At 29.8% G+C, this 67,291-nt stretch overlaps 4 protein-coding genes, 2 long non-coding RNA genes and 2 pseudogenes across 6 annotated transcripts; 3 read left to right on the top strand and 5 right to left on the bottom strand.

Annotated features, from left to right (window-relative positions):
• The first annotated feature begins 21,148 nt into the window (after window positions 1-21,148).
• On the top strand, window positions 21,149-25,725 carry LOC149059318 (uncharacterized; annotated as a pseudogene).
• Window positions 25,726-27,667: 1,942 nt separating this feature from the next.
• On the top strand, window positions 27,668-34,246 carry LOC149059317 (uncharacterized; annotated as a pseudogene).
• Window positions 34,247-36,337: 2,091 nt separating this feature from the next.
• LOC149059316 (uncharacterized) lies at window positions 36,338-37,873 on the bottom strand. Its single transcript, XM_089223506.1, has 5 exons — window positions 37,669-37,873; window positions 37,357-37,566; window positions 37,141-37,278; window positions 36,683-36,748; window positions 36,338-36,594 (listed from the first exon to the last, which is right to left on the bottom strand). Exons 1-5 carry the CDS (start codon window positions 37,871-37,873, stop codon window positions 36,338-36,340), a joined length of 876 nt encoding a protein of 291 aa, XP_089079632.1.
• Window positions 37,874-38,095: 222 nt separating this feature from the next.
• On the bottom strand, window positions 38,096-39,784 carry LOC149059315 (uncharacterized). Its single transcript, XM_089223499.1, has 3 exons — window positions 39,472-39,784; window positions 38,996-39,354; window positions 38,096-38,218 (listed from the first exon to the last, which is right to left on the bottom strand). Exons 1-3 carry the CDS (start codon window positions 39,782-39,784, stop codon window positions 38,096-38,098), a joined length of 795 nt encoding a protein of 264 aa, XP_089079625.1.
• A 763-nt stretch (window positions 39,785-40,547) lies between these two features.
• LOC149059314 (uncharacterized) lies at window positions 40,548-40,906 on the bottom strand. The gene is made up of 3 exons (XR_016190278.1): window positions 40,829-40,906; window positions 40,723-40,768; window positions 40,548-40,632 (listed from the first exon to the last, which is right to left on the bottom strand). It is a non-coding gene; the product is annotated as an uncharacterized LOC149059314 (long non-coding RNA).
• A 755-nt stretch (window positions 40,907-41,661) lies between these two features.
• Window positions 41,662-46,547, top strand: LOC149059313 (uncharacterized). Its single transcript, XM_089223493.1, has 8 exons — window positions 41,662-41,791; window positions 42,203-42,326; window positions 42,381-42,627; window positions 43,245-43,629; window positions 43,822-44,397; window positions 44,717-45,529; window positions 45,641-45,802; window positions 46,408-46,547. The coding sequence occupies exons 1-8, from the start codon at window positions 41,662-41,664 to the stop codon at window positions 46,545-46,547; spliced, it is 2,577 nt and encodes an 858-aa protein (XP_089079619.1).
• Window positions 46,548-48,094: 1,547 nt separating this feature from the next.
• Window positions 48,095-48,716, bottom strand: LOC149059312 (uncharacterized). The gene is made up of 4 exons (XR_016190917.1): window positions 48,709-48,716; window positions 48,459-48,598; window positions 48,284-48,380; window positions 48,095-48,217 (listed from the first exon to the last, which is right to left on the bottom strand). It is a non-coding gene; the product is annotated as an uncharacterized LOC149059312 (long non-coding RNA).
• Window positions 48,717-48,843: 127 nt separating this feature from the next.
• Window positions 48,844-50,538, bottom strand: LOC149059311 (uncharacterized). Its single transcript, XM_089223483.1, has 6 exons — window positions 50,313-50,538; window positions 49,969-50,232; window positions 49,692-49,853; window positions 49,370-49,582; window positions 48,903-49,120; window positions 48,844-48,852 (listed from the first exon to the last, which is right to left on the bottom strand). The coding sequence occupies exons 1-6, from the start codon at window positions 50,536-50,538 to the stop codon at window positions 48,844-48,846; spliced, it is 1,092 nt and encodes a 363-aa protein (XP_089079609.1).
• Between the last annotated feature and the right edge of the window lie 16,753 nt (window positions 50,539-67,291).

The following is a 67,291-nucleotide window of genomic DNA, read 5'->3' as shown; positions in this document are numbered from 1 at the left end:
TTATTACTGTTATTAGCGAAGAAAAAATACCCTTATTTCCATACCTAATAGTTTTGTTGAGTATTATTATATTTAACTAAATAATTATTAAATCATTTGTTATTTTTATTAGAAGAAATCAATCCTATTGAATGGTCTCCTGGCATTTTAAAACCTGCTAAAAAGTACGACTCCTTTGTTAAAACCATGGAGCCTGAAGAAGCTGCACTTAACATGTTTGATAGTCCAACTTTATCAATATCCCCGTTCACGAGATCATACATTTCAAATTTAAATTCTCTGCCTACGCCAGAAAAAGTCCAGAGAAGAAAAAAAGCGATTCTTTCTCCAACAAAACAATACATAAGACTTCAAAAAAGATGCAAGCGACTGGAAAAATTATTAAGAATTAAAAGATCAACCATCAATTTGTTACAAAAGAAAAATTTATTAAATAAAAATAAGCATCCAACACTTTTTACAAGAAATTAAATTTTCTTCAATAAGTTCCAAATCGTTAGTTTCAATGCAAATCAACCATAAGAAGCGTAAACCATGGACTATAAACGAAAAAAAATTAGCTTTGTCTATTTATTACAAGTCTCCAACTACTTATGAATACATGCGCAAGAATAAAATTATATTACCTGGTGCGAGTACTGTACGTCGTTGGCTAAACTCAATACATTTTACCACCGGTTTTTCATCAAAATATATGGAGCAAATTCAACTTAAAGTTTCTTTTATGTCTTATCAAGAAAAACAATGTGTTGTTTTACTCGACGAAATATCAATAATGAAATCTATTGAGTATAATAAATCAAAAGATGAAATTGAAGGCTATGAAGATCTTGGTACATTAGGTAGAACAGATAAAATTGGATCGCACGCTTTAGTTATAATGGTACGAGGGTTATATGACAACTGGAAATTTCCACTTAGTTATTATTTAACTGGTAGTGGAATAAAAGGAGATAACTTGGCCATAATTGTTAAAGAATCAGTTCAAAAACTGTTTGATCTCGGTTTAACACCAGTAGCAATAGTGTGTGACCAAGGAACACAAAATAGGCGCATGTTTTCACTTCTAGGAGGAACAATAAAAAAACCATTTACTGAAATTTGTGACCAAAAATTGTTTCTGGTATATGACATGCCACATTTAATTAAAAGTCTAAGGAACAATTTGTTAAATGGGGATATACAAATTGGAAATAAAATTATATCATTTGATGATGTAAAAAAAACATATGAAATAGATAGCAACAGTTCCACTGCTCGAGCAATGTGCAAAATGACAGCAGCTCATTTAGCTCCTAATGCATTCCAAAAAATGAGTTGTAAATTAGCAGTTCAGGTACTCATTAGATCTGTCGCCGCTGCAATCAAAACATGTGTAGGTACAAAAGAATTAAACTCAAGTACAGCACTTAATACAGCTAGTTTTATTGAAGATGTAAATGACATGTTCGATTCTGCGAACAGTAAGAATTTATATGATCCTAACCCAAATAGGCGACCTTTAAATGATAACAACCCTCAAGTTTTTGAAAATTTAAAAAAAATTCGTACAACTTTTCAAAGTGCTGTAAAAATTAATAAAAAAAATAAAAAAAATAGTATTCCCCCTTGTTTTGAAGGGTTTGTGTGGACTATTACTGCACTGTTAGAAATTTATGAATCTGAAAAACCAAAAATGTTTCTAAATACTGGAAAAAAAAATTTTTTTATTATGACAAACCGATTGACACAAGATCCACTAGAAAATTTTTTCTCTATAATGCGCCAGAAAAATGGTTATAATAAAAATCCAACTGCTCGAACATTTCGATGTTGTTTTGGGACCATTTGTACGTAAAGTTTAATGAAATGTTCGGAAAAATGCAATTGTGAAGACGACGATGACGAATTTTTGAATGTTAATGTTTTGAAAGATATTCAAATAGAAACAAATGAAAATGAAAATGATACAACCAAAATAAATGACGAAATTATTAATATTAATACAGAAATTGAATTAAGTTGTACTACATCAAAAACAAGTCCTATTCTGAATTTAAACCAATCACTAGAAAATTGTTCAATTTTGTATTTTGCTGGTTATATTGCTAAGCGATGTATGGAAATGTTCAAGTGTGTCAAATGTGAAGAATCATTAACTATAACATCACAATACCTTCAAGATAAAAATCATTTACTTATATTACATAAAACATACGGTGATAGTAAAAGTATTGAAGGGCTTAAAAAGCCATCAAAACTAATGATATGTATCACAAAAACCTGTTTGGATATTTTTAACAAACATTTTAATGAAATTAAACATGAAAAAAAAATTGTATCTCAATTAATGGACAAAACTAAAACTCATTTTAAAAACGACATATTTACTACAGCTCAATCATGCTATGAACACTACATTTATATGATGGAATTACTGTACACAGTTAAGATATTTAAAGAATGCAAATGGACAAATTCTGATTTACACAACAAAGCAGTTCAACATGTGGCAAAATTGCGGATTTTACAACATAACTAAATTCTTATAAACCATAATTTATAACTAATGTAATTTAAAGTATGTACTAAGTTTACATTGTAATTCATTATAATTTGTATATACCTAGAACTAGAGTGATAATAAATGCATCGATAGGATACATTAAAATATACAATTTCGATTTGGCAAGTACCTATCAAGTACCAACTTCCTATTATTTCAAATTTTAAAAGTTAAATTACACGTATTTAAAATATGTATATACATTCCAATATTCCCTACATTTTCGTGTTTTAACTGTGAGAAAATATTGTTTAATTGCTTTTAATAAAAAAAATATACAATAAAATATGAATTGGTCAAAATCATATTATAATATGATTAATTAGCCCATAATCCGTATCGACTAACCTATCGTGTCCGTTTTTCCCAGTGCCACACTCAACCAAATCATTCTAAATAAAAGTAGTAATTAATATAAAATAGGTACGTCGGACGTTATGACGGGCGACGATAAAAACCAGTTATACCCGCACCGCGCTCCACCATAGTTGCGGCGGCTGTTATAAAATACAAATTTATTAGTATTATTGGTTCTTATCGCCATCTACCGAGGATTTTATTGTACGCCACCGAAAAACCGGCCAGTGAGCAATCTATAGTATTTATAATCAATGGTTATATATATAAATAACAATAGTATTGTCGCAAAGGTCATCAATCCTATTATTATATATATCAAGTAATTATTATTTTCATTATCGGTCACATGTCCCGATTGCCGAAATATTTCGTCATCGATCATACTTTGTACGTCGTCTAAAGAATGTGTTAAATCGTTTACGTTATCTAATTTATGTGAATCATGCCTGGTCTTTATATTAGGTAGATTCAAGTTTTTAATTTGCCTAGGAAGCGTTGCTACCAATTTTCCTTCCCCTACTCGTGGTATAAAGTTAACGTAGTATTTAGATTTAATGTCTCTCGTTGGATTCAATATGATATCTTCGGCATATGCCCTACAGTCTTGATTTAGTTTGATTAACCCCTGATGTTTCAGCTTTACTATATATGGTTCTCTATTTCCTTGGCATGTTATTGTTAAGGTTTCCCCACTAGTTGTAAAGATTCATGCATTTGCATATTTTAATTTATGAAATATATTTTTAGATAATATGATAATACCTGCTTCGCATGAGCTTGGTAGAGTGTCCGGATTTTTAAATAACGTTATTTCACATGGTTGGTTTTCCGACTCATGTTGGATAGGTTGAAATTCTGGACAAATTGTAAAAACTTCGGTTTCCTTACATTGAAGTAATTGCGTTTCCGTAAACGTGGTGTATTGCCTACGATTTCTAGTAATACCGATGTATTGGAATTCTGGTTTTAGAATGATACTGTGCTTATAATCTATATTTCCGTTTAATTGTGTTTCTATCGGGTGTGGTATAGGTAAAATCCTGTATAATGTTAATTCTATTTCCGTGATCAAAGGTATTTTAATTAGAAAAACTATTTGATTACCGCTATAAAAAACTGCCATTTTAGTAATTTTGCTTAGTTCATATATCTCGCTCGGTTTTGTACCCATTGGTAAATTAAAATTGAGTGGTAAAACTAAATTAATTTCAGTTAGATGTTTTGCAAGTTCCCGTGGCGTTATAAGCGACGGATGAAGTACCCCCGTTCTAGCTGCGTTTATAATCGCACTGATCGTGGTGGTTTCGTATGCGTATTGTGTTAGTAATGCCGTGAAAATACTATGTATTCTATTCGTGAGAATCAGAGTTTCTAGCGTGTGTGTATTGTTTGCTAATTCGCTAATCTTTTTATATAACATACGTTGTTTTTACCCCGTACTTACACCTATTATGGCTGATTTTACTACTGTCGTTTGATTTTTAAGTATATGGATCATATTCTCATTACTATGTTCTATCTGACCTATGTGTTCGGTTGTTTCCTTCGTACTGTCGTCATCGCATACTCCGAATAACGTTTTCATAGCCGATCCTATAAAGTTTACTAAACCTCGCTTAGTCCTATGACCTTTCGTAGTCGACTCCCCCTTGCTATCGGACACATATCTGCCTATAGATTCATACATTTGCTCTCGTTGTATAGAGATTTCTTGGAACATCGTTTTCAATATATTATCAAACCGTGAACAGATTTCATATTCCATCAGCTTATCCTTGCAATGGCTGGTCATTGACATAATTTCATTGTATAGTTTATCATGCCTAGCATCGTAATTTTCTAATGGTACATATGTTACGAACTCCCACATAGCCCCTTCAATTCTAACTACCCCTCGATTTTCGCAAAACATTGTTGTTTGATTTTTAAATTCTTCGATGGTATACGGAAGTTGTCCTTGACTCATTGTCACTAGTGTTAACCTACGTAATAATATACTTATTAGTACATGTTAGTATACATATACCTTATATTTATTAACTTAATTAATTCCTACATTCCCGCCATTATTATTTATTTATTCATTTACTTTATTACCTTTTTTCCTACTTAATCAATTACTTTCTACAGCGTACCTATTGTACATCTCTATCAATATTTACTAATTCTACTTCCTTTATTAATTTATTTATCTACGTGATTAATTTATAGTTTATTTCTTATATTATACTATCTTTCGTGTTACTTTCATATTTTATTCAGCATTCTGTTTGTCTCATTTCCTGACCTTCACTTAGCGTTTGTACCATATATCTGTACCTACTTTTATGTAGGGGAGACCGGGGCAAGTTGGCCTCAGGGGTAAATTGACACATAACAAATATAAGTTATACAATTTATGTTGGACAAACTGTAGCACCATCGATGAATCAATCATATGATTACCCCCTATCATGCGTGATAACAAAACTTAACGATTTAATCTATTTCAGTTATTATCAATTTTGTATATTTATCTGTTAAAAGTAATTTTTATGATGCTTAAAAAAAATATATTTTTTTAGAATAAACAACGTATTAATTTAATTTCAACACATCAAAATAAAGATAACAGTACGTACTTATTAATATCATAATTGTTGTGTTAATTAAACATCCCACTTTTTTCCAAAATGCCAAATATTAGAAAAAACCGTTTGGGGTTAATTGACACAAGTAGACACGTGTCAATTTGCCCCATTGTAGAAATTTTCATTTTATAATGATATGTTTCCTTATATGTAGGTATTTAACAATGGTTAGAAATTATAAAAGGACATCAAGTAGAGCAAAAGTACCTATCGACGTAATAAAAATTGCCGTAAAAAAAGTTTTAGTTGACAATATGTCACGCAGAAGTGTAGCACAAGATTACAATATACCGTTTAAAACATTATCACGCTATTGTAAAAAACGTGAACTCTTAGATAACGAAGAAGATCATATTAACCAGGTTAGTGGTGTAGGGTACAGTAAACATAAACAAGTATTTTCAATATGTGAAGAGGAACAGCTTGCTGCTTATATAAAAAAAACTTCAGATATTTATTATGGCTTATCACCAAACGAAGTTCGTAAGCTAGCATATCAGTATGCATATGAATTGAAAATAAAAAACATTCCTGAAATTTGGTTGAAAAATAAAATTGCTGGGCCAGATTGGTTTAAGTTTTAAAAAACGTAGGACTGATTTATCTATACGAATTCCAGAAGCGACAAGTCTTGCTAGAGCATCCAGTTTTAATAGAATAAATGTTCAAAGATTTTTTGATAATTTAAAAATCGTTTTAAGTCGTCATTCATTTGGTCCGGGGGATATATATAACATGGACGAAACGGGTATAACCACAGTACAGAAACCCAATAAAGTTGTAGCTCGTAAAGGTTTTAAGCAAATCGGTCGAATAACATCAGCTGAAAGAGGCACATTAGTTACTTTGGCGTATTCTGTTTCAGCAGCAGGTAACAGTGTTCCACCATATTTTGTTTTTCCCAGAGTTAATTTTCGAGATTATTTTTTATCCAATGGTCCTTCTGGCTGTGCTGGCGGTGCAAACGTGTCAGGGTGGATGAATGAAACCCATTTTGTTGAATATTTAAAACATTTTGTTAGATTTGTGAAATGTTCAAAAGAGAAACCAATATTATTGTTACTCGACAATCATGAATCGCATTTATCAATAGAAGGTCTAAACTATTGTAAAGAAAATGGTATCATTATGCTATCATTCCCACCCCACTGCTCGCATAAGTTACAGCCATTAGACAGGAGTGTTTTCGGACCACTTAAAAAATACGTAAATACCACGTGTGATTCGTGGATAGTTAATAATCCTGGAAGAACGATGTCTATATACGATATACCTGGTATTATTAAGCAAGCATTACCACTCGCTGCTACTCCAACTAATATTTCATCCGGTTTTTCTGTCAGTGGAATTTATCCATTTAATCCGGATATTTTCACTGAAGTTGATTTTATGCCAGGTTATGCTACAGATAGACCTGAAGTATTAATTGAAGAACCAAATCAACAAGATTGCATTGATTTACCGCCTGATATTTCAAATAATTTTACTAACAATCAACTATTAATAGAAGAACCAGTTGCGTCCAGTTCAAATAATTCTACTAACAATCTACCAGAAACAGAAGAGCCAGTTGCGTCAACTTCAAATAATTTTACAAGTAGCCCTTTACCTGCCAATCTAAACACATTATCACCTATTATAACACCAGAAGATATTAGACCATTACCAAAAGCACCACAAAGAAAAGCAGGTAGAACAAATCCTAGGAAACGTCACACAGCTATACTAACTGATACACCCGAGAAAGAAAAATTAGAAAAACAAAAACAGGAAATACAGGCGAAAAAATCAAGTGGAAGTAAAAAGCGACAGTCAAAAACAATAAAGTTGGCGAAAAAAAAGTTAATTTTAAATGACGACGAAGAAGACGATACAATGTGTTTGGTTTGTTGTGAGTTATTTTCGTCCAGTCGCCCCAAAGAAAAATGGGTTCAATGCGTTAAATGCAAAAATTGGTCTCACGAAGCATGCACCAGTCAAGAAGATCGATATATTTGTCAACACTGTGACTCAGATGACGACATAGATTAGTTTTCTAGAGAATTTAAAATTTTTAATTTTATAATTTTAATACAGTTCAATATTTTTCTTAAGTCAAAAAAGTTTCAAGTTATTTTTAAAAATGTATTATTCTTATAATCTATTATGTATTATTATTATTTTGTTTTTACAAAAAATGTTATTAGTTTTTTTTATATAATTTCTTAAAATGAGTTTATGAAAATATTAATTTTAAGGTTAATACCTGTTTTTAATTATTATCAATCAAAAATATTTAATATTTGTTATAATACAGTAATTTGTTATACAAAATTAGTTTGTTTAATTTTGTGTCAATATGCCCCAATGCCTGTGTCAACTAACCCCGATTCCGGGGTTAGTTGACACAAAAATTTTATTTTACATTTTAAATTTTGTACAAAAAAGGGTTAAATATTTAGACTATATAATGATACGATTTCATAGCTTACATGTTAATGAAAGGATACATACAAATTTGAGTATTTAAAATGGAAATTCTGATCGTGGAAAGAAAAATTGTATAAAGTGTGTCAACTAGCCCCGGTCTCCCCTACACATCTATAATTACATTTAATAAAAAGGGCTAATAATATAGTCGTCATTAACAATGATCCTGTTAAAAATAGACCATGTAGTTTAAAAGATTTATATTCCCATTAGTTTTTGCCTTTTTATCGCTCTTTTCTTTCTCTGTATACACAGTTTCGAATATACTATTCGTGTTATTGATACCGTTGTCGTCTGTATTCAATTTATTAATTATTTCATCATCAGATGCGTCGTAAAATTTAGTATGTTTGTGACTGTTCTGTCCAGCGTCCGTGGTTCTTTGTGGTACCTTGATCATAAAACTTGGCGTATATTGCGTGGTCCCCCTCTTTACTCTAGTTGTGGGTGGATTATCGGTCGTAAGTTTAGTGGCATTATCCGTTCGTGTCGTCATAGTAGTGGTCGTCGCGTTGTCTTGCTTAACCAAACTCGTTCCATTAACTGATTTCGTTGCCTCAGCTATTGATAATGTCGAATTGATGATTGATTCTGTCCTGGCTGTTTCATTCATATTATTCGTAACGGTGGTAGAGTTCAAACTATCAGGTAGGGATCTCTTCTTCACTTCAGTTCCCCCTTGTGCCACTTCTGTTGCTTCTGTAGTCTGTATTTCCATTACCGGTTCCAAATCCAATAGGTGGTGCATTAAGTAAAGGTTATTAGCAATAACGGTCGTATCCTCTTTACCATCTAAACTCATTATAACCAATACACACTTCCTTTCTAGCGCCATCATTCTTGGGTGATCTCTTACTCCTACTTCCATGTCATCGCCACTTGACGTAGTACACTTAATTCGCAACTTGTTTAAGTTACACCTCCGTCCATACATATAAGGTATTAATATATCATTATGTTGAGTTTCCGTCACATTTTTGATAATTACGTTACCCGCCGTGTATTTATAATATATTTTAGTTCGCACACTTGACTCGTCCAGAATGTCTGAGTCCCCGTGGGCTGCCATTACGATCATTAATCTATAATAGTACATTTTCTTATTACTATTGTGGGTTTATACCTATTTATTTATGCAAATATCTTCTTTTTACTATTATTTCATTTCTTCACTTATTTACTACTTATATCTATATCTAATTTCACTAATTGCGTACTACTCTATTATTACTTATGTCTACCATTTTTTCTATATACAATATTTAACTATCTATTTTTTTTTCCATATTTACTTTATACCATGGTCTCATAGTATTTCTTTACATCGTTCTTATGCACGGTGACCTGCTGTCTACCTCGCGCTATTACCACGTTTTCAGTGTTTTCACTATCTAGTACTTCTAGAATTTCATATGGTCCTTTCCATAACGAGCTTAATTTATTCTTTTGGGTTTTATCTTTAAGTAATATTAGATCTTTTATCCTTAAGTCTTCACTGTGAACCTTTTTATCATAATGACTTTTAGATTTCATTTTCTTTTGTATTAATCTTTCTCTCGCGATTTTATGTGACTCTTGCATTTTCTGTTTTAGATCGAATACATAATCGTCATAATTATATCTAGGTTCTGGATTACATTTTAATTTTACTGGTATATCTAAATCTCTTCCATATAACAACGCATATGGTTGGTAATTAGTTGCGGTGTGTTCTGTCGAGTTATATACGAATAGTGCGTAAGGCAGTAATTGATCCCAATTATTTAAATCTTTATCTACGTAATGTCTTAGATATTCGGCTAAAGTTCTATGTGATCTTTCTAAACTACCGTTGGTTTGTGGATGATAAGGACTTGTATTTATTTTGTTAATTTTTAGTAATTTACATACTTTTGAAAAGATTTTGCTAAGAAAATCAGTGCCCTGATCTGTTAAAATCGTTTGAGGTATTCCATGCACGCATACGAACTTAGTAACAAATTCGTTCGCTACCGTATTCGCCGTGTGGTCATGTAACGGGACTCCCAACGAATATTTTGTCAAATCGTCTTGAAAAGTAAGTATGTACTTGAAACCTGATTCAGTTTCTATTAATGGTCCTACAATGTCCATTAATAATTTTTCGAATGGTTTAAAACTTGTCGTAGTGATTACCATGGGACTTCTATGATGTTTGTTAGTAGTTTTATTCGCCTGACATGAAGCACAACCTTTTATGTAATCTTTTACTTCCTGCTTTAAATTTGGCCAGTTAAATTGCCGTTTAATTTTTTTATATGTTCTATGTATTCCTGCGTGACATCCTAGTAAAGAATCATGAAATTGTTTAAAAATAACTAATTTTTCCTCCTTACTGTATTCTAATTTAGTACAGATTATTATCTCGATGTTTGTGTTACGAAATACATATCGTATCATAGATCGAACTTTTGCCCAATCTAAACCGTCTTTCCGCCCTAACTGGTTCATAGCTAACTTAGTTAATGAATGTTTTTCGCAGAAATATTTTAAATTCAATAATGCGAGATGCATATTATCATACGTCGCTAACTGCTTTTGTTTACTTTTTGTTATCAAAAATATTATATATCTATCGTCCGTTTTAAATTTTACAACGCCCCCGATATCCTTATTCGATTTTAGCGTTTTATCCTTTCCAAATCTTTGTTTTAGTTCGTAATTTATTCCTGACCTAAAATTATAATACTTTTCTATTTCTGACACTATATTGTATTCATTTGGTGACTATTAGTTCACCGTGTACCTCTTTCACGTTTCTATTGGTTATTATCATAGTTTCCGATTTTTCAAGAAAGTTTGCGTAACTTTCATCTTTTATTTCTTTAATATTATACATCCGACTTAACGCGTCTACATTCGCGTTTTGTACACCTGGTTTATACCTAATTTCATATGTATATTGTTCCAATTCGATTCTCCACCTTGCTAATTTAGATAAAGGATCTTTTAAGTTAAACAACCAAGATAATGGTCGATGATCTGTAAGAATCGTAAACTTTCTACCGTAGAGATATGGTCTGAAATGTTTAACCCCAAATATAATTGCCAAACATTCTAATTCCGTTGTTGAATAATTCGCTTCCGACTGACTCAACGTCCTAGACGCGTATGATGTAGGTAGATCGCTCCCTATCTTTCCCTGTGATAATATTGCTCCTAGCGCTTTCCCACTCGCGTCGGTCGCAAGTATAAATTCTTTCGTAAAATCTGGGTATTGCAAAATTGGTTCTGAACAAAGTAATGTTTTTAATTTATCAAACGCTTGTTGACAATCATCGTCCCAATCGAACTTTACATCTTTCTTTAACAACCTAGTCATCGGTCTAGCTATCGAACTATAATTTTCTATAAACTTCCGGGTAATATCCACTAAGTCCTAGAAAACTTTTTATTTGTTTTACATTCTTTGGTATTGGAAAATCTAGAACTGCAGTAACTTTCTTTGGGTCTGGTTTAATTCCATGTTCCGAAATTATATGTCCCAGGAACAGGCATTCTCGTTTTAGAAACTCACATTTATCTGGTTCTATTTTTAGATTATGTATGCGTAATCTTTCGAACACGCTAATTAATTTATTGTTATGGTCACTTAAGTTTTTCGCGTATATTATTATGTCATCTAAATAAACTAAACACTTTACTCCAATTAGTCCCGATAAAACGTTTGCCATCATACGTGCGAACGTACTGGGTGCTGACGCCAATCCCATTACTAATCGCTTAAAATGGTAATGACCTTGACCTATTGAAAAGGCCGTAAGCTCTCTAGAATCTTTTGCTAAAGGTACCTGATGGTATCCCGCTTGAAGGTCGAGTAGAGTGAAAAGCTGACATTGACCTAGTTGGTCTAGAATCTCTGTGATATTCGGTAAAGGGTGGAATTCGTTTAAGGTAATATTATTTAATGCCCTGAAATCTATAACTACTCGAAACTTTTCCTTCCCTGACGCGTCTGCCTTCTTTTTCACTAATAAGAGTGGTGCGTTAAACGGACTCATACTCCGTTCTATGATATCGTTTTCTTCCATTTTCGCAAGTTCTGCCTCAATTATAGGTAACTGCGCATGCGGTAGCCTATATGGTTTTCGATGAACTGGGGCTTGGTCAACAGGTAATTTGATTACGTGTTCTGCCGCTGTTGTCATAGTTAAATAATCGTTCTCTAAATAAAATATGTCGGCATATTGCTCACAAATTTTTATTATCGTTTCACGTTCTTCTGTATTTAAATGGTCACTCCTAATAAGACTTTTTATTTTATCTACGCGTGCATTATCATGAACTATATTTTTTATTTCGTGATTATCTGTATCCACGTCATATTCATATGATATTTTATTAATCTGCGCTACTTTTACTTCCTGTGCTATTTCTGATATGTTTAATACACTAACTGTAATCTCGCCATTTTTAACCGTATTATATATATTTGCGCAATACACATCCTCTGATAATTGTTGTTTATTTATTAAAATATTTTTATTTTCCATATCGGGATCTGCAATCGGTATGCAAACCACCGTTTCCGTTCGCGGTTTTAATGTGAAACATATTTTATTTTCGTTAAAGTCATTTTTGTCTTTTATTGTTAATGTACTATTTGCGATATCGATTATAGCTTTATTTTCTATCAGAAATTTCTGTCCTAGTATTCCGTCCTTATCGACCGGAAACTGTTTATCTACTACAAAAAAGTCAGTTTTAAATTCGTTTTTATCTATTATTAATGTAATTATTGTACGTCCAATTGTAGGAACTATTTTTTCGTTTATGCCTTTTAGATAAATTTTCTCATTTTCATTTATTATCGTGTTATTAGCTAATTTATTTATTTTTATTAAATTTAAATCACTACCCGTGTCTAATAGTAATTGAACGTTTTCTGTATTAAAACTAGGTGATTGTAACATTATATGATTTTGAATTATAGCTGTTGAAATGCGTAAGCATCGCTCTGTGAGGGTTCTGAATCGATTATTTGATGTACCAATCTCACCCCACTCGAGGTTGGCATCTAAGCGTTTCCCGACGAATTTGCGTTATTCCTATCGTTTCGCTGTTTTGTGTAACAACTCGAAATTTCGTGTCCTCTTTTATTGCAATATGTGCAACTCAGTGGTTCCACGTTATTATTACTATTGTTGTTTCTACGCGGATTGAAATTTGGAATTTGTTGTCTATTCATATTAATGTTTTGTCTCAGATTTTGACCTGCCTGCCTACAATCTCGTGCGAAATGATTTGTGCCGCCACAGATATAACATCCTGCGTTATTTGGTGATATCCTGTTTTGATTATTATTACGCTGATTAAAATTGCTCTGGTTTTGTCTTCCGTTATTATATCCGTTCCGATTAAAATTTTTATCGAATGCATTATTATATACGTTATTATTAGTTCGCCTATTAGAATCGTTAAACCCGTTGTTATAATTATTGTATCTATTATTTCCGCGATTAAAATTTTGTTTGTTACTATTATTATCATTTCCTTGTTTCCTAAACTTATTTTCAAGTACATTTCCCCCGTTTAAATCTTGTCTTTCCAAGTTTTTCCATAATTTTTCTACATCTAAATTAGCGTTATATTCGGTTTCTTCGTCTTTCGCTACCTGCATAGCATCCTCTAAAGTTTTTGGATCCCTAGCTTTTAGTGCAAGATTTAAATGTTTTGGTAACTCGTTAACATAAATTATTAATGCCTGATTTTTAAGTTGACTTTTATAGATTTTGGCTTCGGCTTCATTTAATTTCTCTGTTGCAATTGTACATAATTTATAATAGATTTCTTCAATTCGACTCGCGTACTCCGCGACGCATTCGTTTTCTTTCATACGCGCAAAGTGTAACCCTAAAGTCAGCGTCCTCTCAGATGACTTATGTTCAAAAGCTCCCTTTAAAATTGACTTTATACTATTCCATGTACTAGTCTCGCGGTATTTACATGCTTCTAAAGCATTTCCGGCTAACTTCGAATTTATTACTTTAACTAACAAGTCTAATTTATCCTTATCTACTGCTTTTACAACAATATCACACGTATTAATAAATTCCGCGACATTATTCGCGCCCGTACATATCGGTATAAGGGACGTAGCTTTATCGAATTCCATTTCTAGTGTAGCGTTACTAACTTTTCTGGTTCGTTTTTCTGCGACTAATTCCGTGTGTACTACCCCCGGATCAGATCGAGTTCCTCCTCTTCTAGGTAAACTACTCGGTGTCTCAATTAAATCTACCCAAGCTATTCCCTTAGCTGTTCTTAAATACCTATCTTGGTCAGAATATTGTGGACTCGGGTATTCAATTGTTTTATTCAAATCGATTAACTCTTCGATTTTTACTATATTTGTTTCGGCAGCTACTACGCTAGCACCGCTTGCCTCTCCTACCTGTACGCCTATGTCCGCAGTACTATCGTTAATTATTTCCGTTAAATTCCCTGTCGGATTCTCTGACGTATCTCCCAAATTTTTATTCATCAATGTATATTTTATTCATTTAGTACAATTATTTAAATAAAATTATTTATTTATTTTATGTGCCTAAAATTTAAATACCTAAATTGTATTCTAATTTCGCTAACTATTCTATCACTATTTATTTAATAACCACTATTTATTATTAATTCTATAACTGTTCAAAATATTTATTTTGAAATTCTTAATTTAATTACCTACTAATAGTAACTATAATATTTATTACCCAATACTCCAATATTCACTACGATTTATTTCTCACTAATTTATTTAATATAATGCTTATTCTAGGGCCCCTAAGCTACTCTATTATATATCTTTTCTCAATTACACTTTATTCAATTTTACTCTTTGGTATTTCTCTTTTAATTCAACTTATATATGTATGTGCGCACATTTATTTCAAATATTTATTCACTTATTTATTTCTTCTTTTTAAAACTCAATTATCCATTTATATCAATATTTCTCAAAATCACAAAAATTATGGTTTAACTACCATTTAATAAACTCTCAATTATTTTTTTAACTCAATATCTCTTTATTTCAATTCAATCTATTATATGACATTACGCGCGTAATTCCAATTATATATATACTCTTTATTATTTTCTCAATTATATTATATTCACTTTTATATCTCCAAATTATTCTCATTTATTTTCACTTATATTCATTTCATATTAATGTATACCACAAAATTATCCTCATATAACATTTATTTAAATTCACTTTATACTCATTTATTCTCTTTATAACACTTTTATCGGTACATATACCCTTTATATACTCAAAATTATCCTACACTTTTATACATTACCCACCATATTATTTCTTTAAGTAGATAACATATATATATTTCTCAAAATTTTCCTACACTTTTATACATTACCTACCATATTATTTCTTTAAGTAGATAATATATATATATATATACACCTTCACAATAAATTTTATACGATGGTCCTAACAGATCCAAAGGAGACGTGACAGAGCCTTATAATTAAAATTCCTACATAAATAAGTACCCCAAAACTTAAACTACAACTCACAATACTGTCACTGCTTGAGTTGCTTCCATTGTTGCTCTTGTTGTTGTCCTGACTGCTCTAGCTGCTTGCTACGTAGATTCTCTTTTTCCCGGAGTTGCTGGAAGGTGATCAGTCCTCCAAACGTGACTCTTGGGTGAGTTGCCTCCGTGAAGTTGAAAACAAAAAATTTTCAGCTTCCCGTTGATGGAAAATCCTACCGACTGCGCCAAATTTGTAGCGTCCCAGCATACAGGAGGACAAACGACTGGTGTTGAGGTAGATGGATTGGGTGTAATAAGTATAACCACTTAATTTGTGATTAATTTATTAGATATTTATTTGATTACTATGTAAATAAAACACTTTTACTGCACAACTGATTTAATTGTAAAATATTCTAAGTCCGAATAATTAAATTGGACTGGTGTCTGGCGTGAAGGTGCTTGTTCTGACTCTGGTGGCTCACGTCTGAATTGGGTCTAATCGGGGCTCTCCTATATAGTCCAGATAGTCCTACTCTCTGCGTTTCCTCTCCTATCGATAAGATACGTATGTGTCCATGGCCGAGTCGTGCAAAAGCGTACGCGTGTATTATTTTAATATCGCAGCTTCCCACGCCCATGCGACCGGTCGGTCCACATCCTGGTTATTCGCGATACGTAATCTCAATAACCCGACGACATTCATCATATCTCTAGTTACGCCTGTCAATACTACGATTTCATATTTAATATTTCGTATATCTAATTACTATAGTAATATTTTGGAAAGGCTAGAAGTTTGGCCTTCGATATAACTATTGATGTCCTACACAATAGAATTGGTTGGCGAAATCATACGCCCCAGGGTCACTTATACATATCTACGTGTATATGCGTGTTTAGATGTCTCAGCGGGACGTCAGTACATAGCATATATAATAGTCAGTCTCGACAGTAAAAATTTGTAAGAAAATTAACAAAACAAGTGTACGTGACATTTCTGTAAGCTATATTAGCAAAATACTCAAATAAATGAAAATGAATTCATAAGAAAAACATAGTAAAATAATATAAGCTATTTATAAATACAGGGTGATTCTCTTATCATAAACCACTCATTATTTCAAAAAGTATCAATGTTTTTGAAAATTTTTTTTACAAAGTTTCATGTTGTTAAAAAACAACGTTTTTATTAAAAAATTATGTTTTTTAATATTTTTTATCCTTATAATTTTTTAAGTTTTTTACTTTTTTGAATGACAACCTAGAGTTTTAATTTCATATCCCAAAGCAGAATATTTTTCTAAGTATTTTGATACGTAAAAATTGAATTTTGGACGAGTAGTTTATGGGTTATAAGTATTTAAAGTTTAGAGAAGTGGAGTAGTGGAAAAACATTTTGCGGGGTAACCCCGTACCACTCCACTCTACCAATCTAAACTTTAAATACTTATAACTCATAAATTACTCGTCCAAAATTCGATTTTTACGTATCAAAATACTTAGAAAAATATTCTGCTTTGGGATATGAAATTAAAACTCTAGGTTGTCATTCAAAAAAGTAAAAAACTTAAAAAATTATAATGATAAAAAATATTTAAAAACATAATTTTTTAATAAAAACGTTGTTTTTTTAACAACATGAAACTTTGTAAAATAATATTTTCAAAAACATTGATACTTTTTGAAATATTGAGTGGTTCATGATAAAAAAATCACCCTGTATAATGTTACTTCAGACCCCATACAGACATTTTTTTTTATGTAGATTAAAAAAGTATTAAACATACCTGATTCAACATTTGTGATAGTTGCAAAAGAAAAAGGACAACTTTTGGCAGATGTAAATGTTTTAAGTGTTCTTCTAGTGTTAAAATTGAATTTTTTTTTTTAAAAACTGTTAACAATTTTTTTATCACTTTTGTTTGGCGATATCAGTTTTTGTTCTTTTTGTGATAAGAAAAATGTGACTACGACAAAAAAAATATGTGCAAATATGCGCCGTATAATGGTGCAAATAATACACTACATACTGGTTTTAAATAATTATCATGGAATAAGAAATTGAGTATGTTACTTTCGCCCCGTGTTACTTTTGTCCAGAAAACGATGAAGTATGGAATTTTTTTACTTAACCCTAATTAAGATAATTGATATACTTCTTTCATATAATTTTAGTGGTAGCAAAATTAAGTATCTTGCACAATTAATTAGTCAGCACAATTCAATGTATATCAGACTCTTTAATGATACATTAAAACCTAAGCACCATTTTTTAATTCATTATCCTACAATTATACTAAATTCAGGTCCGCCAAGGCATTACTGGTGCTTTAGGTATGAAGGAAAACATAAAGAAATAAAAATGTATGCTCGTGCAACATAATCGCGAAAAAATATCACACTTACCTTAGCAAGAAAATATCAATATAAATTTGCTCACAGTCTGTTACAACCTAACACTCAAGAAGTAATATTCAAACCAAAACATAGAATAAGAAGCTTAAATGTAGATAAAATATGTAGCACTCTTGCTGTTACATCTTTAAATTTTGTTTGTTATAGTCAAATAGAATTTTTGGGTACTGTTTACAAAAAAGGATACTACTTGACAAAATGTATAGATGAAATGTGCTTATTTGAAATTTTAGAAATAATAATTTTTAATGACCCCAATGCTAACATTTATATATTAGTTAAACAATTTAAAATAGTTAACTTTCATTCACATTTTGAAGCGTTCGAGGTTGATTTTGATAGAACTACTATTAATGATTTTTTAATTTTTGCAATTCATGAATTTAGTGGACCTCCCATTTATATTACACCATCTTCATCAGGGAAATTAATGATTCGATTAAAAGAATTCTTTTAATATTTGTATAAATTATTCATTGTAGAAGAGACTTCGGAAAAAAGTAAAAAGTCTCCTCTATTATATATATATATATATATTGTAAATAATATTCTTTTTATCTATTAGATTAACAGTAAATTTTTCATTTAAGAATGGATAGTTAAGACAATATTGAAACATTGATACAAGAAGTAGGTTTTTATGACATTGCAAATAATTATGCTTCAAGCTTATTAGTTAAGTAGTACCATTTATTTGGAAAAAATACCTACTGTTAATACATCTTGCATGCGCATTGCTAATTATATTTTTAGTAATATCAATTAATACATTTTAACTATAGATATCAAATACATACATAATTTATAAGTTATAGTAACACTTAAAATAATTAATAAGATTTAAATCAATAGGATTTAGATAAAAATCCTTCTCATCTTACAATTCCATTATTGGAAGGATACGAGTATCCAATGGATGACCTTCAGCCATTATCTGAATTGTTAGAGGAATGGGGCCTGAGCTGTCTTTATCGAACATTACTTGGTTAGTTTATTTGGCTGCATCCGAATTGCGTGCCAAAAAAAAAAACGATGTTGGTTGACAACCGAATTGCGTGCGCGTATTTTTCGGAACAGGTTCGAATTGCGTGCGCGTATTTTTCGTGACAGATTCGAATTGCACGCGTAAAAGTTTGAATATATAGACGACCGGTTTTTGCCGATCATTTGAGTTTGTACTGTAGTAAATATAATAAAATTCGATAGTTATATGGGTTTTCTCCGAGGAATGAGATTAGATTAGTGAATAGCGATTAGAAATGATCATAAGTTGATAAGTATGTAACAATATATATACAATTTATAATTTTCGACAATCAGTTAATAGTTAGCGATCTGACGATCAAAACGTCAAAACGTCAAAATGGAAATTAGTGTTATGTTTAGCGAGAAAAATAAAAAATTATACTTAATTGATGGCTATAAATTTCATTTTAACAAATATTTAAATAATAATATTCAAAGATGGGCATGCACAAAACGTATGTGTAAATCATTTTTTAAATTAAATGAAAATAGTGAAATTATTTTTAGTGTTTTAAATCACGACCACGAAAAAGACGATGTCAATATTTTAACTCGGCAAAAAGTAAGTAATAAATTGAAACGTAAAGCTTTGGAGGATCCGTTTGAAAAGCCATGTAAGATTTTACACCGAGAATTACGTGAAGGAGATATAAGTAGTCTAACTACTACAGACACGATGCGTATTAGAAAAAATATTCACTATACACGTTCAAGTATGATTCCAAAGTTGCCTACAAATTTAGATGAACTACATTTGGCTCTAACAAATTTAGGCGAAATCAAAACAAATCGAGATGAATTATTTTTGTTAATTAATAATTCAGAAAAAAATATAATAGCATTTTCAACACAAACTAATTTGAAATATTTAACTGAATGTGCCGTTTTATATATTGATGGTACGTTTAAAAGTTGTCCGAAACCATTTTATCAATTATTTATTATTCATGGAGCTAAAAATTCAAATTATACCCCGCTAGTATTTTTTTTATTAACGGGTAAAACTACAAAAATATATCAAGATGCATTTTCTGATTTGTTAGATAAAATTGGTGAATTAAATTTGACTTTTACACCACGTATAATTTACGCTGATTTTGAACAAGCTATTCACTTGGCAATTTCAAAGATTTTTCCCGAAGTAGTTCGTAAAGGCTGTCGCTTTCACTTGGGCCAGACTATGTGGAGAAAAATCCAATCACTTGGCCTAAGTAAGAACTTTAAAAAGAAATCAGAAATTGGCCATTTTTTAAAAGTATGCTTTGGATTATCCTTTTTAGAACCTGAGGAAGTTCAAAAATGTTTTTCTGAAGATCTTATGACTATAAAACCAAATAATCAGCAATTAAATGCTTTTTGTGACTTTTTTGAAAAAAATTACATTTTACAAAGCAGTAAATTTCCACCATCAATATGGGCGGAGTTTTCTAACAGTTTAATGCGTACTACTAATGCTTGTGAAGCGTTTCATTCGAAACTCAATAGTATGTTCTACTCTTCGTATCCAAATATTTTTCAATTTTTAGAAGTTTTAAAAAATGTACAAGCTGACATTTACATCAAAATGCGTAGCTCAAATCAAACACATAAACGACGGATGACTGTGGAAAAGGAAAATTATATTCATGAAATTATGCGTCAGTATAAAGATCAAGTTATAACCCGTTTGGAGTTTGTAGAAATTTTGGCATACAAAAATTTGCCAGTTTAATTTTTAATTTTTATATTATTTTTATACTTATATTTTTAAATCATTTGTATATGTATTTGTTTGCTAATATTTTTTGACGTTGTTTAACAATTTTTTATATTATTTTAATGTATAAACACAAAATGTATTATTGATTATAATTTTTTAAATTCGTAAAAATATAAACTTATAAAAAAATATGCACTAAAAATTGGTAAATTTAAAAAAATCTACGGCACGCAATTCGGTTGTGTCGCGAGAAAACCGCGCACGCAACTCGGTCTTGTCACGAGAAAATCGCGCACGCAATTCATCCTAAATAATGATATTCGCACGCAATTCGGAAACACCGGTTTATTTTCATAGATTAAATATTTTAATATACCATATAATTATTGTAAATATAATATGTACTTAACTTAAACTTACCTAGTAATTTTAAATTACAATTAATTTTTTCTTATTAGAATAGTTAGTAGATATAAAGGTACTGAAAATAATGAAGTCTGAACATGTTGATCGACTTTTGAATAAATATCCAATTGGAATTCAAATATTATTTAGTAATCATTTAGAAAATTGGCAAAAGTCTCTGTCAAATAATACTGTAACAAGCATAACAATGTCAAGGACCACTTCAACTTTTCCTCTACAAAAATCTGATAATGTTATTAACATCAAACTCAATGATATATTAAACTCATCTAATACTGGAACAATGATAATTGATTATTATAAAGCAAATAACAAATTAAATGATAACATAAGATCATTACTAGTGGATACTGTCAATAATTAGGTATATAATAACAAATAAATTATCGATGTCAGTTAGTTTAGCTGATTGTATTGGAAATCAAATTGTTGCTATGTTCCCTTCAGAAGTAAAAGTAAGTGTTAGGTGTACCATTTAAAATTAAATTATAAATTATAATGTTTACCACCAATTTAAAACTTTAATTTTAGGACACATACTTTATGAAATACGAATCTAATAAAAACCCAAAATGAAAGCTTTACGCAAAGTTTTACAGCTCAATGAGAACTTTAAAATCAAGTGGTCTAATATCTTCTAGTTCACGCATCGAAATTCCTGAGAGATTACATAATCGAAAACATAATGCACATTTTGGTAGGAATTTGCTTATGCTCTAACGTTATTTATGTTGTATTTCTAATTTTGTTTTTAATGTACCTAAATGGCTTATAATATATCACAGATCCAGAAAAAGATATAAATTACATCCTTGATCAAATTAGGCATGATACCAACTGTCCATTTCCCGAGCTGGAAAGAAACTGGAAAGCAACCACAAAGTTTAGACTAAATGAAATCCAAAAAGCTTTGAATACTAGTGACATACTCGATAAATGGAACGGCTATACAAAACCTCTTGGTTACAGACTGGTACAATTTATTTAGCAGAACTGCATTATTGTTGTATTTTAATTTTCCAGTTACTTGGTATAAAACCAGAATGCATTTTTTAGGTTGACATTGATTTCAATACATTATATCCAAATAGCCCAAATTTAATGAATGTATTTGAAGAAAAATCATCAAACATCTTAAAAATGCTGGATGAAAAAATCAAAGACACAACAAGCCGTAAATTACTCGAAACCATAAAAAATGATGATTCAAACATAAGTGTGTATTTTTTCTAGGTTTATTAAATACATTTTTAATTTACTACCTATTCATATCTATTTATATTTTGTTTTTATAGATGGAATGCATACGGTTTTATTTTATTTGTTACATGTTATACGAGTATTTGCACTTACATCCAAAAAATTTTCGAAAAATCATGCTGGAAAAAAATGTTTAGTTAGATACACTATAAGAGATTCTCAGAATAGTTTTATAATTTTTAAAATTCTGTGTGTGAATTATAAGAATATATAACTGTACGGAAACATGAGAAAAATCCAATTCAACCATTTATATTAATTGTTGGTACACCAGTGAATCCTAAGGAAATAGTAGTTTTTTTTGATTCTATTAAATATAAAGTGTTTACTATTTTAAATGCAATTGATGTTTGTTTCAAATTATTCCACTTATTTAATTTGGAGTATCCAACAGAATCATGTTATGTGTGGCTATTCATACAAAAATTTTTTTATAATATAAACTCAAAATTTGATACACCTTCTCATACTTTAGGACAAATATTATCAGATTTAAGTAAGCCATGCATATTTTTCAATTTCTTAATTTATACTAATAAGTATAATTTAAAATTTTTCTTTATAATAAATATTTTGGAATAATAATTTTTTTCCTTTTGATTCTATGGTTTTAATTGTATTTTATTAAACTATCTATTACCTTATAAAAAAAAAAAAATCATACTATATAATATATTCTTGTACTTACTTCAGCCAAATATTTAGAATATTTTTAAAATATATTAGATATATATTCTAACTGTATGCAATTATATATTAGCTATATTATTTAAAATGTGATATACCTGTCATAATTTAGGAAAAAATCATCTTTAAGTAAGCCATGCATATATTTCAATTTCTTAATTTATATTAATTTGTAAACTTTTAAAATGTATGTTTTTGATAAATGTTTTGGAATAATAATAATTTTTTTTATTTGTATTTATGGTTTTAATTGTATTTTATAAAACTACCTATTATTACCTACCTTATTCTATAAAAATTCTTAGTGTAGTATATGTACTCTAGCCATATGTATTTATGTATATAGATTACTTTTAAAATATATTATATATTATATATATTATATATAAAACTATATATAGTTATAATATATTATATACATGATACAACCTTATATTTAGATATATAAGTATCAGTATAAATAAAGTATTTAAAATGATAATATTGTATAATTATATTTATTTAAATAAGGACTTAGTATTTGATATTATTGTAGGTTGTATTAAAATGCAATTTAAAATTATTGTATTTTACTAATATAACTCTTATTACAATAAATCACAATCATATAGATAAAATTCCGGGTTGAATTGACAATAATCTTATTAGTATAGAGCCAACAATATATTACTATCATATTGATAATATTAATGTTAATCATACATATATTGTAATTTCAAAAATGCTTATTATCAATTTTAAAGCCAGTATTGTACTATTGACAATTATAATATTGTTAATAATATAATATATATTATGAATTTAACAATATTACAATCGTTAATAGTACAATACTGACTTTAAAATTGATAATAAACATTGTTGTAATTACAAGATATGTATGATTAACATTAATATTATCAATATGATAGTAATATATTGTTGGCTCTATATTAACAAGATTATTGTCAATTTAACCCAGAATTTTATCTATTTGATTGTGATTTTTTTTCGGTGTAGGTGTGTAGATCGAAACCGTTTAACGGCGGCAATGATAACCGTGCGATCGGGTTGTTTTTTGCATTTTTTTTTCGATATTTTTTGAATTTCTTATTGGAAACGTTTAAAAAAAAATGTTAATTGGACGCAAGTCTGTTTCAAAGCCATCTGTACCGTACCTATGTCTTCTAACAATATATTGCGTGTACGACATTACCGTACATTATTACATTGCGTTACATTTGAGTTACATTTGTTCGATTCAGCGGCGAGATAAATTGAGCGCATGGTCAAGCGTGTAAACTGCGATTCTGGGAGTTTGCATTTATTATTTTGTTTTATTACCTGAAATTATTGGTTAATACATTAAGAAAGGATTTATGTAAAGATTTAAGATAATAATATGTTGCATAGATTTTAGAACATGGGTATTTTATACGTGTATATGATATATTACGTCCATAGGCGAATCTACAGGGTGTGCCTGGTGTAGTACTTTTATTTTTCCTTGAAGGAATTACTTCTATTTTCAGTCAGCTATTAATTGGATTTATAATATTTGGAAATGAATTGAACGTTTGCAAACATAACAAAGCTATTTCTGAATCCTCGTAAACGTTTAGAGATGGAAAATAATTTGCAGTCAATTCAGTCGATTTTCCAGTTAAAGTTAGTGTAATAGATTCATGCATTGTAAAAATTCAAGACATAAATGCCCACAGTTGAATGTATTGAAGTCTTGATAGTTAGAATAGATAGTAATCAGTAATCACGTATTCACGTCTTATCTCTTATGCACTATGATATCATTGATATCCGTATCACAGAATAATTAAAAAATAATAATAAATAATAATAATAATTTTATTCTGTGGTACAAGACAAGTGACTACTGAATATTTTAATACCTAGAGACTTTACGTTAGACTTTTGCGTCCGATTTGTGCTCAAACGTTTCACCGGAATTGTGTACGTTGTCCGTACATTGTGTCCGTATTCCGTAACACAGTTGAAATAGTTGAATAGAAGTGATCACTGATCAATTATCATGGGCAAGTACTCAAAATATACAAAAAATACAATCCCGATTGGGAAAAGCTCTCTTGTTTTTCTGGTAATTATAATTATTATACAGTAGTAACATTATTTTATTATTAATAATGATGATTCTTTTAGGATGGCTTCAAAGAGCATCCGATTTGCATAGCGATCGAGGTGAAGCGTATTGTAAACTATGCAGAACGGCATTAAGAGCGCATAAAACTGACCTGATAAAGCATGCAAAAACAAAAACGCACAGTCAAAGAGCCGATAGTTTGGAAGTACAAAAACAACCAACATTAACATCTTTTGGTGAGTAATAAAAAAGATATTATATTTAAAAAAAAATCAAATTACTATATCTTAATTCGAATAATTTATTGATAAGGTATGCACATAAAATCCAATGATGAGAAAATAAGAGATTTAAAATTGGCTTTTTATATAGCCTCTCATTCATTGATTCGAACTATTGACCATCTTGGTGAACTTTTAAAGGACATGGATGGACCAACAAGCAGTTTTAATACGCTAGAATTGCATCGTACAAAATGCTCCAAATTAATAATAAATGTAATAGCTCCTTGTTTTTTAAAAGAATTAGTTCAATATGTTGGAAATGGTGTAACAACTCGCACGAGGCCATACCCAGATTCGGCGTGGAGTGTACATTGACGCGCTGGTAAAGGTCGCCAATCCACAGCCGAGATTCGAAAATCGGAGCATGCGGGATTTTCTTTATATAAATAAATAAACAAATTGGAAAAGGGGAAAAAAATTAAAACATCGTTATGGGGGTTGGTTTTTTAATGTATACCAGAAAATAAAAATTTAATTTATGACCAAGAAAAGCCATACGGCATAAAAACTTGGCCGCAATTGAAAGACACCGAACAAGCAAACATAACGGATAAATATAAATCATAATATAATAATATGGAATGGACGATATGCCAATTCCAAACACGGCTCCGAATATTGGTTACCAGTGTATGTATAAATAAATAATAATGGTATATGAATATAGTATATATATATATACGAACGATCATATTTTATAATATTAACTAACACCAAAATGTCAGAACCTATATTAACAATTAATAATATTAATTCACCGACCAAGGTGTGACTGTATGTGGGTTGTACGTACTACGTAAAACGTTAACAAAATCATATTACCATCTTTCTTTGCTGTTGGACCGTTGTACATCGTCCCGAAGACGCCCCCGGCGATTTTATTCTTCGCTACTCGACCATGATGTTGTCCGTTGAAGCGAAGAAAAATTAATGAACAAGAGATGGCCGTGGCTGGGCGTGTTGTTCACCGAACAGCATTATATAATTTATCGTTGCATAATTTAGTTAGAAATATGTTTGGCCGGTGTACTTTACACTTTTATATTATTATAGGCCGTTAATGAGGTGTTATTATTATATAGTGTCGGCCGGTCATCCGAACCACGGGTACTAGGCATACGTGATGATGATGATGTGTGTGTGTGTGAACTCGGTGTCGCCTATGAGCGGTGGCAGAGGGGACCGTGGGTCGGAGAGCGCTATCGCATAATGGTTTATAATATTATTAATATTAATTACAATTTCGATCGTTAAAATGGTGCATATTCTATTATCATAGACGAATCAACTGACATATGTACCTACAAGTAGGTATATGGCATTTTGCATACGATATTATAGTCAAACAGCTTCAAATATAATAACAAACTTTTTAGGATTTGTTGTAATCGAAAAAGCCACTGCTGAAATACTAAAAACTATTTTCCTCGATTTTTTAACTGAGTTAAGTTTAAATGTTAACAATTTAATTAGATTTGGAACAGATGGCGCCAGTAATTTGTGTGGAAAGAATAAATCACTTTTTACTTTACTGCGTGATGAAGTTCCACTTCCTAATTTGCAACTAATTAAATGTATCTGTCATTCCTTAAATATTTGTGCTGCCAATACTTGTGGAGAACTCCCAAATGCTTTGGAATTTTTAATACGCGAGTCAAGAAGTTGGTTCTCGCATAGTACTCTACGTCAGTTGGCATATAAGGATATATTTAAAACATTAAATGAAGGTAAATTACCTCCTAAAATTGTTCAACTATCAACTGCAGGTGGCTTTCTTGGCATGATTCTGTTAAAGCTACACTTTCCCAGTGGCTACCATTATCGACTCATTTCGAGTTAATATCTCAAAGTAAAAATGCACGTTACACATCCCGTACATTATATGCCATGTTTACTGATGACACTAATTTGTTATATCTGCTTTTTTTGAAACCAATTTTACATGAAGTTATACAAGTTAATTTAGTATTCCAAGGAACTAATGTTGATTTATCTAAGGCCTATTCAGATATGAAAATGCTTTTAATATCATTAGTAAAACGTATTCTAAAACCGCAACATATTGCTAGAATAATCCACAATAATAAAGATGGCAAAATGATAAACATGTTAGATATTGATAGTCTGAGCAATGCACTACGTTTTCCTGATGCATATTTGCCGTTAAATTCTATCGACTTTGGAGCAAAATTTCAAAAACAAATTGAAATCAGTAAAACAAAAAAAAACTCTTAGTCAGGAACAGTGTCGGATAGTAATGCAGCGTTCATCACAATTTATTTTTCGATTATGCCGTGATATTATTAATTGACTTCCACATAATGTTGTTATTATGGAAAAATTAAGAAATTTATCCCCATTGGAGTGCCTTAGTGGTACATTAAGACCATAATTTTCTAATCTTCCTCTTGAATTAGCAGGTATATATTAGAATCTATTTATGTTTAACCGTTTTACCATAATTATGTGAATGTAGTAAGTTTATTGTCTGTTACTCTGTTTATTTAATACTTAGTATCTTTCCAGGAAATGATATAGATCATGAAATTCTAGAATATCAGTGGAGGAAATTAGGAACTTTGAAGTATGTTGATATATTTCCAGATAAATCTATTACAGATGTAACACTGATAGAATGTTGGGTAGAAATATCTAAACTAAAAACAGCATCTTGTTAAAAATTAAGTTTAGTTAAGAAATGATGTAAGCAAAGATAATTAATATTGAAGGTTGGACACACTGATAGACCTGAGACGGTCCCAATCACTGTGATCTATATAATAAAAGACAGTTAATAACCGAACGTTGATGTGTTAAGTTCATCGCCTTTATCCGCTTAATTAGTGTTTTAACATTTCAGAAGTGGGATGCATAACCAAAACGCCACAAGAAAATAAAATAATATATTTTGAGTTTACGCGTTAGTTTGTGTTGTCTCGGTCGTGTAAAGTATCGTGCGATTAGTGTTTACGCGAAAACGATCGTGAAGTTCCGAGTGCGAAGTGACATCAAAAACATAAAAAAAAAAAAAAAACGTGTAGAAGCGAAAAACGCGGTTTGCCGAATTGAGGTTATGTACCAGTAGTCGTATCGGAGTTGTGTCGCACACCACATTACTGTGGTTCAAGTGAGTTACCGTAACTACCAACTTCGACTATCACTAAACCGTGGAGCTTGTGATATCAAACATTGCTGTTGTTGTTAATTGTTATCACGGTTCTCGAAAGACAAACGTTTCCAATTGTTTCCTTTCTCGTTTGTTGTTGTTTACTTCTGTCATTTCAATATGAGTACCGACGGGAATGTTAGCAACAATGAAACACTGCAGTCGCTGTTGGAGATATTAGTGAATAACACAATACAAGGATCAACCATTAACAATGCCTATCAAATCATGCCAGACCTATCCCAGGCCATCGGTGATTTTAACGGCGAATGCGAAATTGGAGGAGAAGCCATGGCATGGTTAGACAACCTGAATGCCACAGCAACGCTGCACAAATGGCCCAAAGAATTAACTCTGCAAATGGCCCGTCGGCATATGGTCGGCCCAGCGCACGACTGGCTACTGAGTCATGAGATCACCACCTGGCAGGATTTTGAATCATTATTCAAAAAGACGTTCCGTACTGAAACCAGCTTCTCACAACGCTTTGCGCAAATGCAATCCCGCATTCAAAATAAAGGAGAAGCAACGACTGCGTATTTTCACAACAAGGTGAGACGTTGTAAAGCAGTAAACCTTAACTTTGAGGACATCAAAGAACAAGTGCTCATTGGGCTGAGCTCACACGATTTGGCGCGCTCATTGCTGATCGCCAAACATGCGGACGTGGATGAATTATTAGCCGATATTATATTCGAACGAATACAGAAGGGACAAGCTGACGTTCACGTGGTCGACAAGCCGGGCTGGCGTCCCAAACCAACAAAGGAATTGGACAAGGGGGGACCCAAGACAGTGGTGAACCCAGTCAACGACAACACAACGTCAAGTCAGGGCAGTAAGTCTACACCTGCGACTAAGAATATTAGAACGTCCAGCACCTTCAAGTGTTGGAATTGTCAAAAAAATGGTCACAGTCAACGTGATTGCCCAGAACCGCGACAAGTGAAATCCAAGTGCGAGAGCTGTCACTGGTCTGGTGGAAAGCACCATAGGGCGTGCACCGTGGCAACAACGAGTACAAGCGGAAGTTCATACTGTACGTATCCGAAACCTCGACACAATCTGGTAACAGATAGTGATAAAATACTACATGAAAAACGCGTTATAATTAATGGTATTAATGAATTGACCGGGCTCATCGATTCTGGCTCATCGGTGTGCATCATGAAGGAAAGTGTTGGTCGCCGCCTTGGTATATCTTGGACAAACAACGATTCGACAATTATGGGTTTCGGTGCCAACGCTGAGACAATGGCCATCGGGAAAGCGGTACTCAACCTTCAGGTAGATGAGGCAGCGCTTGACAACGTCGATGTCTATATTGTTCCAGATGTCAGCCACCCAGTCGACCTACTTATCGGTCGGCCATGGTGCGAAGCACCTGAAATCTCTTACGTCAAGTACGAAAACACACTAACATATTATAACACTATCGCTTTTCCGTTTATCACCACCAGTGCAATCAGCAACGACAGTACAACAGATAGACTGCTGTCACGTGAAACCAAACGACTTGAAGCACAAAAGATCACGTTAGTTACTGCAATGGTGAGTGGCAGGGAAATTCAAGTGCCAGTACGAAATCAAACCGAACAGGAAATAGAGATACGAGCCAACGAATTGATTGCTCGTCGATTTTCGATTGTACAAGCACCCCAAGTCGAACCAGAACAACTAAATCAACCACTAACGTATAACGAAATTGAAAAACCAGAAAGTCTGAACCCAGAACAACAAGTCGAGCTGTTGAACATACTAAATAAATATAGAACATGCTTCGCAACTTCAATGGATGACCTTGGTTGTACTAATATGGGGATAATGGATATCACCCTGAAGCCTAGTAGTGTACCGTATGCTGCCAAACCGTATCGTGTGTCTCGGGACGAGCGGCAAGAGATCCGACGGCACATACAAACATGGAGAGAACATGGCATTGTTGAGGATACAACGTCTCCCCATGCTGCACCTGTACTACTAGTCCGTAAGAAAAACGGCGAATCCCGGTTAGTAGTAGACTACCGTAAGTTAAATGATCAGACCGTGAAGCAAGTATATCCACTACCCAATATCGATGACTTACTAGAAGTGGTGTCGGGAAGCCAAATGTTTACAGTGTTGGATTTGGCCCATGGATATTTACAGATCCCGCTGGCGGAGTCAGCAAGACCGTTGACTGGATTCATTACTCCTGATGGTACAGGGCAGTTTACACGGATGGTGTTTGGCCTAAAGAACGCCCCATTCGAATTTGCAAAAGTGATGGATCGCACTATTGGATCTTTAAAGAACAAGGTAGTTCTAAATTATTTTGATGATTATTTTATACCCGCCAAGGATTGGCCAGAGATGAGAGAACGACTACACCACGTACTAAAGGCATTTACAGATGCGAAACTGACATTAAGACCTAGTAAGTGCAAGTTTGCGGCAAAAAGCATTGAATTTCTGGGGTACGTATTATCAGCTGATGGCCTTCGTCCAGGGCCCACCAAACTACGAGCGATAAGAGAATTTCCAACCCCACAGAACGAGCATGACGTGCGCCGGTTCATGGGACTTGCAAACTTCTTCCGTCGCTTTGTACCAAAGTTTGCTGAAAAGGCTAGAGCCATCACCGACCTGACCAGAAAAGGAGTAGCATTTCAATGGAGCAAAGCGGAACAACAAGCATTTGAACAAATAAAATCGAGTTTGCTCAACGAACCTGTTCTGGCGCTATTTGATGCGACTCGCCCAACTGAATTACACACGGACGCCTCCAGTCTGGGACTAGCAGGAATGCTGCTACAGGAAGACGACTCTGGTAAGTTACGACTAGTACACTGTTTCAGTAAGAAGACTAATGAAGCTGAAAGTAAATACCACTCTAGCAAGCTAGAGCTTATGGCCATAGTGTGGTCATTGGATCGATTAAGATCATGGCTAATCGGAATTCATGTCACAGTGGTGACAGACTGCCAAGCGTTGGTCTACATGAATGGCCTGAAAACGTCGAACTCTCAAATCACACGGTGGTTCGATTTGATGCAGGAGTTTGACGTTGAAGTCAGACACCGAGCTGGTACAGCCATGGCTCATGTAGATGCACTGAGCCGAGCCCCCACTGAGAATAGTACGGACACACTGGATGAAATCATAGCTAACCGCCTAGAAGTATTTACAACTATCACTGAGGAACAGTACGTAAAGAGCATGCAGTATAGTGATTCGGAAATTATGGGCATAATGAAATCACTAGAGGGAGCTACACCGAGTAAGTTATTACTTAATAATTATGATGTAATAAACGGAGTGTTGTATAGGCGAGTACAGACTGCAGCTGGACCACGGCGACTCTGGATGGTGCCTAAATGTATGCGAAAAAGCTTAGCGATCAAGTTCCATGACCTCAGTGGTCACTTTGCAGTCGACAGAACGTATGCCAAAATTACAGAACGATATTACTTTCCACGGATGCGGAGATACCTCAGAGTGCACATAGGAATGTGTCCTGAGTGTGCCCTATACAAAAAGGCAAGGGGGAGACAAGCTGGTATGCTGCACCCAATCAATCCAGGGGAACGTCCGTTCGAGACAGTAAATATTGACCATTTGGGACCATTCCCGAAAAGTACTAAAGGTAATGCGTACATCCTGGTAATGGTTGATAACTTAACTAAATTTGTTAAATTGTACGCATCTAAAACGGTACAATCCACAGTAGTTGTAAAACAATTGAAAGATTTTGCTCTAAACTATGGATTACCCAAAAGGATCATTACGGATAGAGGAACATCATTCCAATCAGAACACTTCTGGCAGTACTGCAAGGCTAACGGGATCCAGCACCACCCAGTAGCTGTACGACATCCACGTGCAAATGGGCAAGTAGAGCGAGCTAACTCCACTGTACTATCAGCAATATCAACTAGCATGATGACCGAAGCAACTTGGGATAAACATCTGGCTGAACTAGAGTTGATGCTGAACACTTCAATAAATCAAACTATTGGAGTTAGTCCTTTCTATGCATTATACGGATTCGATGCAGTGATTCGAGATGGTCTACTAGATACACTCACTACACTAACTCCAGTATATCAAAAACCAGCAGAAATCCAGCAACAAATACGCAAAGACATAGCAGAAAAGCAAACCCAGTGGAAGGAACGGCATGACAAACACCGTAAAAACCAAACTTTATGTATAGGGGAAATTGTCTATCTACGACGACCCCCGGTCTCCACCGGTACTTCAACTAAGTTGCAGCCCAAGTACCGAGGACCAATGATAGTGACTGCTGTATGTGCTGGCGATACTTATAAAATTGCAGATCTACATCATGAAGGAAAACAATTATATGCTACTACAGCACACATTAGTGCCCTGAAGCGCTTCGCTACGGATCAAGGAGAAGGCAGTGAATCAGAACAATCCGACCAAGAGGGTGTTAAGAACCCCTGGTCATATTAGTTAGTATATAATATAGCTAGCGTATAATAATATTGTACAGCGGCGACTGTCTGGAAGGATTGCTGTGACAGCAATTCCAGGCAAGCGCTGGCTATAGGCACGGCTCGTATAGCAAGCCGTGGCAGTTGGATTTTAGAATAGTAAGACAGAACATTGTTATTCTCTTCAGAACATTTTATTGTCAGACCATTTTCTAACTCATTATATTAATTCCATAAATTTATTGTAAGTTTTCTTTTCAAATTAAAATATAGAAAGTAATAATTAGTTCGGAAGTGTTTGTTCTTTAATTGTGTGCGGACCTCTCAGGATCGTCCGTAACAAGGGACAGGACAGTGACGGTTCGGAAAAGCAAGCAGTACCCAAAACGATGGCCGATCCAGTGAGATCGGGTTCTTTGGTATCATCTGCAGCAGACACAAAGACTAGTCAAAGAACCTCCATTCGCAAGATTAAGAGACCTACCTACTTAAAAGATTATACTAATTAATGTTCCTAAAATTACCTATGTATGTTTTGTTACTCTGTTGATTTTTTTACCTACTTGTATATTTATAATACTATGATGTTTAACGATATTTATAATAATTATGTTTTGTTTATTATGTTTATAATTATGCTTGCATTATGTGTTATGTTGGGCCGGGACGGCCAACAGTGCCAGGAAGGCCGAATGTTAAAAATTAAGTTTAGTTAAGAAATGATGTAAGCAAAGATAATTAATATTGAAGGTTGGACACACTGATAGACCTGAGACGGTCCCAATCACTGTGATCTATATAATAAAAGACAGTTAATAACCGAACGTTGATGTGTTAAGTTCATCGCCTTTATCCGCTTAATTAGTGTTTTAACAATCTGGTGAAAAAATGTTTAAGGAATTGAGGGATTTTGTATTTAGAGTGTTAACTTTGCCTGTATCAAATGCCGTTGTAGAGCGTGTTTTCAGCGTCATGAACATTGAACACAACTAAAACCAAATTGCGAAATAGAATGTCCATGGAGTTATTGGTAGTATTAATTCGAATTAAAATATATTCTAAAGTAAACAAATTTTCTTGTACTTCATTTACCCCATCTAAAGATATGTTAAATCTGTTTAATTCAAAAATCTATGATTATAAAAAATCTGAAACAACTGCATTATCTAAAGATTTAGAAAATGATATTTTTGATACAGTAGAACTGTTTAGTGTAGAATGTAGACAATGATTTTTCTAAACTATAACTATTCCTAATTTAAATGTATTATGCATATAATTATTATAATAATATTTATTTAATTTGTTACAATATGTATTTAAGTTTGCTTTTTTAATTGTTTTCTTATTATATATTATATGTGTTTTTTTTTTCTATACAAATTGACTGTTGTTAATTTTGTTATAATTTGTTATAAAGAGGTATATAAGTTTGTTTTTTTTATTTTTTTTCTATACAAATTGAGAGTTGTTAATTATGCTTTAATTTGTTGTAAAAAGGTATATGTTTGTTTTTTTTTTTTTTTTCGATACAAATTGACTGTTGTTAATTATATTATATTTAAAGAATTTTATGTCTTAAAATTTAATTTGTTATAAGTCTGTTTTTTTCTATACAAATTGACCCAGACAGCAAAAAAACATTGTCAAAAGATTGAATAAATATTAATTATACAATCAAGAGATTGTATTAATATTGAATGTGGATTGTATGTGGAATTTTTAATGTCCATACAATATCCCATCAATTTTATTTGGCCGGGCAAAAACATTGAACTAATGTTGCGTTTTCAATATTGTGTTTTAAATCATAATGCAATATTTAAATCCAATATTACACAATATTGTACTTACATTCTTTAACATTTATCAAATATTCCATAACTAATACTTTTTCAATACTACTGCAATATTATAGACAATTATTAAATACATAATGTGTTAGGAATATTTTAGCAATGTTTAAACTATAATAATGACAATTATTGAAATTATTATATTCACTCAATATTCAACTATATTGATTTTTCAATAGTTCTAAAATTATATTTAGTTGTTGATTGCATATTATATTATAATAATATGTTGGATAAATATAATTAATATTTTTGGGAAATAATAATACATAATAAGATTCACAAAAAAAATATAAAAAAATGCTTGTGTATTGCTTTCAACATCATTAGTCATTACATTTTATAACTTATAGTAATCATATTTATTTGCACTGGATATTTTTATAAGTCAAGAATACTTGAGTAAAACAAAATCAAAACCCATTTATAAATAATTAAAAAATTATATATTGATACCTTTTTGTACAATACATTATTTTTAAATAATATATGAACTTATTATAAAATAAATAAATATTAAAACGTTATATTTTTAAGTTGATAACTGCCACCTGCATTTTGATTTTCAACTTCAATTTGGTTTTTTTTATTTCTTTTTAATACAAATGGCCGTTGAGCCAAGTATTTTTGTATGGCATCCTCAATTTCTTTCTCTTGAACATTGCAAAATTTTTTGTCATTTCTTATAGCTTCTAAAAAGTAATATAAATGTATTATAATTAAAGTAAATTATATTTAATATTTATCAATCTCCAACAACTAAAGTTCAAAATATATTTAAATTTTATTATCAAAATCTATACATTTTAGTACTCATAATTAATATCATAAATATAAATTATATAATGATATAATTAAATATCACAGTTAAATATACACAGGGTGTAACAGATAGAACTGACTTTTGGAATAACTTTTATTCAAATGAATATTTAAAAAAAAATTTTTTATATATAATTCATAAACACTTGCGCTACATTCTTAGCATAAGTTTTTAATTTTTTAATACTGAAAATAAAAAAACTTAAAAAATGATAAAAAATTTTTTGGATAAATTCAAAATAGCCTATTTGTAAATCTGAATATTAGAAGAATTTTGATGGTAAAAAGATTTTTCTAAGTCAAGTAGTTTATTTTTTAAAATTTTTTTAAAATTCAATATTTTTTTAGTTAAATTAATTTGGAACATAATAACTTTTTTAAAAAATTGATTTTTTATAATTTGCTAATATGAGTATATTTCTTAAATTATTTAATTTTTTTATAAACTTAACATTTTTTGTCATACGTTTAATTTGCATTAATTTAATTTTTGGTTAATTAATTTAACCAAAAAAATATTGAATTTTAAAAAAATTCTAAAAAATAAACTACTTGACTTGTTAGCTCTAAAACCTAATTTAATTGATTTTAGGGCATTAAAATAATTATAATATTATACAAATCAATAGTCAAACATATTTAATTCAACTTACAAACATAGTACGAAATTCAGATAACTCAGAGCTTATCAATTTCATGTCTACTTCTTGTAGCTCATCATCACAAATCGTTTTCAATATTGACCGTCCAACTAAACATTGAACTTCTCTATGGTTTTGTATAACCTCTGCTCCATTTAATCTGTCCATTTTTTTTTCAATATTTTCTACTAAATCAAACAGAGATCTATTATCATAACGCAATCCAGCTATCTGTTTACCAAGGCCATCAACTTTAACCACTGAAAAATATTTTTAATTTACCAAGTTATTGTAGTTTTCTATAATTCATTCAAAACAAATATATTATATTAATAATAATATAATTACCTAATGATTCAATTATAGTCATTAATTGATTACTGTCAGTCTGCAAAGGTTGGAAAGCCTCTATTTCTGTAAAATAAAAAGAATACCAAACATATTCTAATAAATTTAATATAAGAACTCTATATATTTAAACAATATGAAACCATTTTCTAATACATTATTTAATATGCTATCTATTACAACTTTGGCGGTATTGTTATACAGAGGATAAATTTTTTCTATCAAAAATAACAATTTAAGAACTGAGTTTAAAAAGGAATAAAACAGAATTATTTATAAAATAAAAATTTACTAAAAATATGTTTAATTTAGTAGAAAATATAACTTATAACATGGTATTTGGAAAATATTTTATGAGCAGTATTAAAATAAGAATTATAAAAAATAAATCAAGGCTGACTTTAAAATTCAACATAAACTATTATAATATAATTAATAATTAAAATATTATGTAGTACCTTCATTGTTCGTTTTATTTTGGTTTATATTTATATTGGTGTCAACATTTCCAATCTCAAAACCAATACTAGAATTAGACGGTGATAATATGGGTTTCTTCAACGGCTCAGCATATGAGATGTCCTTATCTGAATCATCTAATAATTAAAAATAATTATCAGTTAAAATAATAAATAATTACCTATATATTTATTATAATAAACTATTATACACACCAAATTCTGAAGAGCTTGAACTGGATTGAGAGTGATATTGTGGAACAACAATTTGATTTTTCACTTTTTTCATTTTTTTTTCATGATTTTTATAAGAAGCTGGTTCTTGCTCTTTATTTTTTCGTTTTTTCTCTATACTTTTTTCGCATTCAGACAAATCTGATGTTAAGACAGCAGTTTTAGCTATTTTCTGTGCATCCAAATATGATCCTAAATAGTATAAACAGTGAAGGTAAATACAATTTTATTTTTTGTTTATAGGTAATTAATATTTTTAGATATTTTCTATATTTTTTTATCTAAATAATTCACCTATATTATTCTTAAGAACTCTTGCATCAAATAAATTAAAGTCGATTGAATTGTAGGGAGTTCTTTTTGCTATTAATCTCGACACACTAGCTGCTGTATGTGATGGATTTGGCCAAGCACACTTCTTGGTTGATGCGCGAAACCAATATGATGGTACAGCAGAAACTGTGTTTTCTTCAGTGAAAACCACAATGGAATAAGACATTTTAAATGTTATTCTACACATAAATAATTCCAGAAATAAATCTATAACATTAATTTATTTATACAAACAGACAAATATTATTTTTTTACTTTTATTATATACAAATAATAAAATAATTATAAATGTAGAAAAATTAACAGATAAAAATATTAAATTTAAAACAAGTTTGAAAATACTTATAATAATAATAAATAAACAATTAAGAAATTTTCAATAAATATTTTATGTAACATTATGTAAAACTGTCATAGCAATATTATTATTATCTTCTTTATATGAGCAAAAGACAATGTACTTTTTAATGATATCATCTATATTGTAAAGTATATAATCATCAGAGAGTTCCTTTACAACATAAGTACCAAATTTATTTGATTTAATTGGTTTTTGATAAAGTGGTTCTTTTTTAGTGAATTTTCTCCCGACTACTATAATTTGTTCAGTATTTAAATTTTTTACAATATTTTCTACTTTAACAATTTCATTATTTATTGTACCAAAAAAACAATCAGATACAGTGTCAATTTTTATAGTAATTAATTTAAGACTTAAAACCAATGTTTTGTATTGAGACCCTTGAAGTGTTGTTGGTAAAGGACCATTAAAATGTTGACGCTTTAATATTATATCCTGACTGTTATTTTTATTAGGAATGTTTAAAAAAGTATTAATTTCAATTTCCTTGTAACGCTTCACAATTTGTTCCAGCGGCTTCTCATGTTTTCTTAACATAGATTTAAAATTTTTCATAAAATTTTCAAATGGGAAGCAACTAACGTTATCTAATGGCCCAAATAATTTATAATCCTCACATAAATGCAATAGCCCGTGTATGTTATGGGAAATTAAATGTTTGCCATAAATGTCTTGAAAATATTTAACAAAAGAATTTAATAAAAGTTGTGCAAATTCTATATACTTTGTCAAATTAGGACTAATTAATATGACCATAGCAATATGCAGACACATAAAATTTGTATAACATTTTTTAGATAAAATATTTTTCAAGATTATAGGACCTGTATAAATTAAAAGTTGGCGAAATTCTGTTGCTTTCCAACGACAAGCTTCTTCTACATCTCTTGGTTTCCTACAAAACTCAATTGGTATATAATTTTTTACCAAACGTAGATTAGCAGAAATCTGTTTTATTTTAGAATTAGGAAGACGAACAGATAAAGGTCCGTTCATCCATAAGAATATAAGTTTACGCATAACTCCTAAGCATGTTAAATGCATGTAATCTAAAGAAAATCGTTCAACTATATTGAAATTTGGTAAATCTAGAAGAATTGTGTTTACATTAGATACATGATAATCATCATGTGATTTAGCAACAAAACTATCATGTGTTCTTTTAGGTGACATAACATTTTTATACGGGAATGAAGTTCGATTGCACAAATATTCCCCTTCTTGCGTACATCTTGAACATGAAGATAAGCCTGTGTGCCCTTTGGTTATGGTTAAGAATGATTTTGCTGGGGCATCACAACAAAATGAAAATATTGTTACAGGAATTATTTGATCATTTATTTTAAGTCCATTAGATAATAGTTCTTTAGTTTCATTAACAAAATCATAAAGGAATTCATTACTATCTATTGGTTTACTTTTACCCCAAAATAAACCAACAGGGAATACATGTTTTTTTTCAAAACTATTTTCAGGTTTCACATATGCTAAAATTGGCCAAAGTTGGCTATTGCTACATCGTGCTATTGGAAGCCCATCAATGCCAATTACCAATTCAACTATGTTTGGAATATTATTAATAGAGGAATAATACTTTAATAACGATTCGGTTAATCCAAAATGAAAGTATTTCCCGTTTGGGTTAACGAGGCGAATTTTATCAATGGTAACTTTATTAGGAGTTTGTAAAAGGGTTCTTGAATCTTTAGGAAGCATTTTAAAACCGTCATACTTTCTTAAGATAATTAATAAAGCATTTAAATGGCATTGAGGTATTCTACAATTAACAGCCCAATTTTTTATCTCAATTTTAAAAGTTTCAATATCATTTATTGAGTTTGAACAATTATTTTCTATAGTTTTATTTGTTTGGACAGATAAAAACTGTGGTTCATTTATTGTTAAATTATTATTTATGTTAAAATTGATTTGAGGAGACAAATTATTATTATAAATTGTATCATTGACACAATTTGTAATTGGTATAGGAACAGGAGTTTTATTTGAAGAAATAAGTAAATTATTAAAATTATCTGATTGATATGAATTTATTTTCATAAATTGAATATCTTGATCCTGAAGTTGAATTATTCTTCGACGAGTACGTGAAGAAGCATTCAAATTATTTCTTCTATACCCTTTGTTGATTTTAGGCATAATTACAGTGATTGATTATTAATTAAATACCTACACTATATTAACCAAATTATAAAATTATAATATTTAGGTACCTAATACCCTGGTAATACCTATAGGTTATTATTTATTTTATATTATTTTTTAAATATTGCTATGAAAAATGTTAATATTATTACTTTCCTAGTACATTTTGACTTCCTAACCTAACTATACATATAGTCACATAGAGTATTTATTTTTTAAACTGACTTAGGAAATAAAAAATGTTTGTAAAAATAAAATTGTAAGATTCTTTCAACTTTTAATATGTTAAGGATAAGTATTTACAACCATTGATTACCTATATGAACCAGTTTATAAATCAATGATACAACTTGTCATATTATGTTTTTATAATTTGTCAATGGTGCATTTTAAAATATCACCTATAAAAATGATGTTATTAGTTATTAGTTTATTACCTTTAGTATATTTAGTTACATCATAAATAATAAAAAAAATAAAAAAATTCTTACTGTTTGACAGATACATGCAATACTTGGTGAATCACTGAAATAGTATCTATAAGACGATATTATATAAATTATAATATGTAATTTATTAAATTACTTAATTACTTACCTTTTATAAAGGTATACTTTCTTCAAACAATAATCGATACTAACGAGTAACCGGAGTAACGACGCGGACAACGGTGATCGGACGAATGAATGAATGATATTATATGATAATAATATTATTATATTATTAATATAGCTTAATATTTTAATAATAGATTTACAATATATAAGATAACAATATATCTGGCGGGTATTTCGACGCGACGCGCGACGTCTTTAACCGGGTGATATCTCGCACTCGCAACAATAACAACAATAAAAAATAACCCGTATTTTCGTATATCTTGTAACTAAAAATGTATTTTTAAACATACACATTTATTTTGTTATACTTCATACATTAAACATACACACGAAAGATAATCTTCGATCAAAAAAAGAAATTAATTTATTATCTATCTATACTATTATATAAAATTGTAAGGGTTTTTCTTAGACCGCGCTAACCGAGAAAACTACTGAACCGATTTGGTTGAAATTTTTTTTGGCTGAAACCCGACACTCCGCTGAAGGTTATAGTAACACTTTTGTCAATAAAAAAAAAGTATAAAGTTCATACAAAATCAAAAACAGAATCAAAGTAGTGGCGCCCTCTTTCGGCCAAAAAATATACTAAATATTTTTAGTTGTTACGGTTCTATAGGTTTGTATATTATAATATTACTAGCCGACCCGGCCACGCGTTGCTGTGGCTAAAGTTTTTGTAATATTACATTATAGTAAACAATCTAAGAGAACATCAGTCACTGGCATCAGCACACTGGCATAATTTGTACTTAGTTTTTTTACCTTTTTTTCTTACCCAAATTTTGAGTAAGTGGCCAATTCATTATCATGCCGAGAGCGCAAAGAGCACGCATTAGCAGAAGAACTGCCAATGCATCTCGAATGTATAACAGAAGGCAACAAAATAACACACCAGAACGTTCTCAAACACGTGCTCAGGAGCAACGTAACGCTTTGAGTATGAAATCAGCGTTTAATTATCAATCCGAGATTGATTATTTAAATATTAAAGCGCTTCAAATTGGACGAATGACTATATTATGTCCTAAGTGCCATGCAAAAAAATGGAAAGATGAAACCCATGGACTTTGCTGCGCTGACGGTAAAGTTGTTTTACACCAATTTGAGGATCTTCCAGACCTAATTAAAAGTTTAATTGATAATTCTCACCCTCTATCAAAACATTTCTTTGATAATTCTAGACGGTATAACACTCTGTTTCAAATGACATCGTTTGGAGCAAACGAAATAAGTGAAGGGAACTTAATGCCCTCTTTTAAAATTCAGGGTCAAGTGCATCATTTAATAGGTAGTTTATTACCCGAAATTGGAAATAATGCTAAATTTTTACAAATATATTTTATGTCAGAGTCGGATCAAATATCTATTCGAACAAATATGATTCCAAATATGAAAAGAGGTCTCATTGAATCATTGCAAACAGTTTTGCGTGAAAATAATCACCTCATACAGAGCTTTAGATCTAATCTGGAGTAGAGGTCTTTTGATGAGTTGCAAAACTTTAAGTTAATTATTCATGCTGACAGAGTTCCTCAAGATGAACACAGAGGTCAATATAATGCACCTACCATCGATGAAGTAGCTGTATTATTAGTTAATGAAGATAAAGGTCCCAGAGATATAGTTCTGCACGGTCGGAGTGGACAATTGAGTCGAGTTTCCGAATTGAATAGATCTTATGATGCACTGCAATATCCATTGATGTGTACTAGAGACGAAGACGGTTATCACATTAATATATTACAGGAAAATAACCAAAATCGAACCAAAACTGTATCCTGCATGCAATTTTATTCTTATAGGTTTATGGTTAGAGAAACAAGTCTAAATCATCTACATTATTACAAAACATTATTCAGCCAATTCGCCGTAGATATGATGGCAAAATTGATTTCTGAAAGACTACACTTTATTCGTAACCATCAAAAACAACTACGTGCGGATGATTATGTTCACCTCCGAGATGCTGTTAACAATGATGCAAATATTAATGCTAATAACGTTGGGCAACAAGTAATTCTTCCTTCCTCTTTTACTGGCTCCCCACGTTACATGCATGAAAAAAATCAGGATGCCATGACTTATGTTCGTAAATTTGGCCGTCCAGATTTATTTATTACTTTTACATGCAACCCGGAATGGCCGGAAATAAAAAATGAATTATTTCAAGATCAAAAGTCGTTTGATAGACACGATATAATCTCTAGAGTTTTTCATCTCAAACTAAAAAAGTTTATGCATGTATTAAAAATAAATATATTTTCGGAGATGTAAATTGTTATGTTTACAGTGTTGAATGGCAAAAACGAGGTTTGCCACACTGCCACATTCTTTTGTGGTTACAAACGAAAATTCAGCCAGATGAAATTGATAAAATTATTTCTGCCGAGATACCAAACAAAGACAGAGATCCTATACTTTATGAAATAGTTTGCAAGAATATGATTCATGGCCCATGCGGCGAGTTAAATATTAGATCGCCATGTATGAATATTGGAAAATGTAGTAAGAAATACCCTCACAAATTGGTCAAGGATACTCAAACTGGAGATGATGGTTATCCGACTTACCGACGGAGATCACCAGATGATGGAGGTTATACTGCAATATTAAAAGTTCGTGGTAAAACAGAAATCGTGGTTGACAACCGTTGGGTTGTACCGTATTGTCCAGTGCTATCTAGGTGCTTTAATGCGCATATTAACGTAGAATACTGTCATACGGTTAAAGCGATAAAATACATATGTAAATATATTAATAAAGGATCAGATAGAGGTACTTTTTCTGTTAATCGTGAAAACGATGAGATTACAAATTTTTTGAATGGTCGATACATATGTACTTCTGAAGCGTTTTGGAGAATTTTTAATTTTGAAATCCATGATAGAGATCCGACAGTTCAGCACTTGGCTGTTCATCTAGAAAATGGACAGCGTGTTTTCTTTAATGATAATAATCTTCATCAAGTTATTGAAAATCCAAGAAAAACGACACTAACTGCATTTTTTGAACTGTGTTCACATGATGATTTTGCGAAAACACTGTTCTATCATGAAGTTCCTTCTTATTACACCTGGGATAATAGCAGAGGCTGGTTAAAGAGAAGACGGGGAAAAGATGTTCCAGGTTGGCCAGGAATAAAAATGGACACTGCCATTGGTAGAATTTACACGATTCACCCAAATCAAAGTGAGTGCTTCCATTTAAGATTGTTACTAAATTATGTACAAGGTCCTACTTCATTTGAAAGCTTGAAGGCCTTTGATGGAGTCATTCACGCGACTTTTAAAGCTTCCTGTTTTGCTCTTGGGATTTTAGAAAATGACGAGCAATGGAAAAATACTCTAGTGGAGGCAACTCTTTCAGAAAGTCCTTCAAAATTAAGACAATTATTCGCAATAATCATAGTTTTCTGGCAACCGTCTGAACCTCAATCTTTGTGGGAACAGTTCAGAAATGATTTTTGTGAAGATATTCTTCTTACAGAGCGCACTCGATTAAATGACTTGCAATTTACTTTTTCTGATGAAATATTTAATAAAGGTTTGATTGAAATAGAAGATAAAGTTGTTTTTCTGTCTGAAAAATATTTAACTGAATTTGGAATGAACTCACCTGTTCGAAATGAAAATGCATCTGATCCTTTTGAATTCTCAATTTTGCGTTCTTACGATAATAACCGATTACAAGAATTTGTAGAAATCAATTTACCAAAATTAGTAAATGATCAAAAATATGCTTTTAATGTTATTACAGAAAGCGTAATGAATCATCAAGGAAGAGTTTTTTTTTTTAGATGCTCCGGGTGGTACAGGAAAAACATTCCTAATTAATTTGTTGTTGGCTCAAATTAGATCCTCAGGTAAAGTTGCATTAGCAGTAGCTTCATCTGGTATAGCAGCAACTCTCCTTAGTGGCGGAAGAACTGCTCACTCGACTTTCAAGTTACCGTTAAATGTATTATTTGATACAGAATACGTTTGTCCGATTCGTAAAAATGGCCCTCATGGAAAAATTCTTCAAAAAACCTCATTCGTTGTGTGGGATGAGTGTACAATGAGTCACAGATCACATATCGAAGCAATTGATCGAACATTAAAAGATCTTAGGTGTAATAATAAGTTTATGGGTGGCATAACATTCGTTTTCGCTGGTGATTTCCGTCAAACCTTACCAGTAATCCCTAAAGGTACTCGAGCTGATGTCGTTAATGCTTGCTTAAAATCTTCCCATATATGGAACTATGTTGAAAAACTTTATTTGCGAACAAACATGAGAGTTTATTTATGCGGAGGGGACGATATTTTTCCAGCACAGTTGTTGAAAATTGGAAATGGAACTTTAGAAAATGAAAATGGTTACATTTCTGTCAATCACACGATTGGACGGGTGGTCAATAACGTGTTAGAGTTGATTTCTACAGTTTATCCAGACATTTTTAATCTGTCCAATAAATCAGATCAGTGGTTATGTGAAAGAGCTATAATCTCTCCAAGAAATGTAACAGCAGAAGAAATTAATGATATCATCCTTCTAAAATTCGATGGACACTCACGTGAATATCTATCTATTGATACAGTTACATCAACAGATGATGCTATTCATTATCCACAAGAATTTCTCAATTCTCTTTCTCCTTCGGGATTTCCTCCTCATAAACTAAAATTAAAAATTGGTGCTCCAATTACATTATTACGTAATCTTCAACCACCGAACTTATGTAACGGTACAAGATTACAAATAAAATCGTTGCGAAATAATATTATAGAAGCCGTAATTCTTACAGGGCCAGCGAAAGGAGAAATTGCATTTATTCCAAGAATTCCCATGATTCCCTCTGACTTGCCGTTTTCTTTCAAACGGCTTCAATTCCCGGTTAAAGTTTCTTTTGCCATTACCATAAACAAAGCACAAGGTCAAACATTCAAGTACGTTGGCGTAGATCTTCGTACAGAGTGCTTTTCACATGGGCAATTATACGTGGCATTTTCTCGGACTGGAGACCCGAATCATCTTATGATTTTAATTTCAACAGGAAATATAACAAAAAACATCATATACTCAGAAGTCTTATAAAATTCATATTTTAATTCTTTTTTTTTCTTTAATAAATTTTAATAAATCTTTAATAAATTTTCTTTAATAAATCTTTATCAACCATAAATCATTTCTTTTTTATCAGTATTTATTTTTATCGTTTATAACGCTAGAAACCGTTTTTTATATTTACTAGCCGATCACAATAAACAATAATATTTGAATAAAAAATTCTACATATCATGGTCCGAAGGCAAAATAAACAACCAATCACGGGCGAAGCTGTGACGGGTCGGCTATTATGTATAAAAATATACTGATAGCATCATCAGATGAAATTAATTTAACACACAATATGAACTATGGACCATAAAAGAGAATTTTTAACGGGCTACGAAGTGCACGGTTTCAGCTAGTATATTATATTAGAGTCTTCTAATATTATAATCCTTGTTGACAAATGACAATTTGCACTAGTAATTGAAACTGAAATTTGAGTTATTTTTGATCCACTAGATGGCGCTACGTACAATTATTGTGGCGATTTGGGCTACTTCTTAAAATTATCTGATTTGGGCGATTTGGGCGATATTGTGAAACAGTTTTTGCGACTTCTATCATTAAATATCTGGCAACACTGGCTATTATCTGTCTGATAGTGTGCGGCGTGCGTATGTCAACCGTCATTCTTTTGGTTTTTTGTTCCTTCTTCTTCTGCCGCCGCTCGAGCTGTGTGGTCGCGTTGTACCAGCCAGCTGTGTTACATTACATTTTTGTTACATTCTTTTCATATATACGTTTTGTTCACATTGCCAATTCTCAGACATTCTTTGGTCTATATTGTTTCACAGTGCATTCTTCATTTATTGTATCAAAAATCTACCGTAAGTATCGCTATTGCAACTTTTCAACGATCTAATTATTATTCCCCAATTCAGGGCGGTCAAGACATAGCAGAGACACGTGGTTAGCCATTTTGTATTTGGCTGTGGTTGTTTGTTTGGCGCGTTGTGGTGTGAGTTATACGTTGAACTGGTGACTCGTTGGTCGCACGTTCTCGGGGTTGTCGCACATCTTATTTCTATTGTATTCTTTTTTATTTGTACAAGTGTGGGCACCCCGAGACGGTAGCGTTCTGGTTTGAAGCCGCCAATGGACACCAGTTCCAAGGTAACAGGCTGATGAGCCTTAGTATTATATGTATTCATTTAACATTAGACAGGAGAAAAAATAAATTTAGTATATAACATTGAACACAGTTATAAGTAATATATATTTGTGTACCTACATTTTTAAACTTCATGATTATATTTTTATAAAGTCCATTTAATTTAGATAAAAATGAAATTGTATACAATACAGTTGGTTAATATATTTTATTACATTTTTCCATCTATCTTTATTAAATTGTATGTATTCATTTAACATTATTCAAGGGAAAAAGAAATAAATTTATTATACAACAAATACACAGGTATTAGTAATATATGATGTGTGTACCTATATTTTTTAAACTTCATAGTATAATATTCAATATTTACATTAAAAATATCTCAATTTGAGTTAACTTTTAATAATTTAAATAGGTAGTATAGTATTCTAATTCTAATACCCACACAGCACAAATATATCCAGTGGTTATACAGTGGATGTACTTTTCAGATATCCCCAATAACCATTAAATATTTATGACTTTCGTATGGATATCTATCAGATATCCAAATGTCCGTTTTTTTGGCATTTTTGGATATGAAATTTCAATATCCATTAGTTATTTGTTTAAGTTAACCTAAGTTATGTACTTATATATATATCCAATGGATGATAATTTGAGATATTTTATTTTAGGTATTATAAGAATACAGTAACAAATATAGATTATGTTAATTAAATAACGGTTTTATTAAATAACAACAAATTTAACATATTCACTTTCAATGTTTTTGAATATTTAGGTACTTATTATTATATAAAAATAAATAAATAATATTCAGTCTTTGAATTGCACCTTATCACAATATTATAAAATAAACAAAATCACAATATTTCAGTCTTTGAAATGGCCATCATCAGTTTGAAACTATCAATATACTTATTAAACAATCAAAAAAGTTATACATACAAATAAATATAATATATTATCTTGAGATATTTTTATTTAGTCATTATAAACAAGAAAAAAAAAATAATAATAAAATTAATAATTACTTAAAAACTATTTTTTATAAAATGTCTAGGTATATAAGATAAATAATTAAAAATTATAAAAGTATGTGATTAATTATTTATTACATCACTTGCTGCATCATCTTTCTGCTTGAGTAATCTGAAATAATTATGAAAATATTTAAGTAATTATTCTGAAAATACTAATCATATCTAATGTTTTTACTTGTTTTTGTATCTAGCTTCAGCATGTCTCATCCAGTTCTTAATACATGCAATAATATCAGACTCTTTTGAGTCTTTGGCGTTTTTGAATACAGCATCTATATAAAAATAATTGAATGATTGCATTAAACAATATAAACCATAAAAACAATTAAGCATCAATAAAACTATCTTACCAATAATTATCTTGGACAAGAGTAAACTTGACAATGGTTTTTTCCCTTTTGCTCCAGTCCAGTTATATGACGCAGCAAATTTGTCGGTGAAGAATTTTCTTAAAATTAATTTTGTAACATCATCCGTTTTAATACCCCCCCTATTTTACAAACAGCATTGAACTAGAACAAAATACCAGTCTTATAAAAAATGCTAATAAAATTTTATTTAAACAAATAAATATATTAATTCAAAAAGTATTTAAAATACAATTTCATTTAGTTATCGTGTATTTAAATACTTTTTTTTTACTTTTGTAGGTACTACCTACCTAACTACTGGTACATTTTTTATACTACCAGATAAAAATAAAACATTTTTTTTTTTTTATAGTAGTAGTAATTGTTATAACAACTTAAGATATTTTATATACATACATTTATCATAGTAATTATCATATTTACCAATTTTTTTTTGTAACTCATGTCTTTTTTCAGCTTTTCTTCTAAATGTATTGAATTTATTTCTTCAGAAAGTGGAAAGTCATTAAAAATGTCTTCAATTCCTTCATCATCAATATCATCTGCAGGCTGTGACAAACAGACACTGCTAATTTTTTCATCCAGACATTTGAGGGTTAATTTGATAAAAGCTAAGTTTTTCAATACTTTTTCTTGAAATTCTGTAACAAATTATAAAATAATATGAAAAAGATTAAATTATAAAATTATAATTACATGATGAAAGTTACATTTTTTTAATTTAAATTTAATTTTTAACGTTACATTTTTTAATTAAATTAAATATAAAGTTCTAATTAGTATTCTCTATTATACTCTAAACTTTACTACTATTTTTCAAAGTAATATATTATACAATATTTTTCTGTATACAATTAATTTAATATTAAATACAGTAAGAATCCATATACCTCTGTTAGATATCATTTCAGAATAGTTGTTCTGATCATTTATGTATTGATATTTTGACTGATTGATTGGGGAACCTCTAAAACCAATTGTCTCAGGTCGATGGTAAGAATTGACCAATTGCTTATTAATATGTTGACCAGCGTTGAATAAGGTTTTTTCTTGAGGCTTTTGAATATCAGAAGTTGTAGCTTTATGATATAATGTCGATACATCTAAAATATTACCGATCAAACCAAATAATTTAGGGTTTTAAATATATTAAATGTACCAGTATAAAAAAAAAAAAAAATAGAAATATTTCTTTTTTTTTTAAATAAATACCTTCTTCGTCTGAAGAGCTTACATCATAAATCCTTCTAGATTTTGTAATTTTTCCAACTGATTCATCTGTAAATAGTTTTGATTTTACTTTAAATTTTTTAAAATGATTTGAATCGACAGAAGAATCAGTAGATTTTGGTGCTTGAAGCTCATCTTTGTCTACTGTGAATAGTAAAGATATAGGTATAATAATATATTATATGTTTGTTAAAATTACATTGAGATTAAGTTCTAACTGTACAAATGGCATATTGTTACTACTGTTATAAAAATTTACCTAAAAATCGAGATTTATCCGATTTTAACGCTGAAGATGATGCTTGTATGAATATTTGCTGATCATCTATTGCAGGTGGTTTGGGTAAAGGTTTAATTTTTTTTTTGATTGATATACATTTTTCTTCAGTTGAGTCATCAGATGAAGTATAAGCTCTTTTATGGCGTAGTTTTCGGTTCATTTTATCTTTTTCAACATCAGTTGTTAATGGTACATCACGGTCTTCTGCTTTCTTCAGTTTCTTCATGCCTTTGTCAAAATCATCTATTTTTGATTAAATTAAATTTTATCAAGCAAATTCATACATTTAAAATAAAATAAATATATATTTCTAATTACAATACCATAAGTTCCTAAAATTGTTGCCCCATATTTAATCCATTCTGGTTTAGCTTCCATACTTTTTTTGACTGCTGAGATGTAACGCTTATTGCTTGAAAAAAAATTAAACGGTGGCCAGTAACAAGCCATATTTCCATCATCATCAATGGTAACCCAACATTTGGGAACAATTTGAATAGTCTCGTCATCATATTCAACAACACTCCATTGATGAGTATTGATATTCATTATTTATTAGTAAGGCAATCTAAACAATTTGTATGCAACCAAAATAAAATTCAACAAAATAATTATGTATATAATATTATACTTTTGCAATATTATTATTTTGTTTTTTATACATTTATATGTGCAAATATTTACAATTTTATTAAGTTAATATTGTAATATTATTATGTTATATATACATTTTTTTTTCAATAATTATTTTATTGTGTAAAATGGGAAACACTGCAAGACCATTGTTACCATTAAAGTTCCATGGTAAGGTTATACACTTATATTGCACATCAGATATTGGCCAAATTGAAATATTTTGGGCTAGACATGTTGCAATATAACAGTTTAATAAAGAGGACTGACAAGGCGTTTCATACAAATTCATCTTATTTAAATAAGCTTTTCCTAAAATCACCATGGTTTTGAGACAATTATCAAATACATAATTTTGTACTTCTACAATAGTGTTATTAATTATACAAACATTATCAGGACTTTTTACAGAAATAATGCAATTCTTAATTTTTGCTTTTTTAAACTGCCTATTTATGTCAGATGTACTACTTATTGGTCCATAAACATGATTTTCAGAAAATAGATCTTGTTCTTTGAGTGTAGATAGTTTCACAATAGATTTCTCACTGTATCTTCTATGGATTTGTTGTATAGGCCGTTCTGATTTTCTTAGCTGCATTTTTAAGATTCTAAGGCAGTTTTCGAACTGAAAAGCACTGTAACTATCAACAGGCCCTAGTAATTTAACATAATTTACCATATGTAATAAGCCATGGATATTATGGGATACGTATTGCTTCCCGTATAAAACTTTAAAAGTGTCTACAAAATGTTCTAGAAGTTCATGAGCATAATCTGCATAAACATCAAGTAAATGTTTACTACTAATAATTCTTAATGCAACATGAAGAGTCAATATATGGAAGTAAACCTGAGGATGCAAGACATTGTACAACACAACAGGCGCAGTATATAATAGTAGCTGGCGTAACTCGGTTGCTTTCCATCTCTTTAAATGTTCAACTCCTTGAGGACGTCTAGCAAAATCTTTTGTGATGAAACTTTTTATACCCAACAAATTTTTTGTGAGCAATGTAATTTTATTAGATGAAAGATGAACAATATTTGAAGCCGGTTTCCCACTTAACCACAAACCCATGACGTTCTTCATTACTCCTATGCATACCAAATGCATATACTCAAGTGGTATATGAGAAATAGGTTTAAAATTGGGAATTTTGTTTATAAGTGGTGTTCCATTATGATAATCAAGATATTCTTGGTTTATAAATCCACTATCAGTCCTTAATGTGCAATTTTTGATATTCGGAAAGCATATACGACCAATTAAATATTCTCCATTTTGGCAACATTTAGTGCAGCTGTTGTACCCAGTATGGCCCTTGGTTTTTGTTATAAAGCTTTTGGCTGGCGCATCACAAATAATACAGTGTAATACAACCTTATACAATGTATCATTAAATGTAAAACCATTATCTATTAATTCAGTAATTTCTACAACAAAATCATATAGAAAATCATTAGAATCATTTGGTTTAGAATGACCATGATAAACCCCAATTACAAACACTTTTGAGCTATCTGCAATACATCCCATGATTGGCCACAACTGACTATTACTACTGCCTGATAATGGCAAACCATCAGTTGAAACTTTTAGGCTTATTGTTTTATTTTTTTATTTTTCCAATCGATTAATTTCTAATGGAAATACTTCTATTAATACAGAAACAATTCCAAAATGGCAATAACTTCCAGGATTAACAGTTCTTACTTTGGTATTCCTTGGGGTTTTAAGCAATGTCCTAGCACATTTTGGTAAAGTTTGATCGACATATTTTTTTAGAATAACAAGTAATGCGTCTAAAGCATTATGTTTTACTTTATACTGTAAAGCCCAATAAGCAATTTCATCTTTAATCTGTGAAGGAGAATCTTCAATATAACTTTCCTCATCACTAAAACTGGTATACAAATCATGCGAAGAATTATCATTACTGTTATTCAGTTCAAATTGTGTAGAATCATCACTGCAGTGTTCATTTAAACTTGAATTATTTAAAGTCAATGTTGACGAATTTAATTCAGTAGACTCAGACACTAGAATCTTATTATTAACATTTAAATCACTGACAGCTACATCATTCAGGGTATCATTATTTGTTACTATTACAACAGAAGAATTTAACGATACTAATAAGTCATCTTCAATAATATCTAAAGCTACTCTACGCCTAAAAGACCTAGGTGTTAAAGCACAAAGACTTTTAGTTTTTAGTTTGCTTGACATTTTATTTGAGGTTCACTGAAAATATTATATAGGTAGTTAAATATGGGTACTTACATATAATACTATAGTAGTGATACGTTCCTTTGAGTGACTCAGCGTGGCGGCGTAATGGAATAGTTTTATAAATACAAAGTTATATATATTTATAACTGGATCACAATATTAATATTCATAATGCTAATATATTATATAGTGTCACGGACTAAACAAATAAAGCACAGTGCTTACACGACGTTCGTTATTCCTCACCACTGCGTAATTAATAAAGAAAACTTAGAAAACGGCAATAAGTCACGAGTTGACGACGATGACGATTGACCAGTTACGGTTTTTAGGTTATGTATACAAAATAATATCGAACTGTGACAACGGAAACAACGATGGCAACACGACTATATACACCTAAACACTAGTCTAATCAAAAAATATATTTCAATTTTCATGACGAACAATAAAATAAATTTTATTAATACGTGTAATACGAGGTACGACAGTCGAATGTATCTATCATGCGGTATATTATCACTTATGATAATACGAGAGTGATACGCGTATCGGACGCATATGTAGCCGTTTATCAAATTCTCGTTTTTGAAAATTTATTGTGTCTATTCATGCACTATCTCGAGTACCAACATTATTTTGTCCGCTATTTAAAGGTGTTCGTTAATAAGGGAGGTTTAATAGAATATATATATAAGTATATATATATATATATATATACCCTTTTTCAGTTTTGAACCGATGACGACGCGCTGCGCAGGATCTGTTTTCTTATTTTATATAAAATATTATGGTAATATAAATATATTAAGCCCCTCCAACCTACATTCATACGTTAAAAACGCATAAATAATATATAATATTATAATTAATTATATATTATCATATTATATAATATTTGATGATGTCCATATGAGCATCAATTTTGGATAAGATATTGTATGGGAATTTGAAATATCCAGCAGAAACCAGTAATTGGATAAAATATTGCATGGTTTTTTAATATATTTAGTGGATATCCATCTGAAGTAATTTTTGGATAAGACATTATATGGTTATTTGACATAACCAATGTATATCCACTGGATGTACAGTGCTGTGTGGGTAAATATTCAATAAGACTGGATGCTATTATATATAAAAAAAATATATCTATCTATGACAAATTGTATGTATTCATTTAACATTAGACAGGAGAAAAATAAATTTAGAACACAATAAATACACTGTTATAAGTTATATATAATATGTGTACCTACATTTTTAAGCTTCATTTTTATTTTTTATAAAGTTCATTTAATTCAGATAAAAATTAAATTATATACAATACAGTTGTTTAACATATTTGATAATTAGATTTTTTCCGTCTATGTTTCTATGATTTAACATACTGTGTATTAACATTAATGAATTTGAAATAATATTACAGACAATGGATTCAAAAAACAAAGATGAACTTATGAATAAATATCAATATAATTTACAAACCATGGAATCATTAAGATTAGGGAATATTGAAGATAATAAAAATAATACAGGGTGATTTTTTTATCATGAACCAGTTAATATCTCGGTAAGTATTAGGAATTTTAAAATAATTTTTTTTTTAAACTTTCTAGGTTTTACTATTTTACACTGTGTTACAATTTTCATAATTTTAACTACCTCCCTTATTAGATAAAACACTATCAACTTTAGATTTTCAAATGGTAATACCTATTTTTAATAACGAAAATCTATAAACATACTGAAAAAAATAATTTTAACGTTTACAGAATTTTATTTGAGTAATTAGTTTGCGACTTATTAATGCTTAAATATTCGTTCAATTTGCTGCTACTGGGCAATTTTACAAACCCAACAGTAAAAACCAGAAGTCAAAATGAAATTTTATCTCAATTTAACAATACCCATAACGGTCATTATCGATAATAACAAGATAGATAAACAATACCAATAAAAAAAAAAAAAAAAAAAAAAAAGGTGTCTTATCATCACTCCCACCCGAACGCCAAGTGTCGGTGAACGACTAGCCAGCAGAAGCGCAGCTGTATCAGCTATAAAGTATAAAAATAACATTTTAACATTTTACACTTTACCATCATGGTTACAAAATATATCACTGGTTACTGATTCCTGGTATACGATCTTATCACGTATTAGTAGATAGACGATAATAAATGTCGGTAAACCGTTTCTGAAAACATGTGGTTAATCGTTATTCGTTAATGTTAGTTTTCCATTATCAAGTATGGAATATTAATTATAAATTAATTACTATTCTTTGACTGTTTCACCAAAGAAAACGTTTTAAGTAAATACTATGTTATGTCGTTATGTGTATTATTTAAAATATAAATTTAAAGGTTAAGCCAATTATTCCAATGCATACCATACCACGAATAATAATACGTATCTTAATTCGTGATGCATACCTGTTATATTTTTTGATCGTGTTTTAATGTTGTATTTTGGTTAACAAATTTGAATTTAATTAAAAATATACCTCTTTCCAATCAGTAATATTATAAGGTATTTGGGAATCAGATTTCGTACTTTGCCGACACCTTATTTGTATAATTTATTGGTAAGTTCAATCCAAATTTAATATATTAGAATTTTATTTATTTTTTTATTAAATGATTTATACATATTATTGACAAATAATAACCATGGTTCAAATATTTTAATTTTATTTCAGTGGCAATTAGTAGAGTTTATATGATTAATCAAAAAATACAATGAACTATATGACTAGAAAGCTTAATTTGACCAGCAATTAATGCAAATTTACATTGCTTGCTACTGGTATCCGATGACTATAAATTAATATGGAATAAAAGAATAAAATATCCATATTTCTTTACATATTATATTTTAATCTTTAAACAATCTAAACAAATTATTATGTAAGTATGAATTTTTTTTATAAAATAAATAATTTGATATTTATCATAATTTTTGCTTATATTTTAGAAAATTAATTTTGTTTTCTTTCAAATTTCAATTGCAATTTGTAGTACTAACTTTTAATTCAAATATTTATAACAAGATTGGATGAACAAATACAATTTGTTATTGTGGTTAGTCACAGCATAGTACATCTCAACTGATAACTTAATAAGTATGGATAAACAATTTTTTTATACAATAAATCATTTCTATAAATAACTTAATGTTTTTTTTTCAGTTTCATTCAGATGAAAAAAGAAAACAGCGCAGCATCAAGACCGCAACTACTTCTATATTTGTAACATTTGTTGATTGTCACATTAATTGTTAATTTTATGTTTAAATAATTAAGTTAAGTTAAGTTATTGATTTACTATTTTCTATAATTAGGGCTATGGAGATTTTATTAACCTAAATTGGTAAATTGAAAATTTTTTTTGAATACGGTAGTGCCAGTTTTACGTAATATTAAAAGATTTTTATATCATAAAATATTAATTAAAAATTAACATAATTTCAAAAATAAGTGTAAAATTGAATAATTTTTTAAAACATCCATAGCCCTAAAAATATGTTGCAATCTAGAGTAGATAATACATATAAAGTATGTTTAATGTTCATTTAATTTTTATTAATTTATCTAGGGTAGTGGACATGTTAAGTGTTAATATTTTTTATTAGTTATGACCTTACCCAAATCCTGCAATAACTTACACTACGGAAATTTGTTCATACTCTAGTAAAATTATTGATAACTAATGTGTTTATTTCCTTAGATAATTTAGTAATGAATTAATGTCCATTATTTGTCTATTCACACACAACTACACAAGTTATTTTTAATATGAAATGCAAATTATACACTATATAAAAAAAATATCCCTGAATATTTAATATTTATAAATGGCCTCTCAAGCCCAAATCGTTGGCTGTACAATAAAGCGGCCTTCCTTTTATTTTTTCCACATTCGATGAAGCATGACCACATATCCATTTTTTCAGGTATAGAGTAGAACATTGTAGTATTTATATTTAACAGAAAAGTAATATATTTAAAAGTAACTCTGTGAGATGTTAACTCAACGGAGAACAGATAAAATGTGAAAAACCAATAGTACTATAAATGTATGAGATAGATAGGTACCTTTATCTTTTTTATGTGTGTGAAACATGTCATATTCATCATTAAATCAATTATGTTTTATATTGATATGTAGGTATACATATAGGTATGTAACTTAGATAACTAAAATTAAATAAATTTGGAAAACCCAATGCTTTATGTTAAGAAGATATTATGTTGTATATTTTGTTAATTTATTTAAGTTTATTATTTATTAATTATACATAATACATATGTGTTTATTTAATATAATTTATATTTCTATATCAGATTGACGAGTAAATTACAAAATAAATATTTTTTAAAAACAGTATGGTGTATCTTAATTTCTATAGTAAATGATTATACTAAACAGATAACATATATTCATTTTAAAACAAAGTAAATCAACAATTTCTATGTATTTAGAAAAATAATTTATAAATATGCAGATAAAAATGTATTATTTATGTACTTGGATTCAAGATTTAGAGCCAAGACTAAAGTAGTTAAAGGTCTATTCACACATTCCTTTTTTTTTTTTTTTTAAAGTTATATAATATGTTTACAAAGCTCCTGTCATTTAAGGTTTTCATTTCATTAAAAATAAATAATTACAAATCAATCTGTGTATACTAAAAAAAAAAAAAATAGAATAGGTAAGTCATTTTGATTACATGTTTTGTGCATTGAGGAAGTGAGTCAATCTGATGCGAGGCTATAGGCCCAGGGCCTGTTGTTCATAGTGCCTACCCGACTTTCCATTTATAAATATTAAATATTCAGGGATATTTTTTTTATATAGTGTATAATTTGCATTTCATATTAAAAATAACTTGTGTAGTTGTGTGTGAATAGACAAATAATGGACATTAATTCATTACTAAATTATCTAAGGAAATAAACACATTAGTTATCAATAATTTTACTAGAGTATGAACAAATTTCCGTAGTGCAAGTTATTGCAGGATTTGGGTAAGGTCATAACTAATAAAAAATATTAACACTTAACATGTCCACTACCCTAGATAAATTAATAAAAATTAAATGAACATTAAACATACTTTATATGTATTATCTACTCTAGATTGCAACATATTTTTAGGGCTATGGATGTTTTAAAAAATTATTCAATTTTACACTTATTTTTGAAATTATGTTAATTTTTAATTAATATTTTATGATATAAAAATCTTTTAATATTACGTAAAACTGGCACTACCGTATTCAAAAAAAATTTTCAATTTACCAATTTAGGTTAATAAAAACTCCATAGCCCTAATTATAGAAAATAGTAAATCAATAACTTAACTTAACTTAATTATTTAAACATAAAATTAACAATTAATGTGACAATCAACAAATGTTACAAATATAGAAGTAGTTGCGGTCTTGATGCTGCGCTGTTTTCTTTTTTCATCTGAATGAAACTGAAAAAAAAACATTAAGTTATTTATAGAAATGATTTATTGTATAAAAAAATTGTTTATCCATACTTATTAAGTTATCAGTTGAGATGTACTATGCTGTGACTAACCACAATAACAAATTGTATTTGTTCATCCAATCTTGTTATAAATATTTGAATTAAAAGTTAGTACTACAAATTGCAATTGAAATTTGAAAGAAAACAAAATTAATTTTCTAAAATATAAGCAAAAATTATGATAAATATCAAATTATTTATTTTATAAAAAAATTCATACTTACATAATAATTTGTTTAGATTGTTTAAAGATTAAAATATAATATGTAAAGAAATATGGATATTTTATTCTTTTATTCCATATTAATTTATAGTCATCGGATACCAGTAGCAAGCAATGTAAATTTGCATTAATTGCTGGTCAAATTAAGCTTTCTAGTCATATAGTTCATTGTATTTTTTGATTAATCATATAAACTCTACTAATTGCCACTGAAATAAAATTAAAATATTTGAACCATGGTTATTATTTGTCAATAATATGTATAAATCATTTAATAAAAAAATAAATAAAATTCTAATATATTAAATTTGGATTGAACTTACCAATAAATTATACAAATAAGGTGTCGGCAAAGTACGAAATCTGATTCCCAAATACCTTATAATATTACTGATTGGAAAGAGGTATATTTTTAATTAAATTCAAATTTGTTAACCAAAATACAACATTAAAACACGATCAAAAAATATAACAGGTATGCATCACGAATTAAGATACGTATTATTATTCGTGGTATGGTATGCATTGGAATAATTGGCTTAACCTTTAAATTTATATTTTAAATAATACACATAACGACATAACATAGTATTTACTTAAAACGTTTTCTTTGGTGAAACAGTCAAAGAATAGTAATTAATTTATAATTAATATTCCATACTTGATAATGGAAAACTAACATTAACGAATAACGATTAACCACATGTTTTCAGAAACGGTTTACCGACATTTATTATCGTCTATCTACTAATACGTGATAAGATCGTATACCAGGAATCAGTAACCAGTGATATATTTTGTAACCATGATGGTAAAGTGTAAAATGTTAAAATGTTATTTTTATACTTTATAGCTGATACAGCTGCGCTTCTGCTGGCTAGTCGTTCACCGACACTTGGCGTTCGGGTGGGAGTGATGATAAGACACCTTTTTTTTTTTTTTTTTTTTTTTTATTGGTATTGTTTATCTATCTTGTTATTATCGATAATGACCGTTATGGGTATTGTTAAATTGAGATAAAATTTCATTTTGACTTCTGGTTTTTACTGTTGGGTTTGTAAAATTGCCCAGTAGCAGCAAATTGAACGAATATTTAAGCATTAATAAGTCGCAAACTAATTACTCAAATAAAATTCTGTAAACGTTAAAATTATTTTTTTCAGTATGTTTATAGATTTTCGTTATTAAAAATAGGTATTACCATTTGAAAATCTAAAGTTGATAGTGTTTTATCTAATAAGGGAGGTAGTTAAAATTATGAAAATTGTAACACAGTGTAAAATAGTAAAACCTAGAAAGTTTAAAAAAAAAATTATTTTAAAATTCCTAATACTTACCGAGATATTAACTGGTTCATGATAAAAAAATCACCCTGTATATTAGAAACGAAAGAAATTAATAAAAAAATTAAAGAAATAAAACATAACATTTATTTAATCAGGATATGTTCATCATCAAATGAATTTGAAATCAATCAATTAAGAGATAAATTGTTTTCTTTAAAAGAAGAAAAAAGAGAAATATTTAATAAATATGGTAATAAATATATTGATTATGTTAGAAAAATGGAAATCTGTTATGGAGAAAGATATAGTATGGATATGATGATACGTTGTCAAACATTTCATGACATTTTCTTTTCTAAGAAATTATGATTTTAATTTAATGTTTATAGCTATGTTTTTTTACTTGTAAAAAAAAAAAACAATTATTATTTAATGATGATTTGTGTTACTATTTTAATATTTTATTACTAGCAGATAGTTGGCAAAAATCTATATAATTTACAGAACATGACATCATACATTGAAAAAGAAATTAATGGAGTATTAAAACAACAGGCTGAAAATGAAAAATATGGTGAAAAAGAAGAGAAAAAATTTAAAAAATTAATCTATGATATTAATATTAAAATCAAAAAAGCAAACCTTAAGTCGACCAGAGAAAATTTATTTAAAAAAAAAAAGAAATTAAAGCTGATTACGATGAATCAAATTATATAGGTTATCGATGTCAAAAAAGTATAAACTGTCATTTATCATACCTATATGATTTATTAAATAATAATTAAGTTCTTTAATTTCTTTTTTTTTAAAACTAGTTGCTTAGTTTTGCTAAATATTGTATGATTTATATTAATAAAGTGATTAAAATATAATTATTGTTTATTATATTTTTTTTTTCATTTAATTTTTTTTCAGCTTAATTATGAAAAGAAAAATGGTGACAAAACGTCAGCGAATGACATATGCTGATGAAGGAATATTTGAAGTTGAAAGATTTAAAAAATGTTCAAAAACTTTTATAGTTAAGAATAATTTAAAATTTTTAGACTATACACTTTTTTTAAACTATACTTTAGACAAAATAATTCCAAAGTTAAAGGAATCATGTCTACAAACATCTATAAAATTTAATTTATATGTAGATAGTGTATATGAACGAATTATCACACAAGAAGTACAGGATATAGCAATTAAAACCTCTAATACACTTGCATGTAATTCCTCTGATTTTAATAAATTACAGAATGGGATGTTCAATGAATTATTAAGTGAAGAAGATGATTTCTTAGCAAAAGCTTCTGGCTGGTCAATTAAAACAATAGATGCATTACAATTGAGAATTAATATAGTAAATCCTCTCAGAGGAGGAACGTATCTAGATCTTCCTGAATATATCAAAGATAAAAGAGCAGTCATAAATGTAAAAAATAATGATGTTAAATGTTTTAAATATTCAATACTATCAAAGTTTGATAATCGTTCAAATAAAACTTATTTTAATAAGAAATATTTTGAAATGTTAGAAAAAAAAAGTGGCTTAGATTTTAAATGTATAGATTTTCCTACACCAATCAGTCAGATAAAAAAATTTGAACGTATAAATAATGTATCAATTAATATTTATAGTTTAAATGATAAAAAACATATTTTCCCTCTATATATTTGTAATACTGAAAGAAAAAAACATTTTGATCTACTTTTGTTTAATAATAATAACATATCACATTATTGTTATATAAAAATTTTTTCAAGATTTTTTAGAAGTCAGAAAACTAAAAACTGTTCCAGATTAATTATCTGTAAAAGATGTTTTACTACTTTTAGTGAAAATCCATGTAAAAGCAAACTTTGGGGTAAGAAAGGGTACAGTGAACACCAGCATAATTGTAGAAAAGAACCAATTAGGGAGACCAATAATGTTTGAAAAGGGGGATGATGATTTTATTTATTTTAAAAACTATAAAAATACACAGAGAATACCAATTGTTGTTTATGCAGATTTTGAATGTATTTTAACTCCTAAAAAGAAGTCTAGTGAATTTAATAGATGCGAAAAATCTAAAACTTATGCTACACATTTACATGAAATTATGAGCTATGGGTTTTATGTCAAAGTTAACTATGATGTTATATCAAAAGAACTAGTAAAACAGTTCAAAATTCCGAGAAAGGTGGTAATTTATAGAGGTGAAAATGCTGCAAAAAAATTTATGGAAAATATGATTGTTATTGGAAATAATATTATTAAAATTTATCAAACAAATAAACCGATGACTAAATTAACTAAAGAAGAAGAAAGTAATTTTAAAAATACTAAGTTTTGTGGAAAATGTTCGATACATTTTAAAAATAATAATTTAATTAAAGTTCGAGATCACTGTCATTTTACTGGTAAATATAGACAATGTCTTTGTCTTCAATGTAATTTTGAAATAACTAACCCCTTATTCGTACCAATTTTCTTCCATAATTTATCATACGATAGTCATTTCATAATTCGGGAACTTGGTTGTAATGATAAAGATATTCACGTTATTCCTAATTTGTCACAAAAATATATATACTTTAGTAAAGAAATCGCACATAGATTTAGTATTAACCCGTCATCGGTATCGGTGTTAGCGTTTCGCTAACATTAAACTTATTTTAGGAACCACTTGTTTAAATAAAAATAGATTGTTTTGAAACTCCACATACCTCTTATCTAAATAATAATAAACTAAAATAACAACAAAAACAATACAAAAACATATTTATGTGGATATTATGACTGGTAAAAGTACGCAGTACCGATTATGTTAGCGTCCCGCTCGCACGATACTAACCGTGTTATAATTTTTTGAACTTTATTATTTTTTTTAATACTTTTAAATAATGGACAAAAATTGTGAAAAAGTGTGTGCGTGGTTAAGTGAGGTTGAAGATGATTACGCGTTATTTGATTCCAATGATACCGATGCCGATTTTGACTTTTGTATTGAAAATGTGGAAAGTGATAGTGATGAAAGCACCGATCAAACTACATCAAATGTACGTCGTCGATCACCTTCTCGTTCAGGTGAAAATATTACTATAATTTCTGAACCAGAGTTTTTCTTAGGGAAAGATAAAATAACTAAATGGTATAAAAATAATCCCCCTTCTAACGTCCGTACTCGTCGTCATAATATTGTTTTGCATTTGCCCGGAGTGAAAAGAATCGCTAGAGATGCCAAATCAGTCTTGGATTGCTGGAAGTTATTTTTTCCTGATACTGTAGTTATAGATATAGTTGAGTGTACTAATAAATATTTAGCGAAAATCCGTGCAAATTATCAAAATAAGAAGGATATGCGTGATACTACGAAAGAAGAAATAGATGCCCTTTTAGGATTATTGTACTTGGCTGGGTATTTGCGTAGCAATCATTTGAACCTACACGATTTGTGGAGTACTGACGGTTTTGCTCCTGAATATTTCCGGGCAGTCATGTCAGAAAAACGTTTTTCCTTATTACTTCGAGCTGTTAGATTTGATGATATTGAAACAAGGAACGTTAGAAGAGCAATAGACAAGCTAGCACCTATTCGTACAGTTTTCGATGATTTTGTTCGGCGATGTAAAGAAAATTATACTGTAGGAGAGAATTGCACTATAGATGAGATGCTAGAAGGGTTTCGAGGGCGTTGCAGTTTTCGACAATACATACCAAATAAGCCAAATAAATACGGTATCAAAATTCAAGCACTCGTTGATTCTCGTACATTTTATACGTCTAATATGGAGGTTTACGTAGGAACTCAGCCGGATGGCCCTTTCAAATGTGACAATTCTCCGTCAAGTATTGTAAAACGACTTATATTGCCGATATCAAAAACTGGCCGCAGTATTACTATGGACAATTGGTACAATTCAATTCCATTGGCTAATGAGTTACTAAAAAATCATAATCTTACCGTAGTGGGCACTTTGAGGAAAATCAAAAGGGAAATTCCTCCGGTTTTTTTAGAAACTAAAAAAAGAGAGGTAAATTCGACTTTGTTTGGATATGGAAAAGACCTTTTACTTACATCTTATACTCCAAACAAAAATAAAAATGCCATTATAATATCAAGTATGCATGATCAAGGTATCATTGACCCGGAATCCGGTGACCAAAAAAAACCAGAAGTCATAACGTACTATAATGGTACTAAAGGTGGAGTGGATGTAGTAGACGAAATGAAAGGCGAGTATTCGGTGGCAAGAATTAGTTGTCGATGGCCCCTAACTATTTTTTTTTCATTGATGAATATTGCTGGGATAAACAGTCAAATTATATACCGTGAAAATACAGGTAAAATGATAACTCGTCGAGAATATTTAAAAACTTTGGGACAAGAGCTCACTAAACCTTACATGGTAAAACGTCTTGAACAGCCATGTTTATCATTTCTCCTTCGACAACAAATAATAAAAATGACTGGATGTACTTCACAAAATAATAAAGAAAGTCAGAATCCAGATGTTTCGACAAGTGATCAACGAATCAGATGTAATTTTTGTCCAATAAGAAAAAATCGCTTTACAAAGGTAACATTATAAAGATATTTATTGGTTATTTATACATTATATTATTTTTATATTATATTTTATAGGTCAGTTGTTCGTTATGTGGTGTGTATATATGTAAAGAACATACTACTCCTACTTGTCCGACATGCAACACCGTGAAAGAAAACTCGGAAACTTCTAACGATGAGTTATAATTTTAAAATTGTTTTTATTTTAATAGATTTTGTTACAAAAAAGTGATTTGTTTAATTTTTAAAATTGTTTTTATTTTAATAGATTTTGTTACAAAAAAGTGATTTGGTTAATTTTTTATATAATGTTTTTTTTTTTTTTTTTTAAATGATGTTTTTTTTATTTATATATCAACAATTTGAGTGAAATTGGCTATTAATAAATAAATATTATTATTAATTTTGCTATTAAACAATATAATTATTGTGGGATAAAACTAGACAAATATTTTTATCTTTGTTTCACTATTCCAAGTTCAACAAATAATTCACAGAACCGAAAAAACGATAATGTTAGCGTAACGCTAACACGATACCAATCATGTAACAGTATATAGCGATACCGGTGACGGGTTAAATTTGTCGATACATTCCGTTTCATAAACGAATCATTAAGTAAACTTGCATTAAATTTATCTGAAGATAAGTTAAGGTTTAGAGGAACTCTTAAAAATTTTTCCATGAAATCATTAGATCTAGTCACTCAAAAAGGAATCTTCCCTTATAAATATGTCGATAGTTGGAGTAAATTAGATGATACTTTTTTATCATCAAAGTCTGAATTTTATAACTCTTTGACAGACGAAAAAATAAGCGATAAAGATTATATGCATGCTAAAAATATATGGCGAACATTCGATATAAAGACTTTAGGTGAGTATAGCGATCTTTATTAAAGACTGACGTTACCATACTGGCTGACGTGTTTGAAAATTTTAGAGACTTATGTTTATCTACTCTCAGATTAGATCCTGCTCATTACACGACTGCTCCTGGATTTGCTTTTGATTGTATGCTTAAGTACACTAAGGTAAAATTGGAAAGGTTAAAGGATTACAACATGCTCCTCTTTTTTGAAAACTCAATCCGAGGTGGCATTTGTCAATCAACTAAAAGATATGCTAAAGCAAATATACCAAATATTGAAGGACTGGACTATAATTCGAATGAACCAATTACATGGATTACATATCTTGACTGTGTAAATTTGTATGGTAAATCTATGTTAACAGAATTGCCTTTCAAAGATTTTGAGTGGGTTAATGATCTCAATATCGATGTCACTAAAATTGCTGATGATTCAGAAGTTGGGTATATATTAGAAGTCGATATCGAGTACCCTAAGTATTTACATAAAAGTCATAATGATTTCCCATTTTTACCTATTAATGAGTGTCCTCCTAATTCTAAAGCTAAGAAATTGCTTACTACATTATCATGAAAAAAAAAAAGGTATTAAAGTGACGAAAATTCATCGAGCTATTAGGTTTTCACAAAGCAAATATAAGGCATCATACGTTGAATTGTGTACAACTATGAGAGTTGAAGCTAAAAACTAGTTTGAAAAAAATTTTTGGAAGTTGTTAATCAATAGCGTTTTCGGTAAATGTATGGAAAATATTCGCACAAGAACTTCTATAAAACTTGTTTCATCAGCAAAACAAGCTAGGAAATTAATGGTTAATAATAATTTTAAAGACAAAACTATATACACTGAGAATCTTATGGCTATTCATCAGCGTAAGGAAATCATTAAATTTGACAAGGCAATTTATGTAGGATTCGCAATTTTAGATGTTTCAAAAACATTTATGTATGACTCATTATAATGTAATGAAAAAAAAATATGGTGCTAAAATTAGTTCTTTGTATTCGGATAAAGATTCATTGATAAACGCTATCCAAACAACAAATTTTTTCGATGATTTAAAAAATAGTTTACTTCCATGTTTTGATACATTTAATTATCCTAAAGACCATTATTGTTTCAATGAGACTCATAAAAATCAACCCGGATATTTTAAGGATGAAATGAAAGGAATAATTCTAAAAGAATTTGTCTCATTAAGACCGAAATTATATGCGTATAAAACTGTACATAGTGTTGAGGAAAAAAAAGCAAAAGGTGTAAAAAAGTATATAATTAAAAATCACATGAAATTTGAAAATTACATGGATATATTAAATGCATTTATAAACCATGTAACTATTGAGGATAAACAAATTCATAGAAAAATGAATTTTATTCAATCGAATAAACATATTGTCCATTCGAAAACTATGACTAAGCTTGTTCTTAGTGCTAACGATGATAAACGTTATATAATGGATGATGGGATTAATACATTGGCTTATGGCCACTATAAATTAAAAAACTTTATATATCCGCAATCGAAATAAACAAAAAGCGCTATCTATCAGTATTATATAATGTTTTAATTGTTAAACGTTTCATGTAAATAAACAAATTTTTTTTAGTGTTATCAAAGAAAAAGGTAAAATATAATAATAAGATAAAAAATAATATAATATAAAATTTTATTTTAATATATCTGACAACGTTATCCATGAATTATGACTTGAATTAAAACCTAACCACTTGACAAACATTTTATTCCCAACTTTTTTTATAACACGTTCAACAAGAAAGGTGTTTGGAAAATCAGTTAATTTAATTTCTTGTTCATAAAAACCACCTAAGATTATATTGTTCGATTCATCTTTTAATTGATACGTTACTGGATTTGTATGTAAAATTTTTGAAATTGTAAATATTTCTGTCGTCCAATTTGGTGTGTATCCCTTATCAAATATATGTTTATATTTAGATATTCTTACTT

The sequence above is a fragment of the Diuraphis noxia genome, unplaced genomic scaffold (assembly GCF_037042655.1).
Source record: "Diuraphis noxia isolate RWA-SAM2 unplaced genomic scaffold, SU_Dnox_SAM2 contig0001, whole genome shotgun sequence".
Taxonomy (NCBI): Eukaryota; Metazoa; Arthropoda; class Insecta; order Hemiptera; family Aphididae; genus Diuraphis; species Diuraphis noxia.
The sequence above is the reverse complement of the archived record's forward strand: the minus strand, read 5'-3'. Positions and strand labels throughout refer to the sequence as shown.

What these genes read in the sequence shown, in the direction of transcription:
- LOC149059316 (XM_089223506.1), bottom strand. Translation starts at nt 37,873, where the DNA reads ATGTCTTATTCCATTGTGGTTTTCACTGAAGAAAACACAGTTTCTGCT. An exon ending in TTCAAGCTCTTCAGAATTTG is followed by an intron (nt 37,279 to 37,356) that starts GTGTGTATAATA and finishes TTTAATTATTAG; the next exon opens with ATGATTCAGATAAGGACATC. An exon ending in GACTATAATTGAATCATTAG is followed by an intron (nt 36,595 to 36,682) that starts GTAATTATATTA and finishes AATATTTTTCAG; the next exon opens with TGGTTAAAGTTGATGGCCTT.
- LOC149059315 (XM_089223499.1), bottom strand. Translation starts at nt 39,784, where the DNA reads ATGCTTCCTAAAGATTCAAGAACCCTTTTACAAACTCCTAATAAAGTT. An exon ending in TAAAAGTAAACCAATAGATA is followed by an intron (nt 39,355 to 39,471) that starts GTAATGAATTCC and finishes GTGATGCCCCAG; the next exon opens with CAAAATCATTCTTAACCATA. An exon ending in TTTCTGCTAATCTACGTTTG is followed by an intron (nt 38,219 to 38,995) that starts GTAAAAAATTAT and finishes TATGTTGTAAAG; the next exon opens with GAACTCTCTGATGATTATAT.
- LOC149059313 (XM_089223493.1), top strand. Translation starts at nt 41,662, where the DNA reads ATGCCGAGAGCGCAAAGAGCACGCATTAGCAGAAGAACTGCCAATGCA. An exon ending in GGAGCAACGTAACGCTTTGA is followed by an intron (nt 41,792 to 42,202) that starts GTATGAAATCAG and finishes ATTTTATGTCAG; the next exon opens with AGTCGGATCAAATATCTATT. An exon ending in TAATAAAGGATCAGATAGAG is followed by an intron (nt 43,630 to 43,821) that starts GTACTTTTTCTG and finishes ATCTTCATCAAG; the next exon opens with TTATTGAAAATCCAAGAAAA.
- LOC149059311 (XM_089223483.1), bottom strand. Translation starts at nt 50,538, where the DNA reads ATGAATATCAATACTCATCAATGGAGTGTTGTTGAATATGATGACGAG. An exon ending in AAGCTCTTCAGACGAAGAAG is followed by an intron (nt 49,583 to 49,691) that starts GTATTTATTTAA and finishes GTAATATTTTAG; the next exon opens with ATGTATCGACATTATATCAT. An exon ending in TGAAATGATATCTAACAGAG is followed by an intron (nt 49,121 to 49,369) that starts GTATATGGATTC and finishes AATTTGTTACAG; the next exon opens with AATTTCAAGAAAAAGTATTG.